This window comes from Micromys minutus, assembly GCF_963924665.1.
Source record: "Micromys minutus genome assembly, chromosome: 1".
In the NCBI taxonomy this organism is placed as follows: Eukaryota; Metazoa; Chordata; class Mammalia; order Rodentia; family Muridae; genus Micromys; species Micromys minutus.
Window position 1 is genome coordinate 230,625,318 of NC_137969.1, and position 66,653 is coordinate 230,691,970.

Genomic DNA, 66,653 nt, shown 5'->3' on the forward strand with positions numbered 1-66,653 from the left:
GCTACAATATCACAAATTATTCTTATCCATAGATGTGACTGTTAGTCAGATTTCTGGCAATATAATGAAATATGTGAGGCAATCAACTTATAAAGAGAACAGGGTTGTTTTGCTCACACTTTGTTAGGTTGTAGGTGTTGGTTGGTTGGCCTGTTGTTTTTGGACCTGTGGCAGTCAGCATGTCATGAAACCTGGTAGAGCAGAATTGCTCAGTTCTTGAATAGAAAACAGGAAGGAGGGCAAAGGTCCCACAGGCCCCCTTAGGGACACACCCCCAGTATCCTAAGGACCTCTCACCAGACCACATCTCTTAAAGGTCCCACCAACTCCTTCTAGCACCTCTCTGAGAACTAAGATAGGAGTCCTTGGAGCCACTCAGGACCCAAACTATAGCACTGTGCAAGTGAATTTTGCTCAGTAGACACCAATGTACCTTTAAAGAAGATAATCCCACTTCAAGTCATAAGATGCTAACCCATTTTATGTTCATGGGCAACTTTCTCGCCCTCTCTCATCCCTATGTCTCTCTCTTATGCATGTTCACGTGGGTACAGGCTCATGGAGAAGCCAGAAAACAACCTCAACTGTCACCCTTAGACATCATCCCTCTTTAGTTTTGATTCAAGGCCTTATGCTGACTCACTGATCCAGTTAGGCTGTCTGGCCGATGAGTCCCAGGGATCTGCCAGTCTCTACCTCCCCAGCTCTAGGGTCATAACTATGCACCTCTGCACTTAACGCTTTTTATGTGGGTGCTGGGGCTTGAGGTCCTCATGCACGGCAGGCAAGCATGTTAATGACTACTCTATCTCCTTTGCACTATATATGTCTCTTTAAATTTGTCACATTTTACACGTGATCTTGGCCAAAAGGCCAAGAAGTGATTATCAGATTTTAATAACTCTCTAGTTAACTCATTAAAAAAATTATTAAAATTTTTAACAGAAACTTATTTTATTCATTCCATAGTCTTACCCCATACTTGTTTTTATTTATTTATTTTTTTGTGCATGAGCAATTTTTCAGCATGAATGTCTAAGCACTATATGTATATTTGGTCCCTGCAGAGGCTAAAAGAGGGCATCAAATCCCCTGGAACAGCTGTGAGCTGCCACGAAGGTGCTGGGACTTGAACCCAGGTCTTCTGGAAGAGCAGCCAAGGCTCCTTACCACTGAACCATCCCCAGTACATTGCCTCCCCTTTCAAGCTTTCTTTTCATAATTTTGTGTGTGTGCATGTGTGTACATACATGTGCGCTCATGAAGTTAGTGGGTAACTCATGGGAGTCATCTCTCTCCTCCTACTATATGGGTCCCAGGAATTGGGGAGATTGGGACTGAATGTTCAGGTCAAACTCAGGTCACCAGGCTTGGCTTCCAGCACCTTTACATGATGAGGAATCTCCACTGCCAAGTTCTGCCTCTTTGAGAATTATATTTTAACATAATAATTCTCAGCATGCAGCCTTGGGCCAGCCAAAGGCTGCCTAGAGCTGACCAGAAATGTAGATTCTCAGAGGTCACCCAGAGCAAAGCCCAACCACCATGCATAAGAAGCCTAGAGATTTTTCTGGAGCGCGCTCAACTTGAAAATGTTGTGACTTTACATACCAAACACTGTCAAGATGTCACTTACTTTAGTCCTGGTGCAAGTGACTAAAACCCTAGATGCTGATGGTTGTATGGTCTTCAACATAGCCTGCCAGTGATGGGCAGGAATAGCCAGCTGTCCTTCCTTCTCATCTCAGTGATCTGGAGTTGACAGGACTGGAGTATCATCTGACTGAAGGAAGTTGGCACCTGCTACCCTGGCCCTGAGAGAGCAAATCACCTCCCCCACCTGTCACGATCAGGATCCCACAGGGGCCATGTTCCCAGAGAGAAGTGATACAGCCTGTCTTGAGGCCCAATCCCACATGCTGTGATCATTCTCTGCATCCTGCAATGATAGACTGTTATTTCACTGTGTGCAGACGCACAAGCATAAGCCCATTGTGTATTGAGCTGGGGCACATATGCCACCCATTTGCCTGCCTGGGCATTCTGCCCTGTCCCCAGGAAGCCCTCCCTGACTGCAGAACAACATGTGAGCTAAATAATTGCTGGGTACTGGAGATGGTCCACTAGAAACTGCCTTTCCCTGCTTGACACAGTGATGGGCTCCCCACCCAAAGTCCTCCACCAACCACCCCGTCCTGCCAAGCCTGTTGGAACCAGCTGCTCCCCATAGGACGCCTCTGCCTTTATCACAGAGAGACCATAAAGTCAGAGGTCAGCACACTGGGTAAGGGCATCCTGGGAAGCTAGCAAAACAATGGTTTTTCTAAAAGTGCTTAGCCAGGCTGTATTTAAATTCTGCTTCACTGCTACATCTGGTCTTGTAATGTTTTGGAACTTTTAAAGACAGTGGACTCTTAAAGTTGGACGATAGTTTGTATTTTGAGATAAACATTGGGGGGGGCAAAGGATGAAAAGTTATAACTTCGAAGTGATGTCTCAGGGTGTCAATTTGACAAGGGGTGGAGTTATGATGGCTTTTATTGTCAGCTTGATACAGTATAGAATCATCTGGAAAGAGAATTTCAATTGTTTAGATCAAGTTGGGTGTGTGTCTTAGTCAGGGTTTCTATTCCTGCACAAAACATCATGGCCAAGAAGCAAGTTGGGGAGGAAAGGGTTTATTCAGCTTACACTTCCACAGTGCTGTTCATCACCAGAGGAAGTCAGGACTGGAACTCAAGCAGGTCAGGAAGCAGGAGCTGATGTAGAGGCCATGGAGGGATGTCACTTACTGGCTTGCTTCCCCTGGCTTGCTCAGCCTGCTTTCTTATAGAACCCAGGTCTACCAGCTCAGGGATGGCACCACCCACAATGGGCTGGGCCCTCCCCCTTGATCACTAGTTGAGAAAATACCTTACAGTGGATCTCATGGAGGCATTTCCTCAACTGAGGCTCCTTTCTCTGTGATAACTCCAGCTCGTGTCAAGTTGACACAAAACCAGCCAACAGAGTGTGTCTGTGGTGGAGTGTCTTAACTATCTTAATTGGGGTAGAATGCCACAGCCACATTCACTGGGCAGAAAGTCATGCCCACTATGGGTAGCATCATTCCCTGGGCAGGAGATACTGAACTATGTAAGTGGAGAAAGTGAACGGAATACTAACATGCATATATGCACTCATTGCTCTCTGTTCTTGATTATAGATATGATGTGACCAGTTCCCTCAAGTTCCTGCCATGTGACTTCCCCACAGTAGGTATACTATAACCTGAGACTGTTGCAAACAAACAAACACAAAAAAGCAAAAAAAAAAAAAAAAAAACCTTTTGGAGTTGAAGAGGTGACTTAGCAGTTAACAGCATTCGCTGCTCTTACATAGGCTCTGGGTTTGGTTCCCAGCACCCACAGGACAGTTCATAACTATTTGTAGCTCTAGTTCTAGGGAATTTGACACCAACTTCTGGCCCACATGCACTAGGCAATCAGTGTGCACATGATGCATACACATGCATGCAGGTAAAACACTCATATATGTAACATTGAAATAAATACTTTAGGACTGAAGAGATGGCTCAGCGGTTAAGAGCACTGACTGTTCTTCCACCAGTCCTGAGTTCAGGTCCCAGCAACCATATGGTGGCTCACAACCATCTGTAATGGGATCTGATGCCCTCTTCCAGTGTGTCTGAAGACAGCTACAGTGTACTCATATACATAAAATAAATAAATCCTTATTAAAAAGAAAGAGAAATACTTTTTAAATAATAAATAAATAGAAACCCTTTCCCCCTACGTTACTTTTGTCCACTATTTTTTTTTTTTAAATCACAGAAACAGAAATGAAACTAAAACAGAACTCTTGTAACTCCTGTGGCTGACTGTGGCTGATACAGGGCACACTGTCCCCTGGACCCGAAAAGGACTTTCTTCCATAGGCACTGATTACCCCCCCCCCCCCCCCCCGTCTCTCACAGCTTGGCCACACCTGAAACAAACCCTCCATTGCTTCTGCCAAACTCTCAAATGTTTTCCTAGAGCCAACCTCTCCACTGCTCAAGAACACCTTAGGGAAAGCAGACTGAGCCAGGAATGCGAGGGGCCCAAAGTTCCAGTATGGGTCCCATCACTAGTGTCTATAGGTTTGGTTATGATATAGGGTTTGGTTCTTTGTTTGTTTGTTTGTTTGGTTGGTTGGTTGGTTGGTTGGTTGGTTGGTTTTACTAAATTTACTTATTCTTTGTGTGGGGGGTACACGCAGAGATCAGAGAGCAACTTGTAAAGTTAATTCTCTCCCTCTGCCGTGTGAGTCCCAGCGAGTGAACTTATGGGAGCCAGGCTTGGCCCGAGGCACCTTGCCTGCAAAGCCATCTTACTGGCCTTTCTTTGTTTCTTGAGACCAGGTCTAATGCCATCCAGGATGAGCTCACTCTGCAGCTGAGAATGACCTTGAACTCCAAATCCCCCTGCCTCCAGTGCTGACACGGTCTCCCTACCTATCTGTCTGTGGAGCCCTGAGCTCACCCTACCACCTGAGCCTCAGCTCCCGACTGTGAAGCTAGAGCTAGACAGGGAGCTTCGTGAGGTACTTCTAACAGTGACTCACTTGGGACTCGAGTGTTCTGTCGCTAGCCATTGCTTTGCTCCCAATGCAGGCCTGTTAAATAAGAGGCAGACAGGACCTGATCCAGCCTGCCCCTTCCCTTCATCTAAGATATACATCTTCTGTCATTGTATGAGGTGGTCCCTCAGAGGACAGCACAGAGGTAGTGTCCATTGGAGTGGAAAACAATGTATCCTGTCTCTCCTGGGCCCCTGGAGACCAGGCTAAGCTGCTCAGGAAGTGAGTTCCTGGGTAGGGTCTCAAATTGCAAAGATACATGATGGCACAGACACACTACAGAATTCTACGAGAATCCAAGCCAAGAATGGATAAAGCATTCACTACGCATTCACCCTAACCACTCCAGGTACGGCAGTGTTCTCAGCTGCTCTCCCAAATCCCTAGGAGGAAGGAATTCACCAGCTTAAATAACTTCACTCTTCTTAATCTCTCACCTCACATATCCCCAAATATCTTTTCCTTCTAAGATCCTCCAACTCTTGCTTAGAACAGGTGACAACTGTCCAGATTGCCTCAGCATTGGGGCTTCGGCTGACACTGACACACACAACAGGGGCTGCACCTCACCTAACCAGAGACTTCTTCCCCAAGAGGACCCAGGGCAGATTGAGGCTGCAATCCTGGCTCACACTCTCAGCTATGGGATGGTGAGGGAGAGGGGGGAAGCCCTGGACAGGGAATCCCAGCTTCTCAAACTTAGACAAGTTAGAATCCTCAGCACGTGCGACTCTGCTTGTCTGGAAGCTGGTGTCAGCTGCTCTTGCCTTGCAAGCCCGCCCTGTGGCTATGGGTGAAGCAAATATGGTGTGCATTGGTATTTTTGTATTGGTAAAGGGTGGTTATTTTTATAGAGGTAGCTCCCACTGAACTCAGTAATGAACAAACCACAAAAGCACTTCGAGAAAAAGTAATTGAAGTAGACCCCAAAGCAAGAAGCTTTCTTGGTACTTTATTATAAAAATAGATTAGACTCCAATTGGATAGAGTAAGGACACATTTGTTCTCTAAACATTCTGCTTTCAACTCAGGCAGATGCCAACTTCACAGAGGATTCTCTTGTGTTCATCTTAAGAACCCCAAGGAGGGGATGGAGAGATACTTCAGTGGGTCAAGAGCACTGGCTTCTCTTTAGGAGGACCCAGGTTTGATTCCCAGGTGGGTACATGGCAGCTCACAACTCAATTCCCATCACCCCCATAGCAGCTCACAATCATCTGTAACTCCAGTTTCAGAAGATCTGATGTCTTCTTCTGGCCTCTGAAGGCAGCAGATATAACACACGGTGCACATACATACATCCAGTAATAATAACTTAAAAATGTAGAGTGCTCAGGAGGGATGCAGGAACATAGCATATGTCAGGCCAGAGTTCATCTGTGCAGTAGCATCATTCTCAAGTGTTCCCAGATTCTGGGTACCAACCCAGTCCCTATCAATTTTTCAGTATCCTGCTTGCTGGAGCCCAGATATCGGTAATTTTGAGAGCTCCCTGGGTGAGTCTAACCTGAGGTCCACTTTGCCAAAGGAGCTCTAAGGTTCCTCCCAGGTGTCCCTGGAGTCTGCGATGGTACTTGATGCTGGAAGTGGAGACTCTGCATAGACTCGGTGCGTATGTGAGTAAAGGTCATGACTCACAGCTTTTGTTGTTTCTGTACTCATCATTAATGAGAGAGAAAGGAGAAGTGCCGGGTGTGACACATGGCTGTAAGCCCAGCACGTTAGATGCAGGGGATGTAGCTAGTGTAACTGGGGCTCCAGCTTTCCCATTTTATTTCGGGTTAAGTTTACACTGTAGTTCCATAGTAGAGAGCATAATATGGAGTGTCGGTCAATTATAAACCCTGTTTATGCCTGTGCACTTCCTGTGCACCTCTCTTTTACTAACAGCACCCCATTACTTTTAGAGCAGCCTTCTGCCCCCAGTATCTATAGACTGTAAAAAGTAATTTTCATTCACCTGATGTAATTGTTGACTCAGAGGCTTACTGCTGAATAAACTCACCCTTACTAGTTCTTTCTGAACTCTGGCTGGCTGGTTCAACTCAGCTGTTCTGGCTCACACTCTTTTCCAAGCTGACTGATCCAAACTGGCTTCTCTCATATTCTCACTGAAGTGCTCTGCTTGGTCCCAAGCTAACTCCGGCAATTTGTTCTAACCTTCTGGCGTCTTTTTATTCTCTGGCTCCAGTTGCCTCTGCTGACCTGCATTGATGTGCGTGAACTCACACACGAACTCAACTCCACTGCACTGCGTTGTATTCACTGCAACCGACTGAACAGAACTGCAGACCAAGTCTCTCTCCCTGCACTGCTTTTAAGTAGCCTCCCTTTCCTGTCTGTTCTCATGAGAATTGAGTGTATCCTATCTCTGACTTATTCTGTCAAGTCTCTTACTCATCACTTTGCTGCTTGGTTAAGACTTTCAAACTTCTGTCTACAAGCTAACCTTACCTACACTGCTTGAGATGAAAGGTGTGTACTAAGAGTGTGTCTGGATTCCAGCCAGAGCAGCCATGTTGCTGGATTAAAACTTTTCTACGATGGTAATAGCTAGACAGCTACTAAAATTGTTCTGCTGTCCTTCAGACAAGAGATGGGCCCAGGACCCAAGCTAAGCCTGTGGCGCGCTCCTCGACCAGCGAGGAAAGACGACCACCATCAGAGGATTCTTCTCAGATCACGCTTTATTGTGGGAGCCTCTTGATTGAAGGGGAGAGCAGGAAGCGAGGGGACCTGAACTACCCTAGCTGTCCGCTTATATAGGGAGAAGTGCATACAGGGCTTGCCATGATTGGTTGTCACCAGTCTGCTGACACCAGAGGCCTCGGGATTGGCCGGAGATAGGTTATGTACTGCGCATGCGCAGGGTGCAGCGCCTTAGCTGACAAGAGCATTACTATATATGGAGTTGTTTACCTCAAACCGTGAGGGAGCCAGCGCCATCTTGTAATGGCGTCCGCATTCAGCTCCCCACATAAGCCAGACTCCTCTCTGGGAGTCTGAATCTAGGTTTATAAAAGATGAGGGCCAGGGTGGCAGTACATGCCTCTAATCACAGCAGAAGCCAGCAGATTTCTGTGAATTGAGACCAACTTAGTCTACATATCAAGTTCCAGGCCAACCAGGGTTACATAGTGGCTATTCCTGGTTGTCAACTTGACTATATCTGGAAAGAACCACAATCCAGAATTGGAAGGCTCACATGTGATCCTGATCTTGAAGCTAGGAGATACAAGTTTCAGACCTGGATCTTGGCATGGAGATCTTGAGGCATAGTGGCTATGAATCCCAGGAGACTAAGGCAAGAAGATCTCTGAGTTCAAGGTAATCTGGGACAAGCAAGTCCCAGATCCAGTCATGGTGGTGTTACACACCTTTAGTCTGGAATACACCTTCTGTTGGAGACCTACCTATGTAAGGACATTGGAAGAAGGAAGGCTCTCCTCTCTCTCTCTCTTTGCCTGCTTGCCTTGTGGGACTGAGCAACTGCTAGATCCTTGGACCTCCATTCACAGCTGCTGATGACCATTGTTGGGGAGTTAGACTACAGACCATAAGTCATCAACAAATTCCCTACTATATAGAGAACCATAAGTTCTGTAACTCTAGAGAACCCTGACTAATACACATAGTGTGACTCTGTCTGAGAGAGAGAAGAGAGAATTAATTAAAATAGACTGATATGAGTACTAGTTCCCTAGGACACTTCATATTTATCTCTAGAGCTGTAGTTTAGAATGTGATAGCAACTGTGATGTATATAATATGAACTTTATCTTCATCATCAAAATCACAGGTACCCACCCAACTCTGATGTGCCAGCTTCTCTGTAGAGACACAATCTGTGCAGCCTGTCTTCATCTGCAGCAAGAGAATCATACCCATCTTACCTTCAGTCAGAGTCTTGTTTTGAGATAGAATCTTATATAACCCAGACTGACCATGAGGATGACCTTGAACTTCTGATCCTCCTGCCTCCACCTCCCCAGAGCTGGTGTGCACAACCAAAGCTGTTTTATGCAGTGCGGGGATTGAAATCAGGCTTTCATGCACACTAGACAAGCACTTTTCAACTAAGCAACACACCCTACTGCTTCTTCCTGAGATTTTGTTTGGCTGGCAAAGGGGATCATGGTCATAAGCACTTGGAGCCAAAAATAAGGAGTGGCCCAAGTGTCTTATAGAGTTGTTCTCAGGATACAAGGTTAAAGGATTCCTGGGAAGGTCTGACAAGAAATCCAGGATTTGGTCCCACTTCCCAAACTGTGTAACAACAGGCAAGACCCTTGTCCTCTCTTGGCCTTCATCTGAGACTGAGTGAGACGTATTCTCCATCTTCTCTATTGCATGGTAATTTCACATATCTCCTCCGACTTCTACACACACGAGCCACCCAGTCCCCAACCTAGACCATGCAGTTTGTCACCTTTTTCTTCTGTCCCCAGCTTCCGCCTCACTGAGAAGCTATCCTAGCTGTGCACGCTCATGGTTGTCTACTCTGGCAGATGACTTCGTGGGAATCATGCACAGCCATCTCCTCCATTAGAAGGCCATAGGTCTATTAGTACTAAGACCACATCTCCCTTGTTCACATCTGTATCCGCAGTGCCAGCTACCTTTGCAGGTACTCCCTAATGCTTATCCTTTGGTGGTCTGAGTGAATATTCTGAGTCTATTTAGTATGCACAATGAAGACCCCACATCTATTTCATTTTAGGAAATCTACAGTGATGATTATGTTTGCTGTTACAAAGTACGGCTCTAACTTATCTGCCTTTTTTAAAAAGGATCACCTAATTGTTTCTATTTTAGTAAAATTCACACAGGGTTCATACGGTTGATTGTCTCTGTTCCAGGCCCGAGACCTTGGGTGTAAGAGCCAGAGGCCAGGGGCTGAAACTTCTGTACGTTCAGTTTATTGCCTGTATTATCTTGGTTGGCTGAGAGTCTACTGGGAGATCTCAGCCAGAACACCCTCATGTGACACCTGTATTACTGTGCTTCCTCGAAACACCGTAGCTGGTGTCCTTTAAGTGAAGAAAGCATCTCATTCTTGTGACATGGCCTTTAAGGGTCTCAGAACATCCCCTCCTCTACCTTCAGTTCATTAGAGGCAAGACCTTAAGCTCAGCACACCTTCAGAAGAAGGGAAACCTCACTCAACTATTCACAAAAGGATGGCAGAGAACTTACAAACACACTTTAAATTCACCACGGGTGTTGGGCAAGCATGAAAGGCAGGTATCATTCGGTGGAAAGGAAGCCTTCTACGTGTATTCTAGTTCTGCCCCTGGTCTCTGTGTGAGCTTGGGGAATTTACACCCTGAGACCAGGCTTCCTTGTTTATACCATGAGAAGCTGGTAGCTGTTGATCTCTGGTGGCGTTTGCATGCCCGGACTCTTCTTACATCAGTGAGTTTAGGATGAGCCAGGCCTAACCAACTTTCTTAGAGCCCTGAAACCCGGCCTTCTAGAAACATCCTAGCATTAGCCATGCCTGGTTCCTGACACTGAAGGTGATAAAAGGCTGTGACTGACACTTAGAAAGAAGACCTGACACCATGAGGAACTTTAAGGAACCAGTGGGGAGGAACTGGGGGCCTGGAGAGTCTCTGGGATCTTTTCTACTCTTGCTGTGGGTATGTGGTTTTAATCCTAGCACTCCAGAGGCAGAGGCAGAAAAATCTCTGAATTTGGGACCAACCTGGTCTACGTGTCAAGTTTCAGACTAACCGGTGCTGTCGTGAGATCTTGTCATAGATGAGTATGACCAAGTAAGCCAGTAAGCAGCATTCCTCTTTGGTTTCTGTCTTGAATTCCTGCCATGACCTCCCTCAGGGATAGAGTGTGACCAAATAAATCCTTTCCATCCCAAGCTGCTTTTGGTCAGTGTCTTATCACAATAACAGATGAATTTAGGGTAGAGGGGATTCTTGTAGCAACCTAAACACACACACACACCATTTGGAGACACATAGGTCTTTGGGACACCTTCAGTATCCAAACTGTGTATCTGTCTGAAACAAAAACTCTTCTCCCAGATAACTGATATTCGTACCCAACTACTGGTAGAGGGAAAGAAAGTCTTAAATTGAAAACTTAGTTGTAGACCCTTGGTAAAGTTCTTTGTTTGGGAGTTACCTGCAGATCTGTGTTACTGGGAAAGGGGAGGGTATGTTGGGTCTCCAGAGTACACACAAAACTCAACTGTACTAATTCTGGGCAGGTCGACACATCCCAAACACTGCCTCCCACCCTTATGTTGCTGTCTTGGTCCCATGATTGGGAAGGCTCACGTCTCCAGCCAGATGTCCGGAGAATGACACATCCAAAGCCAGAAGTAGAGATACTCCCAGTATTCCATTCAAGCAACCAAGTACAACAGAAAGACAGCCAACCTCTACAAATCTTCCCTTAAGGAGCACTGCCAGATGACTGAGTTCATCCAGTGTGATCTCTTGGTTGACAGATGGGGAAACTGAGGCCTGCAAAGTGTAGGGATTTACTAGAAGTCCCAAAGGAAGACAGGCATAATCGCCATCTAGAATTCTGGTATTCCAGGTCAGCATTCTTGCTTCTACAGCTGAGGTGTCCTTTCAGGAAATTCCTAACCAACCACCACAATTTCTTCCGCGCTAGGAATCCCCCAGGAGTTTGCCCTGCGCAGCGAGTTGTAAACTTCCTCCGCAGCTCTGCAGTTCTCAGAGCCCTAAGAGAGAGGTGAGAAGCGGAAAGACAGTCTAGGGCATCCCTGCAATAACTTGTAGCTGGGAGGTCCTGGGTGGCGGCAGCAGGAGGATGACCGGGTGGGAACGCGCTGGCCCTTTAAGGGGGGGACGGAGCGCATGCGCGGCGCGGACCGGAGTCTAGTAGGGTGGGTGGCTGGAGGGCTGGGGACCCGGCCGGCGGCGGCGGCGGCGGCGGCGGCGGCGGCGGCGGCGGCGGCGGCGGCGGCTGTGGCTTCTGCTTCGCAGAGCCGGGACGCAGCGATCGGCCGATGGACTGCACCTTCTCAGGCCGTTGCTCTCCCCCCCCCCGTATCCACGCACCGCCTCCCTCCCGGGCTTTATCAGTCGATTCCAGCCGCCGCCGCGGGCGAAGCCTGAGGACCTGCGCTCGCGCCCCGCACGCCCAGCTTTGATCGGCTTGGCCGCGGGAGCCCTAGCGCAGCATCCTTTGCCGGCCGATGCTGCAGCTAGTGGCCAGTGGCGAAGCTGCAGCTGAACCCTGCCGGTCCGTGACCTCAGCCCGGTCCCCGAGCGTCGCCCGAGCCGCTGTCCACGATGGCTGAGCTGGGGGCTCCGCGCCCCTCTTTGGCTCGGCTGGGACCGGTTCGCGCCAGGTGCTCCCAGTGTCCCCGCTAAGCCGCGCCAGGCCGGGGATCGCAGGGCCTGAGCACCCCTAACCCTTGCCTCCCCGCCGCGCCCTTCCCCTCCCGCCCTCTCCGCTGCTGCTCTCTGGGACTAGGGGCTAGGAGACCCAGACAAAGCCCCACTTTGTGAGGGAGGCAGGCTTGGAATGTGCGCGGCGGCGCGCGCCCCCCTCCCCGCCCCACCAGCTGTGAGTCTTGGCTCCCGGCAGGGTCGCGACAGAGAAGTCGCCCCAGACATCGCCCTCTACCCTTGCATCCCCGGCCCCTGTGGCTCAGACTCGGAGCTCACGCGGGCCCCCTCCGCTCGCGCCAGTGTGAGTGAGCAAGGATTTCGTGGAGGAGTTTGTTCTCTCTAAAACTGGGAGTGGGCACCGGTGCCTTGGCCGGCCTTTTCGGCGTAGCTGCAGGTCTAAGCTGTCTGGCCTCAGTCATCCCAACTTGACCCCCACTTTTCTCCTCCTCTTGGCCATCCTAGATCGCTGTGGGTCATTGTTCTCGCTGCCAAATGGGGGTGGTTTGTACAGGCTGCCAAGTTGGGGTGTGTTCTCTTTATCTTGTTTTCCAAACGAAACAAGGCCTCTAAGGCCGACCCTGGGCAACCCACCTACCTGGCCATCACTCCAGGTTGATGCTCTGATTCTTACCAAATGGTATTTTATTGTACAGGAGCCACGCCCTGGTTTCTTAAAGGCTCCAGGCCATGTGTTATCTTTATAGCGGGTGTGTGGAAGTCCTCCTGTGAGGCGCTTATCCACCCCCCCCTCCACCTCCTGATCATCCTTCCACCCACGTTGAGGACTTAGGGATGCCAGGGGGAAAGAAGGTGGTCCCAAGTGGCAGCAGCGGTGCCTCCCTGAATGCAGCTGCCACCACCGCTGCTGCTGCAGCTGCTGCCCACTCTGGCATTAAACGTTTGGAGACCACCGAAGGGGCCTCCGTACAGAGAGATGAGGAACCCGAAGAGGAAGGGGAAGAGGACCTACGAGATGGAGGTATCCCTTTTTTCATCAACCGAGGTGGACTGCCAGTGGACGAGGCCACCTGGGAAAGGATGTGGAAGCATGTGGCCAAGATCCACCCAGATGGAGAGAAGGTGGCCTTGCGGATCCGAGGGGCCACCGACCTGCCCAAGGTAAGATATGGAGGGGCCAGGCACAATGAAGATGAGATTTCTTGACCTTGGAGCTAAGAAAGTAACCCACGGGTATCTTGTTGCTGATGAATGAAGTCAGGGGACCATTGTTATGGTAAGATATTTTTTTGAAGGATAGGTAGGTGCCACCTGTTCAGAACTTTCTTTCCAGTGCTTTTGGAGTCATCTGATGGGGGAGGCTCAGACCCCTGTCTCCGGGAGGCCCTCCACCACGGCTTTCTGGGCAGAATCACAAAGGAACTAAAGAACTGGTGTGACTTGGCATCTCTTTGGCTCAAGACACTTAGAAGCTAGAAGACTCTGAGGCTAATGATGACTGTCTGGGAAAGCGCAGGCCTTTGTGCGATAAGAAATCATTTTCCTACGTTAGCTAGTGAGTTTGACAAACAGCATTCCACAGAAAGTGCAGTTTGGACTCCCCATTTAAGATGTGAAACCCAAAAGGTTCGTGGGAAATAGAGCTGGGATTTCCACACCATATCCTGGGATCCTATCTGCTCAGCTCTGGTGGCACCAGACTCAGTGGTGTTAGCAGTGGCTCTGTGGGGAAGAGATAAGTTATATATTCTCCTGCATTGACTGGAATTCATCCACCACAACAGTGCCTCTGTAGGGCTGCCGAGCAAGGAGGGCCTCTGTCTCATTCATCTTTGTCTTCTTGAGGTCTCCTGTGTGCCTGGCACAGGGTGGACACTTGGTGTGTTTGCAAAATGAAAGGATGTGCTGTGCTGGGCAGTGCTATACTAAAAATGTGCAGGCACACGTGTGTGCGTGTGTGTGCATATGCATGTGTATGTGTCAGTCCAAGGAAGCACTGCTCCAAGTACAGAGGCCACTGGTCAGAAGTCAGAGCCTAAGGTTTAGTCCTGAAGGAAGAGAGGCAGAATACTCACTGATACACAGAAACCAGCCCTGTTTTTCTCTTGCTAGTTTATTGGTAGAAAAACAATGTTTTGGGAAAGAGATAATCTGAGGTCGAAGGTTGAGCTGCTGCCTGATGTTTCCCAGGGGAATAAGCTAGATTTGAACAGCTACATCATCTTCTCGTTTATTTAGCTAATCTGAAACTGGACATTGTTTCCACCGCCTTATCCTTAAAATGAACACTGTGCAGAACATTCTAAAACACAAATCCGGGGACCCAGCTTTGAATTTTTTAAATATCTGAACAAGAAAGTATGACATCGTGGGTTTGGGGTATTGTTGTAGAGTACCTACTGCCCGTGTGAGCTCAAAGCAATGTCCCGCAAACGGCCCCCACCCCCAGCCTGCTTGAGTCACAACTTTCTTATCTGTAAAATGGGTTGGTAGTGGAGAGGGTGAAACGAGAAACTATGTGTCCATTATCAAACTGCAGACCGGGACTGTTGAGAAGAGATGAGCTGCCATTCAGATCTCACCCATGTTCCACCAGTGTCTGGCCCTCTTGGTTCTCTCTGAAGTGGACGGTGGGAAGGTGGCAGAATGGTCAGTGCTTTGAAGGACTCGGGCCATCAGTGTCTTCCATAGTGATTAGTCACTAATGTCATCTCCAGGCCTCGTGTTCGGAAGGGACATGTTTGAATGAATGAAGCTGTTTGCGAGGGAAGAAAGTATGGAGACAGGAGAATCGGGAGGGTGGGTTATGAGAGGTTTCAGAAATTTTGAAACCTCGTCTTTAAGCCTTTGGGAAAGTATCTGAGACGGAGGAAGTGACGAAGTGTGAAACTCAGCTGTTACTTTGGCTCAGGGAACCCTTAGGGTGCAGGGGATGTGGAGGGTCCTTAGAGGCTATGGAGAGGAGCAGCAGTGTTGGGTGTCATACTGTGAGCTGCAGAAAGGCCTGGCGCTGACCTGTCCCATGTGGCCTGCTGCAGAGGTCACACTGTCCCATGATGAGCCCTGGAAGGGTTTCTTAAGACACACAATGTCTTAACAGACTGCTTGAGCCAACTGTTAACATTAGATTTCTCACCCAGTGATCCATACTCTGGCATCTTTACAGGAAGGGAAGAGAAATGGGACAAGCATCTATGGCAGCTGCCAGGAGGGGCTGGGATGTTCCCCCCGCCCCCATTTTGCTACAGCTTCTCATGACTCCACCCATCTTCCCTGAGTTTTGCAGGCTAAGTCTCTGCAGGAAGCTGGATCCACAGCAGCAGGGCAGTGTAGTAAAAGCCATGCCCTGGAGGGGAAGCCATCACGGTCTCTCACCCTTGCTGTCTCGTAACTACTTATAAGAGGAAGCTGTGTTCCTGTCCCTCAGCATCCCCAGCTGTCAGTGGATCCGTGACAATGCCCATTTCATGGGGATATTGAGATAAAATGATGATAGAAAGCATGTAACGCCTCACTGGCATCTAATAGGTCCTCAGTGGTGCACAGAGTAGGTATGCAGCAGGCCACAGGTACTCCCAGCCTCTGTAAGAGCAATGTCAAATGTAACAGTTTCTACAAGGATCCAGAAGCCAGCAGCAGGCTATGCTCCTACATAAGAATGTCTCCTTGCTGTTTCCCAGCCTTTGTCCCCTTTGAAAGCCCAGCAACCATTTACCCAACCTGGCTGCTCTAAGCCTAGCTGTGGCTTTGGCCACTGAGTGCCTGCAGATGGGAATCCAGGCATCTCTCGACGGCCAGATAGCCCAGGGCGGTGTGTGCTGAACAGTCTTTGACACGTATCTGTAGCCAGGTGCTGGACGGCGTTCTGAAGTGTTGCTCGCAACAGCTCAATGATGCCCGCCAAGGTGGGTTCTGTTACTACCCTTTCATGAGTGAGGTACATTCCCCTGGGAGATATCTGAGGCACCACTGTTCAGGAGCTCCCTGGAAATCATAGAGCTGGGTTCCATAGCATGGCCAGTTCTGTCTGCTCTGTTCATCACTCAGTCTTCCTGGAAGATTGTTCTAGAGCCCTGGACTGTCTGGTTCTTGAACCAGGCTTCGCCCCGGTGAGGTAGTTTCCAAGGCCACACATAGGATCCTAGGTCATTCCTGACTCTTCATCCACAGTGGCCTTCTTGCCAGGCCCTTTGTATGGCCGGTACCCAGGATGCTTTTGTGGATACCCCCCGTTCTTGGTTTGAGTCTGTTCCCAAATCTTTCTGGCTGAAGTTTGACAAGTGGTTCTGCTATGGCTCCTTCCCTGTCCCGAGTGGCTCATGAACGAGTGGGTTGAGTTACACAGCTCCAGTTGCTGGGACCTACTTATCAAGAGGGGGTGACTCTGTTACACTAAGAATGCTCCCCCAGGTCCGATGACTTGAGTGGATTTGCATACCCTTGACCAGGATGACCAGCCAGCCCCTTGAACAGTTCTGGTGTGCATTTGGCACAGAGTTATCAGGCAAGTGAAGGCAGGACCCATCCTGAGCTTGTCTCCTACTGGTGACTGTAAGTGACAAGGCCGGTTTGAAAATGGGAGCAATGTAAAAGGGGAAATAACCTCTCCGGGCTGTGGTCTGCTGCTAGAGACTGCCTAGACAGGAAGCCAAGGGCCCTGGTGAGAGAAGAGATTAGAAAGACATGCTAGACAGCTTCCCCGAGCCAGGACCCTTCCTTCCTGCATCTCCGCCCTGTGGAGTGAGGCAGTATCTACTAGACACCGCCCTGGTCTCCCACCACTCAGAGCACCCAAGAGACAAGTGTGGTGGTAACTGTGTGATACTCCCTTCATGCTCGAGCCCAGCCGCAACTATAGTTGTCATTTTAAAAATTGATTTAAAAATCCTCTGTGGACCCAGCCTACCGAGGATGAATCCTTTCTCCTCCATACAGCCCCACCCTGAGCATATCTAGGACACCTGATACCCCTTCTGTTTATTCCTACCCTTGCATTTGCGGCTAGATGGGCATGGGTAAGCTCAGGGTGGCCTTAGATGGTCCAATGGCAGCCTACTGAGAAAGGGCAGGAACATACTGCTTAGGGATAGAGTAGGTGGGGAAAGGACATTTGAACTAAGACCTGACCCATAATATGTTCCCTTGTCCCACTGCCACACTCCTTGATCATTCAGGTTGGTGCTTTGGAAGTCCTGGCACACCTGTCATGCCAGTGTGGTGGATGACATCCTCGTGCTGAGGTTATGTCCACCTGTCCAGGACAGATCCCCTAGCTTATGATAGCACCTGGTAGAATGGAACACTGAGAAAAACAGTTTTAATCTAATCCTCAAGCCAGAGTGTGTTGGTCTGGTTTTCACTGCTATAACAAAATACCTGAGGCAAGACACTTATGAAGAAATGAGGTTTATTTAGCTTGCAGCCTTGGGGACTGTTGGATCAGACTGGGGTAAGGTCTAATGGCGGTGGATGGGATCGAGACAGGGGCATGGAGAGACAGATCACAGTGGGAGCAATAAGCCAGAAGAAGGGGGAGCTGTGTGTTGCCCCTTCAATGACAACCCTGAGAACTGCCGTCTTCCTCAACAAGGGCACATCTCCAGTAACCTAATACTTTCATCTAGAGCCTGCTCACCATTACCAACCCAAGAGCAAAGTCTCAACACCTTTGCCACGTCCAAGCTATAGAACAGAGTGAACCCCAAACCCAAACAAATTAATCCCAATACAGACATTCTCGTTAAGCATTAACTAATATATACTTTAAATTTAGTCAGTGGATCCTCCTGTGCTTTCTAAAATTATTTTAATAGCATGAAATTCCAAGGTCAACGTAAGCTCACATTAGACGTGCTGTCTGGTGTCAGGGATGGCTTCCCAGGCTCCCCAGGTTGTTGCTGCTGGGGGGCTGGAAGCTCCAGGGTGTGCCTCTCCACGTGACAGGTTTTTCTCCATCTGTCCCTAGATTCCCATACCGAGTGTGCCTACTTTCCAGCCAACGACGCCCATCCCTGAACGCCTGGAAGCCGTGCAGCGCTACATCAGGGAGCTGCAGTATCCTCTTGGGTCCAGAGCTGTGACTACCACTTAGTGACAACCCCAAAGATCAAGTGGGGCCTGGAGAGGGATCAGCAGGGCCACCTCCCTCCCAGCTTCAGAGGTGGTATTTACTGGCATCACTGTTCCCTGGAGTGTGCGTGCCAGTGCAGGAAGAGAAGGGGGCTCCTGAGCACCTGGTTGGGGAAAGGAGGTGTCAGCTGTAACTCATCCTACCCCAACCAAGGGACCAAAGCAGCTCTTAGGGGCCACTGCAGTGCTAGATTTGGGGGTATGGGAGAGCGACAAAGATCTTCTGCACTAAGATATAACATCCACATCTTAAAGTTTTCTCCTAATTCTTGGCATTTTTCTCCCATGGCCAGAAACCTTATGTCTCTGCTCTGGGCCCCTGGAGCTTCTGCCCAAGAGCTATGTCTGTGTCCTGGGTCCTGTGCTCCTTGTAAGCTTGCTCCCTGTGGCTCATACAGTTTGCTTTCTTAGAGCACCCAGGACCACCAGCCCAGGGGTGGTATGACACACAATGGGCCGGGACCCTTCCTGCCTCAATCAGCAATTAAGAAACTTCACCACGAGCCAGTCTGGTGGGAGGGGGCGTTTTCTCAGTTGAGGTTCCCTGTTCCCAAATGACTCTAGCTGGTATCACGTTGACATAAAAGTGTCTGGCACAGGGGAAGTAGTGGTGGCCCCTCCAGCCTTCTGAGTTGTTTGGAAAGCCCAGCACTGCCAGGAACTGTCCCCAGCTAAGGTTGCTTTCTCAGCACTGCTGGGCTGGCTGCCCACTCAGTGTCCTCCCTGAGACAAGAAGCCAAGCGGGAACAAGGGACATTGCCAAAGAGCAGGGGAGACGGCTATGAGAGCCAGGCGAACCCCATGCCTCCCCTCCCCCTCTTCCTGGAGAACAAGTCCTAAGTGTCTTGCTGGGTGCTTTGTGGCAAGTTCTGTGGGGCTTCCTAGTGTAGGGTCTGGGACGGCAAGCCCAGAGAGAACAGTACCTACAGTATTAGGCGAGGAGGACCTTAACCACTGTCCCCAGGTACAATCACACAGGGACACAGTTCTTTGAAATTAAGAAGAGCAGACCTCTGACGGGGTAAGTACGAGGTCACTAAGCTTGCTCCCCTAGGGAACCTCCGTGGTTTCCCTTCTAGTGACAGCTGAAAGGGTTGACAGGGACCTTTCTGAGGAAAGCCAGCCATGGGACTGGGGGAAGGGTGCTACCCTGGGGCCCTAAGGAAGGAAATCCCAATGAGATTGCCACCTAAGGCTGATGAAAGGAAGCGCAGCTGAGCTAGTAGGGTAACTACCCCCACCCCCCACCCCACCCCACTTGCCTGGTTGTGGGTAGACAGGCGCTATGGGGAGGGGGATGGAGTGGGGAAAAACATTTTCCTTTTCTTTCCTTGAAGCCTCCGTTACTCTGCATTATATGGTCCCTACAAGAAAGAAAACAGCTTCTCTCATTCCCTAACCCATCATGACTCAGCAGCACGCAGACTTGAACTGAGTCTCTCGTTCTAGACAGTTTGTTTCTTATTTACTTAATCGTAGGGGAAAGTATCCTGAGTTGCTTATCTGTTTAATTAATTGCCCCCTATTGCAGCCCTTGAGTGGAACCCACAATCTCTAATCCCCGGCTTTGTTGCTGTCCTTCAGTTGCTGCTGTGTGCTGAAGTCCCGGTCCATCCTCTGGGAGGATGGAGGTGACCCAGACAAAGCAGTGGCTAGGCTGAGTCCCTAGACCTGAAGGATTGGCTGTTTTGAAATAGCCTAAATTCCAAGTTCAGGGGTAGCCAGGCGAACCAAGCGACAGCTGCCTGAGATCCTACATCCAGGCTGCAGAGGGGATTTTCCATCCATTAGCAAGTTCTTTGGGCAGCTGTGGCTAGATGAGACGTATCTGCTGTGCTCAGGGAGGGACGCCAGCAATGCCAAGTGTCTCCCCTCCTAAGCTCTACTGCCATTGGAGAAGGCATGAGCTCCTCAGCTCCCGGCTCCCTTCATGCTCCCCTCCCCCAGTCTTTGAGCAGCAGCCGGGCTAGGAAAGAGGAAAGGAAGGGAAAGAGGGACAGACCGTAAGCCTACTTCCTGATTCCCGGTGGGAGAGGGAAGGAAATACCAGGCCTTGGGGGAACGCAGCCTGGAGGCAAGTCCCTACCCCAGTCTTTCTGGCTCCTTACCAAATAGGGCCTGAGAGAGGTGGAGCCAGTCTCCACACAGCTCCGCCTCCCTTTCTCATAGGCTGATGGACCTGGCCAAGGAAATGACCAAAGAGGCTCTGCCAATCAAATGTCTGGAAGCTGTGATCCTGGGAATGTATCCTTCCTGGGGGAAGAGACTGGCTCAGAACGGCTAGCCTTGCCTGCCTGCTATGGAATGGGAGGGTACTAAGGGCTTCCTGTGCTAACATCTACTGACCATTCCCCCAACATAGAGCGCCCTCCCAAGGTGGAGGAGTCTCTGTAAAAGGAGGGATCCTTAGGGAAGTCTTCTTCTCTTGCTATCTTTCCGGGCCTGCTGGTTAGCTTGTTTTGTTTGAGTCCCATGGACAAGGTGACCCTGATTTTGGAACTCCAACCATGTTGTACCCTGGCTGTTGGGCTATTTCTAAGAAACACTCTGGGAGAAGCTGCAGAGAGGCCCAGTGTTGGCACGTCCAGATAGTGCTGATTCAGAGATGACAGATGGGGTTTTGGAAGCAGAACTACCTAAAAAGATGCACAGGGGTTCTCAACCAGCCCCATAAGGGCAAAGGGACACCTAGGAAGACTGACAAGCCCCCAGAAGAAGCGGCCCTTTCAGGACTCCAGTCAGGACTAGGGAGTGGGACAGGTATATATGGCCAGTGTAAGAAAAAGATGACGTCCCGGGTTTCGGCACCAATGTTAGGGGAAGGATGAAGAGAGTGGGGGGCAACGGAGATGCCTCTGTGGGGCCCATGTTGGGAATCCCTTCCCCCTGAGGGACCAGGTACACAATGGTATAGTACAGAATAAAGTTTATTCGGGTCATGGGAGAGTTAAGAGGGTGGTAGAGGCGGGGGGTGGGGTAGAGGCTGGCCATGAGCACGTGGAGGGAGAGAGGGGAAGGGTAGGGAAGAGGAGGGGTAGGGGTGGGAGAGCAAGGCTGCAAGAGAGAAAGGAGGGGTCAAGCAGCTCCTTTTATAGTGTCAGGTCACTGGGGCGGAGCATACCTGGCTACTGCTGGGTAATTGAGGGGTGGGATATACCTGGCTGTTGCTAGGTAACTGAGGGGTGGGGTTTACAGAGTCCCAACAGCCAGTCTTCAGTAAGTGGCCATTTAGGGGCTCTTTGGTGCATATGACCACCCCACCCCAACCCCCCCCCCCGACCTAACCCTTTCCTTAGCACTTTGATTTGCCAGTTACCTCACCAACAGCATGTCCACCCTGGAGCGCTTCCCCATCAGCTTCAAGACCTATTTCTCAGGGAACTACTTCCGCCACATTGTGCTGGGGGTGAACTTTGGGGGCCGCTACGGAGCCCTGGGCATGAGCCGAAGGGAGGACCTGATGTACAAACCCCCGGCCTTCCGGACGCTCAGTGAGCTGGTGCTGGACTATGAGGCAGCCTATGGCCGCTGCTGGCATGTGCTGAAGAAGGTAAAGCTGGGCCAGTGTGTGTCCCATGACCCCCACAGTGTGGAACAGATTGAATGGAAGCATTCAGTGCTGGATGTGGAGCGGCTGGGCCGGGAAGACTTCCGCAAGGAGCTGGAGCGCCATGCCCGAGACATGCGTCTCAAGGTTAGCATCAGCAGCCGTCTATGCGGCCAGAGCCAATCAGCTGCTGCTTCCTCCTGGGATCCCCTCCATCCCTTCACCCGGTTGTCCTGGCCAGTAGGGGTTTCCTGAGGACAAAGTATCTACTTGGAATCAGGATTGGGCACTACTCAAACACGTGTTGCTGAAGGTGGTAGACTGAGAGCTAATGTAGAAGTAGGAAAGCAGTGAGTTGGTTTTGCGGTCATAGGTCTGTGGACATGTGAGGGACAGGGACATTGTACTCCAGGCCTGGGTGCTTGAAGGGAACAAGCAGACGCGTGGCCTGTCTGAGGATGTGGCAGGATGGGGTGGTGAGCATCTCGACCCTTGAGTCCCTAAGCTCCCTCACTGCAGCAAAGGAACGGGAAGAGATGAGCAGAAACAGGACGGTCCCCCTACAGGGAAGACAGTGAGGGTGGTGGGCCCTCCCCCTCTCTCCCACCATTCAGCAGGTCCTGCCGAGTTGGAGAAATCTCATGGACCAAGAACAGTAGACTAAGATCCCAGGGAGTTGGCTTCTAGTAGGCAGAACTGGTGAGGGGCGCTCAGTCTTTCTGGACTGAAAATGCCTTTCCTGGGGCCTGCGGGAGCTCTCCCCAGAGGGGTCAGCCCCCTCTGTATTACTCAGCCCTACTGCACTGTGAGCCGCTCCCCCAGACCGCTAGAGTTCACAGTCTTGCCCAAAAGCTGAAGCTGTCATAGGACTGTATTACAGAGGGGCTTTTCTATGCTTGGGCCACCCCTCCCCCCCCAGCTTGTAAGCCTGCAGTCCACCCACCTACCCCCACTTCCACAGCATGGTGGTGTTCTCCAGGCAACAGCAAGTCATAGATGAGATGGAGCTTCTAGAGTCCTCTCTCGGGGTGCTGTTGATCCCCAGACAGCTGAGCACTGGACTCCTCATGTTGCTTCTTTTTCAGCTTCCCGTACCTCAGGGAGCTGAGGAAACTCAAAGCAGGCTTCATAAAGGATGGTCTGGGTTTGGGTGGGTTTTTTTTGTTTGTTTTGTTTTAATGGTTTTTGGTTGGTTGGTTTGGTTTGGTTTGGTTCCGTTCTTTTCTGAAGAGATCCAGCTCCCCGTCTGTCATCTAATTAGCCTGAGATAGCGGTGTCACCCTCAGGCTGGTGGGACCTGTCTCAGAGCTCAGCATTTGCCTTATCATCATCTGGCACATTTTCCTAGCCTGGGCAAAAGGGTCTTTCTTCAAAGGTGTTTCCCAGTCCTACAACAGCCCAGTGGTGCTTCCTGCACTATGTCTGGGACCCTTGGGGAGTAGACAGCCCTAGGGAGGACCCGCTGCCCCAGTGGCTTCAGGGCCAAGAGGTGACAGAGACAGGGAAAAAGCCACCCGAGGCTTGGAGTACAGGCTACACAGGGATGGTTTCCAGGGACTGTGACTCTTAGCAGGACAGTGAGCCAGGTGGCAGCTCAGAATATCCTTTTCTTTCTTCCTCCCTATTCAGATTGGCAAGGGGACAGGCCCTCCTTCTCCCACCAAGGACCGGAAGAAGGATGTCTCCTCCCCACAGAGGGCTCAGTCCAGCCCCCATCGCAGGAACAGCCGCAGCGAGAGACGGTGAGGAAGGGGCCCAACAAAGTCTTTCCCTTTCCTCTCTTTTTCACTTCTCCTTTCTCCTTCCCATCCTTTGCTCCTGAAGAATACTTGGGACAATGGTCCAGGTGTTTGTGTGTTGGCAGCTTAACGGCGGTTCTGTACTACTTCCATAAAGAAAAGACCCTGCAGCTGTCTCCGGATACCCTGTGCCTGGCCGGAAGGTTTGAGGACAGAAGGTCTGAGGCAGACAGGAGAATACACTGAGGAGGAAGGAAGGACCCAATGGGGTTCCCACAAGGCCATGTGCTCTCCTGAAGTTTGCTGAAAGGGCTCCATATACGACCAAAGGCTATGCAGCCAGGATCTGGGATTTTGTCTGTATCCAAATGGCAAGATTTGCTATTTTAAATATCAGGCCTCTGGCTCTGACTTGCTCCCTCTCCCACACATTATTCTGGCTCTTGCTTTAATTATAATTGTGCCTCTGGAGCCGCCTCTCTGCTGGGAAGCGAGGGGTTGCTGAGCAGACCTCTAGTGCTGAAATACTCATTGCCCTTTCCTTTGATCTGGGAGGCTTTTGTAGGGAGCCAATTCCGGGTTGTACTTGAATCTGTTACCCACAAGCTATGTCAGTCTAGTAACCATCATCAGAAAGCCAGAGGCTGTGTGACCACAAGGGATCGATCAGTTAGGATCTTCAGACTGGCCTGAGTTCTCCAAACACTCCCCACACTCTGCAGCTGTTAGGGCCCCTTAGAGGAGGGAAGCCAGTGGGACCGCTCCTTTTCCCTCCCTTTCTCTGTTTCCCTAGTAACCACTGGCTCCTCTTCTATACCCTCTGCTTTTGTTTTCCTGCAGGCCTTCCGGGGAGAAGAAGCCTGCAGAGCCCAAAGCCATGCCAGACCTCAGTGGGTACCAGATCCGGGTGTGAGGCAGATGCCAGCATCCCCGGGCCTCCTCAGCTTCTGAAGGCCCAGGCCCACCTGCACGAACCTACTTCATCCAGGCAGGGGCTGGTGATACGGTGGGCTTGGGGTAGGAGGCAAGAAGGATGCCTTGCTGTTCAGCCCCAACTGACTTCCCCTCCCATGAAGCCAAGCCCCTAACTTTGGGCCAAGAAGCAGTTAGTATTTTATTTGGAGTTTTAACTCTACAACTGGTTTAAGGTATTTGAAGGGAAAGACAAATGGATGTGTTGGTAGCTGTCAGGGTCTGCTCTTTCTCTCTGAGCACTGTATAGCTTGGGGAGGAGGGAGGATGGCTGCCTGGTTCTGTGGTGCTCCTTCCCTCAACAACGATCAGGGTTTGTGAGCCTCTCCAGCCAGTGAGGTGAGGGTGGGGTGGTGAAGGAGGTATTTTCTCTAGCCGGGCCTGTCCTGGCAGACTCATGACCCAGGAAAGGGAAGCAGGGTAGGAGTGCTCCTGAGAAAGGTCTATTTTTCAAATCAGGAACTTGGCAGAAGCCACATCTGACTAAGGTGGAAGCCTATGACCCAGGAAAGCCCCTTAGACAGCATTGTGGCTTCCAACATCCCCCCACATTTTCACCATGGCCAGTTTGGCTTTAGGAGAACCGGGAGAGGACCGTGGCGGGAAGAGTTCTGGCCCCTAGCACATCGGCTGGTTCTGTCTAGTCTTGACTATTGCTGCAGCCCAGGGGCTCCCTGCAAAAGTACTGATCTTTGTAGAGAGCCCAGACTTGTCCTGGGGACACCATAACCTTAAGAAACTTGGATGGGCATAGGATAGTTGAGGGGAACCCTCTAGTTGTGTGGAAGTGGCCTCTTTTCTCCTCTTCTAATAATCTCAGCACTTGCTGGAGAAACAAGACCAGACCAGGCTGCCTATCCCCCAGGGTGCCTTCCCCACCTTAGCTGCCTGTTTAGGCTTGGAGTAGAGGCCAGTTGTTGCAGCGCCTATGGACACTTGACAGGGAGAAGCCCAGGCAATGAGAGCTATCTATCCTCTGGACTGGGAGAGGAGAGCCAGCCCTTGAGTTGGGAGTGTAAGTGAGAAGGGCTGAGGGAGGAGTTCAGGGTGGGACTGTGTGTGGGGGGACAGGTGGTAAGTTGCTGGAGGCTTCAAGTGACAGAGGGCAACTGCGTGAGGTCTGTTAAGGGGCTTTACTGGGCGGCTGCCAATAAGACTGAAGAAGGCTGAGGGCTGGCTTGGACAAGAGCAAGAGACCTAGGGACTCCAGTGCCTACAGGGTTAACAGGTGACACAGAGGAGAGCTGGGTGGGGACTGTGTCCCACCAAAGAGAGCATATCCCATAAAAGTGGGATGCTGCCATTGTACTATTCCACGGTGCAGGCCCTAAGGGGTGTTGGCCTTTTTAAAATTTTTTTCCTCTTTCTTGTTTTGTTAGGCCAGGGCTCTGAATTAATACATGAATTATAACTTTTGAAAGTTATCAGTTCAAGAAATGATCGCCATAGCTGAGAGTACCAGTCCAAAATGTCTGGGGTAGAGAGCGTGGCCTGGTTGTGGGGAAGACTCCTGCTACACTGCGGGTGGAAAATGTGAGTTTAAAGTTTCCCAAAGGCAGCAAGGACCACTTCCTGTGTGTCCCTGGTGGCCCCGTCCTGCAGGCAGAGGCCATGTTTGTGCTTGTTGCGTCACTGGAGCGGGTAGAGTTGGGTAGAGTGGTGAAACTCTTGCTTGCCCAGAAATGGATGCTGGCTGGACTGAGGAGGAGGAGAAGGGAGGCCCTTGCTGGTGACACATGTGGCTGCTCATCACACCCACAGCTCCTGGGCCCAGAACCAGGCCCACGGGGGCCCACACAGGCACCATGGGAGGCTGGCTGTTTAGTCCCTTGTCTTGCCTGGTTCCTCCTGGGATCAGTGGGCCCTTGAAAAGTGTGTATAGCCTTCTCCTGGGCTACACTCCTAGCCAGACCCATGAAAAGGACATGACACTATTTGACCCATCTCAGAGTTCAGGGAGTAGGGATGGTGGTCCCAGTAGCTCCCATGCCTACCATGAGAGGTGCAAGACTGGACAAGATCTTTTCTGGATCTGGTTGCGGCTGCTTATCCTTGGGACAGGATGCTTATCTATGTGTCTCTGGGAACTTCATGATATGACAGAATATGGGAGAAAGAGGTGTGAAGAGAGCCGGTGTCCCAGAGCTCTGAACTCCTGTTCCTCTGAGGCCCAGGAAAGAAGGAAGCAGGTGGAGCCCTGACTTGTTCGGGTACACACACCCCTGCTGTTCACCTCTCCCAAGCTAAGGGCCTCCAGCCTGTGGAGACTGTCATAGGCTGTCATAGGCCACAGTGGTGCTTTTTTTTTCTTAATGTTTTTACTCTTTCTCATATATAGCAAGCCACCCTTCCCTCTGCAGCCATTTATGCAGGCTGTGCTCTCTGGGGCTGGCCTGGCTATCTGGTTCCCGGGGAGGCAGAGGCAAGAACTTTGAGGCCTTAGTCACCATCCATGACATCACCTCATCTCACTTCCTGGAAGAGACAGGGATCTGGCAGATGTCTCCAGACCTCCCGACTCAGGCCTGCCTTTCAGCTTTTCTCCTCCACTCTTGGGGGCTGCTGGCTGAAGAGGATCAAGGTGAGGTCGGAGGAGGCTGGTTGGTGGAGACGGCATTGGCGGAGGTTCCTTGTGCTTGGTGTTGGGTTCAAACGCTGGGAAGCTGGCTTCAGAGAACCTTCCTCTCCATCCAGCTACCTGCCAGTCCTTTCCCCTCCATGCTCCCGCGATCCCTCATGCTAGCCACGCATCCTTAGTGGGCATGGCCAAGTGGGCAGAACAGCAGCCTGCTGGTCTCAGACTTGATGATGAAGCCTAGACACTGGGTACTGAGGAGCAGACTCAGGAAATTGACCGTGGCTGATGTCTAGTCCAGTCATGTCATGCTCTGATCCCTTTCTACCTGGGAAGATATCCTGGCTCAGGGGAGTAGGTCTAATGATAGCTGTTCAGGCTTTGTGTCCTGGGGTCTGTGGGTGTGGACCCCAACTTTCCTGCCTGGAATGAGTTGGGGATTAACACATCACCTCCCCACCCTGACAGGGATGCACAGGTGTGGACCAACAAGCTAGAGGAGTAAAGGTCAAGGATATTCTCTGAAGGAGTGTAGGTGGGAGCTAAGGAATTCACCCTACTGGGTACCACAGCCTCCCGCCAGCATCTTCAGCTGGGAGAGGCCGCTACTGTACTAGCCCTGTGCCAGGACCCTCTCACCCCAGTTTGGTGTTTTGGGGTCCCAAGCTCCCATATTAATTTAAATCTGAAAAGAAATCTGGGTACACTTGACCCCTGGGCCAGTGATAATGGACCGCCCGTCCCCTGTGCTTTGTTGGGCCCTTGTGTTGTCCCCGATGCCATTATTCTGTCCTCGGATCAGTATTACCCCGCCTTTCAGTGTACACTTTGTCTCTTTCCTTTCTCACCTTCCCCTGAAATGAATAAAAGTCTCCCAGCTCCCGTTGGATGGGCTGGCAGAAATCATGTGAGACCTTGTCTGCTTTCCTTTGGGAGCTGCAGCCCAGGCCTATCTATCCTCACCCTCATCAACCACTGCAGGAAGAAGCCAAGATCCCAAACAGATGGGAGGGGAACTATGAGGAACAGGAAGCCTCCTGGCCCTGGATTCTGACTCCCGAAGCCTGCCAAGGCTGTTCAGCTCCTTCTGCCTCTAATCTGGGGTCAGGTTTCCCATCCAGCTGTGAGGTGCCTCTTCCTCATCCAGCTCCCAGGATATAGCCAGGCCTAGCTCTCCATAGTCAATCAGGATAAAAGAGAAACACAGATCTGAAGTTCTCTCATCAGTTGCCGGTCCACAGCTCTGAGAAAACCTCTGACCCCACCACTTACTTCATCCTTTGGCTCTCAACCTCTTAGCCACCCACACTAAGGCAAGTGCCATACTGAAAACCAAATCAACACACACAAGAATTATCTCTTAGAGCCCACAGAATTTGTCAGCCAAAATCACTCTTCACATGTCTCTTCTTGGGCTTAAGAGTAAAACTCAGTCTTGTAAGAGAAGGGGCCATGTCCCAAACCAGCCAAGCCCCGCCCTGTCCTAGCTAGGGCAGTGTGGCACAGAAAGCCTCTGTCATTTGCAGTTGGTTGGGGTCAGCATGGCAGCTGAAAAGGAGAGGGATTGGTTAGTATCTGGGAGTAGCTTGAACTATACACTTAAGAGACAGATTTGTTGCCAGCTAAACTATACCCCAGATTTAAAAAACAAGACCAACCACATCATTTACACAAACATAACTGTTGGGATTCTGTAAACCCCACCCCTCAATTACCTGGCAGTAGCCAGGTATGCTCCACCCCAGTGGCCTGACACTATAAAAGGGGCTGCTTGCCCCCTCCTCTCTCTCTCTTGGCCTCTCTTGCCTCCTGGCTCTCTTGCTCTCCCACCCCTATCCCTCCTCTTCCCCTTCCCTTCCCCCCCTCCCTCCACATGCTCATGGCCAGCCTCTACTCCTCCCTCCCTCCCTCTCCCTCTCCCTCTCCCTCTCTCTCTCTCTCTCTCTGCCTCTACTACCCTCTTAACTCTCCCATGACCTGAATAAACTCTATTCTGTACTATACCATTGTGTGGCTGGTCCCTCAGGGAAGGGATTCCCAACATGGGCCTCTCAGAGGCATTCCCCTTGCCCCCAGGCCTTGCCACACCTCCATGGGCCATATGCCCCCCACTCTCTTCATCCTTCCCCTAACATTGGTGCTGAAACCTGGGACATCATCTTTCACAACACTGGTGCCCGGTGACTTTTCCTTTCAGTGACTTTTTCTTTCATTGGTGCCCCGTCATCTTTTCCTTACAATAACCAGGATGTGTGGATGTGGCGAGTGCAGGGTATTCCATGGAGATGTGCTGTTTAAACATGCAATTCCAGTTACAATGAAACATAGTAGAGAACATGGTAGGAAGCCCCAGTGGTACAGGCCCACACTGGGCCAACTGCTCTTGAACTGATGGATAGGGATGGCCTGGGGTAAGCCTAGGCCATCGTGGTCATGTTAAGCCTTTTCCATAGTGTGGGTACGTTGCTGTTCACCTCTGGGCTGCCCAGACCCCCGTGGAGGAAAGCAGTTATTTTGCTCTCTTCTGTCCTGGCTCTTTCTCATTTACATATGACTAGATTGACATTTCCCAAAAGCCCTGAAGAGAATGATGGCCTGACTCCTCCTCCCCATCTGCCAGGACCTAGCTTTTTGACTGCTGCTGTGGAGGGCAGTGGCAATGGGAGGCAATTGTCATACCAAGGACTAAGATTGACCCAGATGCAGGTCGCCTGGCAACTCTTAGTGTTTGACAAGGTGGAGAACCAGCTGTCAAGGGCTGGGCAGGTAGAGAAGACAGGTCAACTCTTTGAGTCAACCCAGGAGACAACTCTTTCCAATCCCTAAGCTGTGAGAATTTGCTAATGGGAAACAAAATTTTCAAGAATTTAGGTGTATGTAAGAAGTCATTTTCTTCTGGACTAACATCCTTCTCAGTAGGTAGGGACTGGGGACAGTCCAGGAAGTCCAACCTCTCCGCAAGACACATGGAATTCACATTCTTCTGCCCTAGGATGAGCTGATATGCACCACCACCAGGCTTTCTAAAGGGCCCTTGTCTTCAACAATTGAAGGACAGACAAGGGTGCACCAGGCTGTTTAAGTGGGGTAGGAGAGAAGGGAGCTGGGTCCCAGACAGCTCCTTCCTGGCAGAAGCCAGAGATGGGCCTTCATACCCTGGGAAAAGAGGAACTGCATCGTGCATTACTTAACACACCAAAATCCTATTCTGCTGGTATGAGTCACTACATACCAGCATAGGGACTAGAAAGAAAAAGCAAACAAAGCCCATTCTGGTCTCCAGCTGAAAGCTGTTTCCGAGTTTACCCCTGCCCCATGATGGGCAACCTGCAACAAAGCCCGGCTGGCTAGGTCTAAGGAGCATAGGCCAGCAAAAGACTAGGTGATGATTCAAGATTCTGGGTCTCTGCTTCCCCTGCTGTAAGAAGCTATGGAGACCACACCCCCTACCGTCTCCTGGCTGTGCTGTTATCTTTTCCCTGAAGTGGAATCAGAGAAATAGCTCAGTAAAGTGTTTGCTATACAAACATGAGGACCTGCACTGGCTCCTGAGAACCAACGTAAGACTGAACATGGTAGCTCCTACTTGTGACCCAGCACTGGGGAGGCAGAAAGGCGGCTCCCTGCAGCCCACTGGTCAGCCAGTCTGGATTGCTTTATGAGTTCTAAGCTGATGAACTTAGAAAACTCAAAAAACAAGCTGGATGGATCCTGAGGAATGACAACCACAGCTGGTCACGTGCACACGCACGCACACACACAAAATGAAGCTCAGTGCAAACTATTAACCAAAATTCTGAGTGTATGTTTAGTGACTGAGGTAAGGCACTGGGGGATCCTCCATGCAAGGAAAGTGCACTAGAACTCAAAGCTTGGAGCTTTCAGATGTCTCCCAGCCCACAGGGCCAGTCATCCCACCCTTCTGGGGACAGTCATTGGATTCAATCTCCTACGGAATATTTTGGTGTTCAGCATCCTTTCCTTGCCATGGTACAAGTAATACAGACCTAAAAGCCCTCACAAGCACTCATTCAACTTCCTTTCACCAAGGGATATAAACTCAAAGGCTGGCCAAGGTAAGTCTCCCAAATCCTACTCCCTGGCTAAATGTGCTTTCTCCTCAATCAGTGGGTTCTGACCCAGAGTTCACCAGCAGCTCCAGGTAGCTTTAAATAACACCAGGTCTCTGGAGAGACAGTGACTACAGACTGAGTATGGGGCTGTCAATTTGTTGAGATAAGGCAGAAAACCACGCCTTCGTCTCGATTGGCTTTGGCTTGGCATACTGCATAGGGAGACCAGAGGACATAAGAAATAGCAGTTAGGCCCAGCAAGGAAGAGAAGTGTTCCAACGACAGATGGCCCACAGCTCAGCCCTGGCTCCATCACAAGAGATGATCAGAAATAGATACCCGGCAAGAAGCATCTGCCACACACGTCACACCTCGTGGAGCTGCCACTGCTTTGACTGGGAACATCCCACTTTCCACACCAACCCGTCTGCAAAAAGTCTACAGAGACACAAGGCAGCAGATAGAATAAGAGCAAAAAGCAGCTAAATTAGAGTCCTTCCTTTCTCACATTGGGGACAGAGAGGCAGCTGCACTCTGCGAAGGGCAAGGCAGGAGACTTCACTCAAACTGTTCCTCCTAAGCTTCGGTGCACAGGGAAAACAGACAGATGGCAAAAACTTCTGTTCCCCATTTAGATCCCGAGACCCCACCCTCAGAACCAAAGCTCAGACCCTTTCTCTGCCCACCACGTTCTCCAGCTCCCTCTCAAACCCCATGCTTTTCAGAGTCCTAATAATGAGACCAACAATGTAGGGGGCATGATAAGCCTTTATTTGGGAAAAAAAAAAAAAGCTGCCTGGTTCTGCCGGCTCCAGGGTGTAGTTTAAATGCCATTTTAAACCCCCACACTTCATTTCTAAAACAGAAACCAAGGAGAAACAAGGAGAAGATAAACCATCAAGCTCTGCCCTCCACCTTCTTTAGCAGTTGAACCTGCATTTCCCAGGCAGAGGGAACAGCTGGCCCTTGTTCTGAGAACCAGCAGGCACGGATGTGGAACCATCTCAGGAGGTACCCAGAGAATGACAGTGAAAAGTGGGTGTGGACAGATGGGCCTGGGGCTCAGACAGGCAGATGTCCAGTACCCAGAAAACAAAACTTAAAAACACACACAGGAAAAGAAGTGCCCCAGACCTGAGCATGGCAAGCTGAAGGTCAGCAATGTGGCATCAGCATTCCAGCCAGGTCTCTGGCTTTCCAATCAAGGGAAGAATGTAACTTCTGGTCCACCAGGCCTAGCCACAGCCTCAGTCAACTCCCTCCGGTCTCTGGGCCAGCTGATATTCTGAGTTAAAGCTATGTGGAGGATCTGGCCCAAGGACATCTTAGGCTGTACCTCAGCAGGGAATAAGGCTTGCAGGTGACATGGTTTGGGCTACTGGGATTTTCGGTAGATTAGGGGAGCTCATTTGGGAGGAGGAAAGGCAGAGCGAATGAGCAAGCACTGCCGCCCTGAGTTCTTAGACCTAGTTTGCCCAAAGCCAGGCTTCTGTTGAGATGTTTTAGCCTAAGCTAAACAGCAGGCTTCTCCAGAGAGAAAATGAGAGGGAACAAGAAAGGAATGGGGGTGGGAGGATAAGAAGAAGAAAAGAAACTTTCTTAGGTGTGCAGAGGTCGGAGACCAAGCCCTCTGAGGCTCCAGTGCTGGCTAAGGCTGCTGTAGAGCCTCCTGCTCTTTCTACTGGGACTCCAGCTCTTGCCCAGTTCTTGAGAACCTGGTGAGATAACAGTTCCCTGAAGGTTCAGTCTCCACATCCTTAAAAAGCCTTAAAACTTCCCAGCACTGTGCCAGCCCAGTGAACCCCAGCACAAGGCATCAACCCGCCTTCCTCAAGGAAGTCAGTGAGAAGATCTGGGTGTGGGGTATCCCTGAGCTGCTGCTCCAGGCTGGGGCCAATTTATCTCCAGAAATAGCAACTGTGCCCAGGATGCCTAGCAGGCTGACTGGGAGAAAGGGGCCCCCATTTGCTGCCTCCTGGCAGCACACAGCTACTATGCCATGCTCTCAACCTGTCCCTAGCCCAGCACCTCATAGCATCACAGGGACCAGGCAGAGGCAGGCTTGGCTGTGCTGGGCAGTCCCACCCCAAGAGAACTCATGTTTTACACACACCTTGCCTGTGCATGCCAGAGCCCAGAGGTCATGAAAGGAAGGGGGAGGTTGGGTCAGAGGGTACCACCAAGAAATGGCCTGAAAGCGAATAACCAATGAGATCAATAACTCCCGCAACCCTGGTCATTAAAAATCAATGGGGGGAGGGGCGCTGGGTACATGGAAGAAAGGGAAATGCTCTCCACCTCTCCCGGGGCCACCTAGCATGTGGCACAGGATTAGGAAGAAGTTGGGGCAGGGCAGGGACCTCAGGCCGAGAACATGGACAGGCCTGGAGAAAGTCTAACCACGGGCAGGAGGGAACAAGGGAAGGGACGTAAGTTTCCACAGCACGGGGCATTTGCAGTCGTCGATCCAGTGAGCTCTTTCCCTGGGGGCCCTCATGGGGCAGTGACTTCCATGCCGAAGCTGGCAAGCAGGCAAAGATGGTCTGAAGAGTAGAAGGGGTTGGGTAAGCCATTGGCAGCCCAGAGAATCTCTTCAGAGAGGAGGGAGAGGCGTCCCAGGAGCTTGAGGGTTCTATCTCGATCCAACCTGTGATCTGGGGCACAAAGCAGAAGCCAGTAGGTACAGCAGCCACCAGACTGCTGCATGTTGAGCTTTCACTTTAAATTAAATGGTACACACACATACACCACTACCACTACACACAACACACACACACCACAACATACACACACATACACACACACCACCACAACACAACACACACACACCACAACATACACACACACAATATATACACATACACACACACACATGCACACACACACACCACCACAACACACACACACCATAACATACACACACACAATATATACACATACACACACACATGCACACACACACACCACCACAACACACACACACCACAATATACACACACACAAACACACACACACCACAATATACACACACATACACACACACACAAACACACACACACACACACACACACACACACACACACACGACACCTGGTATTCTGACTAGAAGGTTTCCCTGTGATAACATCAGTGGATGAAGACAGGTACAGGGACACAGGAACAAATGGGATACAGATAGGTTATACACCTAACATTACAAGGTTTTTGATTTTTCAAGAGGTACAAAAATATAGGTTCCTTAATATAAAATTGTTCTAAATATAGGCAATTAAGTCAAACATTCTAAAACTAATGAGCAAAGTAGGCATGGGGCTAGTGAACTGCTCATCATGACTACTGAGAGAAAAACCAGGTCTGACCTTACCAAGTCCCTCCCCGACTTCTGCCCTTAGATAAGTCTAGGTACGTCTAGTGCTATACTTTTATCTCCATGATGGAAATAGAGAGGACTTTCCTGCCCCAACCCCGACACTGTAAGAAAAGAGCAGCAAGGTGGGCAACCTGAGTAGAGAACAAGCACGAAGCTGGCACGGTGTCTGCTTCTTTGATCCTCAGGCCCCTGGAGCCCAAGCCACCAAAACCCAGCCTAAACCAGCCACTGCCAGGTACCCTGGAGTGGCTTCTAGAAACCCTTGAATCAATGGGCTTACCAGTTCTGTTCTCATTCTCACAGGATTCAGCTGAGAAAAAAATGTAATCCACTGTCATCCCAAGACCTAAGGGCATCGTCGTGACCTCTGGGCGGCCATGCTGGGGCAGGAAATGGGTATATACTGAGGTCAGGTGGAGACAGTGCTGGATGGTGCCTATAGTCCTACAGGGACAGAAGGTAAGAAGTCAGCTAACAAAACACATTACATTTTCCACGGGCCAGTTTCTTTGTGGGTTTTATACAGGCTTTTAAAGGATAGTCTCCAATGAGGGTTTCAGATGCCACTGACACCCAGCAACGTACAGCAGTGTTATAGTCCTCGTAAGGAACTTCTGTGAGGCTGTGTAAGGTTGCAAAGATAAAGTCTGAGTTTCCATGGAGACCCCAGGTGTGGTACTTGGAATGAGAATAGCCCCAAAAAGCTCATCATGTTTATATACTTGGTTCCCAGTTAGTGGAACTGTTTGAGAAGAATTAGGAGTAGCAGGCTTCTTGGAGGTGGTGTGTCACTGGGGTTGGGTGTTGAACACTCTCTCTCTCTCTCACCCACCCCTCTGCCTGCTCCTGTGGATCAAAATGTAAGCTCTCAGCTACTGCTCCATCACAATGCGTGTCTGCCGCCATGTTCCCTGTCATGATGGCCATGAACTCACCCTCTGAAAGTGTCAGCCACCCCCAATTAAATGCTTTATTTTAAAATCTGCTTTGGTCGTGGTGCTTCATCACAGTAACAGAACAGTAACTAAGATACCAAGATATTAGAGATGCCATGACTGTGGTATGTCTACCAAGGAAAGTCAGATGTACGGAGCAGAGCTGGCCCAAGAGAAAAAAATGTGCGCTGCAGGCAGCAGAGCTGGAGAGGTGGAGCTACCCAAGTCTTTTGGAATCCAGATGATGCTATCATGAGCCCCAGATGCCAACATGGAGCTGCAGTTAGGGGTTTCCCTGATGGATCCTGGAGTGGACTGAGACAGGAAGACCAAGTGAACAGCGCCCTTTCACAGGCAGAGGTCTTGGATTTAACAAAAGGAGAAAGGAAGCAAAGCCTTGACATTCACTATGACTTTGCCATCTGGATAATAAACCCTTTGTCCCTTATGTGCTTTTATCAGAGTGTTTTATCACAGCAACACGAAATCAATACATTATTCAGTTGCAGCAAATCCCTTCCCATACTAAAAGGCTGGTGATCTCAGCTGAACTCGACAGACAGATGAATGAATGCTGAGACCCTGATACTCCTCATCCCTCCTCTCCATTCTCCTAATGAAGAACACCAGTATCTCATATGTGGGCCAGCAAGTCTGCTGGGAGGCTTTCTCCCTCAAGAAAAGGCTACCAGGACTTTCATGGGCAAGTATATCACCTTGGCTCTTGCATATATGCATGCCCTCTATAGCTTATTATGGAAGACAGAGAGCTTAGCAAAAAGTATTCCCAGTCAGTCTCAGTAGAACCAGTGCTCTCTCATGCTCAGACTAAAAACTACAAACAAGTTTACCTGGGGAAGACAGGCTCAAGTTCGGATATCTCTTCCTCAAAGATACACTCAGCCCAACCAGCAGGTCGATCTGTAGGAAGCCAGAGAAATAAAGGTTTTGTTTTCCATAGAGAGTACAGCAGAGTCAGAACCTTTCACTTTCAGACACCTCTCAGACCCTGGCTGCACTGCTCCAGAAGGTTGGGAGGAGGAAAGGAAAGAGAAATAGTCATGAGAGGTGGGAAATGAACCAAGGCTAGAAACCCGAGGTTCCTAACACTCTGCACTCTTTACATAGCTCATACAGTTACATGGTTCAAAAATCAAAATAAAAAAATCAGTCAAGAGTCCCTCCCACTCACCCCTGGCCTTTCATTTTTCTTGTATAGGGACAGCCAGTACTATCAAATTCCTCCTATTTTCTCTAGAAATTTTCCATCACACACCATCTATTGTGTAGTACATATTATATATGTACTACATGTGTAGACAGATGTGTTCATATAGACATAGCTATGTTGTATATACATTCATAAAGAAAATACAAATGTCAACATCAGAAAAAACAAGAGATATTACTACAAATATCACTATCCTAGTCCAGTTTCTGTTGCTGTGACACACACCAGGATGGACAGCAAGCTTGGGAAGGAAAGGGGTTGTGGCTTACACACCCCATCACTGAGGAAAGTCAGGGCAGGTACTCAAGACAGGAGCCTCCAAAGCAGCAGAGGCCATGGAGGGGTGCTGCTTACTGGTTTGCTCAGCCTGCTTTCTTATACAATCCAGGACCACCTGCCCAGGGGTAGCATAACCCACAATAGGCTGGGCCTACCCACACCAATCATTAATCAAAATATATGCCCCACCCCAAGGCTTCCTACAAGAATGGGGACTTTTTCCACCTCTGAGGTCCCCATATCCTAGATGACCCTAGCTTTTGTTCAGGTAACAACTAGCCAGCATATTTGCTGATATTCGTAACATAACAAGGGTTGACACTGACAAATTCTTAGCAATCAAATCTCTAAACTCAGGAATAGAAGAGGGCCTCAGCTGGGCCTCTATGTAAAGCAAAGCCCAGAAAAAGGGGGTGGGGGCAGGAAGTTTATTCATCATTTATAACCTACAGAGGAAAATCTGTAAGCTAACACTATAAACTATACAAATAAATTACAGGGAGATGGCTCAGTGGGTAATGGCACTTACTACCAAACCTGACAGCCAGAGATCAATCCCAGGAATCGAGGGAGTAGAGAGAACCAACTCCCACAAATTGTCTCTAACCTCATATGCTTTATGACAGTGAAACTATCATAAACCTATGTAGATAGCCTGGTCTACATAGCTAGCACCAAGCCAGATGCAGCTATAATATAGTAAAACTCTGCCTCAAAAGGTAAACAAAAGGCCCATGACTTTAATTCCAAGACCCAGAAGGCAGAGGGAGATAGATCTCAAAGTTCAAGGCCAGCATGGTCTACAGTGAGTTCCTATCCAGGGCTACACAGAGAAACCCTATCTCGAAAAAACAAAACAAAACAAACAAAAATAAAGGAAAAGATTAAAATATGTAATTTACATAAAGTGAAAACACTAATATAAATGTAAGAAACAGCACATGTGATTAGGCCTTTAACAAATACAGAGACTGAATCAGCAACGAAAGTCATACTTTTGATGATTTTGCTGGGGAACTCTACCAGACATTTCTCTAAGAGTTCATATAAATCCTGTTTTTGGTTGTAGTGGCTGGTTTTGTGTGTCAACTTGACACAAGCTGAAGTTATCACAGAGAAAGGAGCCTCCCTTGAGGAAATGCCTCCATGAGATCCAGCTGTAAGGCATTTGCTCAACTAGTGATCAAGGGGGGAGGGCCCATTGTGGGTGATGCCATTCCTAAGCTTGTTGTCTTGGGTTCTTTCTATAAGCAAGCAAGCTGAGCAAGCCAGGGGAAGCAAGCCAGTAAGTGACATCCCTTAATGGCCTCTGCATCAGCTCCTGCTTCCTGACCTGCTTGAGTTCCAGTCCTGACTTCCTCTGGTGATGAACAGCAATGTGGAAGTGTAAGATGAATAAATCCGAACTTGCTTCTTGGTCATGATGTTTGTGCAGGAATAGAAACACTAAGACATTGGTTTTGGTTTGTTTTTGTTTTTGAGACAGGGTTTCTCAGTGTAGTTCTGGCTGTCCTAGAACTCGATCTATAGACAGACTGACCTCAAGCTCAGACATAGGCCTGCATCTGCCTCCTGAGTGCTGGGATTAAAGGCATGTGACACTACTGTCTAGCAGAGTTCATATAAATTTTTGGCATTCAATTTTGGAGGTGATATTTTCCAATTCTTTCTATGAAGTCATTAATAGTGCTATTACTCTCATACCAAGCTATATAAGTATATCACAAAGAAAAGACTAACATCCCTTATGAATACAAGAAAATGCAGAAAATTCAGTAAAACCAGCCAAGTATAAATATGATTGTATACTGTGATCACATGACATATCCAACAGCTTAAGCTAACAGACCAGATTAGACAACAGGCTACATCTTTTTGCTGCATCCAAGAAACCTACCTTACCACTAAGGACAGACATCTTTCATCTCAGAGTAAAAGGGTGGAAAAAAGTATTCCAAGCAAATGATCCAAAAAGTAAATAAGTATATCAAATTTAATATCAGACAAAATAAGAGTTCACACCAAAACTAATCAGAAGAGGTAGGGAAAGACAAAACATACTCATTAAAGGAAAAATCTACCAAGTCTATATGCAATTCTAGGCATTTATGCACCAAACACAAAGACACCCAAGTTCACAAAAGAAACATTAATACAGCTAAAGTCACAGACTGAACCTAATACCATGATAGTGGTCAACACCAGTAACCCACGCTCAACAATAGACAAGCTATCCAAACAAAAATAAAACAGAAAAATGCTAGAGTTAAATAATACCATAAATCAAACGGACTAGCAGACATCTATAGACAAACACTAAAGAATATACTTTCTCCGTAGCCCATGGAGCTTTCTCCAAAATGGACCACATGCTAAGACACAAAGCAAGTCTCACCAGACATTTAGAAAATAACACTGTGTCCTAGCTCACCACTATGGACTAAGCTGGATGTCAACAACAAAAAGACAGCAGATAGCATACAAACTTGTACTGAAGGAAAACTGGGTCAAAACAGAAATCACGAAGAAAATTTTAAATGTTTTACAATTGAATGAAAATGAAAAGGCAACATAACCAAACCTGTGGGGCACAACAACGGTGCATCTAAGAGGCAAGATCCAGCTACATTAAATAACCTGGAAAATCTCATATCAATAACTTAATGACACACTTGATAGCTAAAAAAAAAAGGAGATTCAAGAAAGAGTAGATGGGAAGAAATAATAAAACTCACAACTGAAATCAATGAAATACAAACAAAGAATCAATGAAACGAAGAGTTGGGTTTTGAGAAAAGTCAACAGGACTGGCAAACCTGTAGCTAAATTAACTAAAAGACACAGATGGGATCCAAATTAATGCCGGGTGTGGTGATGCAAACCTTTAGTTTCAGGATTTGGGAGGCAGAGGCAAGGAGGATCTCTGAGTTCAAGGCCAACCTGATCTAAAGAGCAGGTTCCAGGACAACCAGGGCTACACAGAGACTCTGTCTCAAAATACACGTGCTCCCCCCTCCCTCCCTCCCTCCCTCCCTCTCTCTCTCTCTCTCTCTCTCTCTCTCTCTCTCTCTCTGTGTCTCCCCCCAGATTAGTAAGAAATGGAAAGGAAGACATGCATGACAGCCAGCACTGAGGCATTCAGAGAATCATGAGAGCATACTTTTAAAAAATCCATATTCCAAACGAGAAAAACCTAAAATCACTTACAGAAATAGTTTTGAGACAGGGTTTCACTATGTAGCCCTGACTAATCTGGAACTCACAGAGCTCCGCCCAGCTCTGCTGGGATTAAAGGTATATACCATCATACCCAGCAAATGTTTTGATATTTATGACCTACCAAAGTAGGCCACAAGTAAATGAAATAAACAATTTAAACAGACACTGGTGAAATAGAAGCAGTAATTAGAAGTTTCTGAACCCAAATAAGCCCAGGGCCAGAAGAATTAGCACAAAATTCTACCAAACCTTCAAAGAACACTAATGATTCCTCAATTATTCTACAAAACAGAAACTGAAGGAACATTGCCTGATTCTTTTTATGAAGCCACTATTGCCTTGATACCAGAACCACAAATGACAACAACAAAAAGAAAATTACAGACATCTCTATGAAATACATGCAAAAATTCTCCATAAAATACTTGCAAGTTGAATTCAAAGACAATCAAAATTATTATCTACCATGATTAAGTTGGCTTCATCCTAAAGATGAAGGGACAGTTCAACATATGTAAATCAATAAATGTAATATACCCCATAAACAAACTTAAAGGCAAAAATCACATGTAGGTGCAGAAGTCATCCGACAAAATCCAACGCTCCTTTATGATAAAGTTCAGGAGAGACAAGGGATACGACGGATGCACCTCACCATAATAAAGGCAACAGAGAGCAAGCTCCCAGCCAGCATCATCCTAAATGGGAAGAAACCCAAACTTCTTAACTAAAGCCAGGGTCCCACAGTCTAACTACACCACTCACGAGCATCCACCAAGGGAGTCTGTCTTACTACAGAGACACTTGTTCATCCATGCTCACTGCTGCTCTATTTATAAAGCCAGACTACAAACAGCCTAGGTGTCCATCACTCATGAATATATAATGAACATGTCTACATTCACACAATGGAATGTTATTACTGTGAAGATGTATTCAGAACAGCTTGTTTTTAAAAAGTAAAATCTTTAAGTAGATGGGTGGCTCTGGAAACATGATCCTGAGTGAGATAAGAGGACCATAGACCCACATAGAGAAGCTTCCTCTTGCAGTAGACAGGGATTAACACAGATCGGAGACAGTGTGTGGAGAGCGAGAGACTTTGGAGCACTCAGTCCTAAACGGATGTCTTCACCCATCCCTCCCCTCAAGGCTCCAGGATCCATGAAGAAGAGACAAAGATTCCAAGAGCCAGAAGAGGTGAGTGACTCCAAGGCAGCACTGTCCCCCAGACTCAGCAGATTCGATGTTCATGTGAACTCACAGAAGCTGTGACTACATACACAAGACCTACACAGGTCCTAACCAGGGAAAACCCCAGCTCTGAGGAGGGGATGGAGACAAAGCCCCACCCCTAACCAAGAAGCTATTTGCAACTGAAACCTGGTGAGAAGGGAAAGTCAGTTTTCCCCAGTGGAGTGGCAGTGGGTATACCAGCCACACTCCAGGGCAGGCCCCGGGCCCAGGTGTAGCCACACAACACAGAAGGGTCTCTATGTATTTTTGTGAGTTTTTCCTTTCATTTTGAACTTATAGGGTTTTTTTTTTCCTTCTTCTTTTCTTTCTTTCTTTCTTTACTTTTCTTTTTTTTTTTCTTTTTTTTTTTTTTGAGAAAGAGAGGGAACATGAAGTTGCTGGTAGGAAGGTGAGGAAGATCTAGGAGGAGCTGGGGGAGGAGAAAATAAAATTATACTATATGGCCCTTCAGTTTTTGACAAGGGGAAGATGAACAGAAACTGACTACCAATGTGTGTGAGGTTTCTCTGGGTGATGATGTAAATGTTCTACAATTAACACTCAGAATTTTTAGCTCCGGGACAGAGTGCTTGCTTGGTGAACACAAGGCAATTCCTGGGCTTGGTCCCCAGTAAAAAGTGTGTCAGGGACTAAAACAAACTGTCCTAAAATTACAGTGATGATGGCTACACCAACTCTGAAATACACTACAAGCCAGTGAGCTTTAGACAAGAATATTTTATAACATATGAATTTCACCTAAATAGTTTTTTTTAAAGATTCTATTTTATGTATGTAAATACATTGTCATTTTCTTCAGACACACCAGAAGAGGGCACCAGATCCCATTACAGATGATTGTGAGCCACCATGTGCTTGCTGGGAATTGAACTCAGGACCTCTGGAAGAGCAGTCAGTGCTCTTAACTGCTGAGCCATCTCTCCAGCCCCTACATAAGTATTTTTAATTAAAAGGATAAAGGACTACTATGAACAACTTTGAGGATTCAGATAAAAGAAAATCTCACTTTGTTTTTTCCTCCTATCATTTATTTTGCTGTTCAGATGGGGTCTTGTTTTTATCAGACCTTTTTACAAAGCAAGGACATTTATACGTGACTATTACTGATCACCACATATTAATTTTATAGCTATCTACTTTCCAGGATTATCTTAATTTTAATGCTGTTGGTCTTAGTTGATTCTCTTGACCAGTTACATAGAGATATCATTACCAGAACCAGTCTAAACCTGTTTTCTTATGCTTTTATTTTGCACTTCTCTTTTTGTGGGTTGTTGTATTCCAACACAAATAACAGCAGATGTTCCCGTCTGGTTCCTCACTCTAACAGGCATGCCTCTGAAGCTTCTTTCTTTAAGCAAAATGATGTTTGGGGAGTTACAGTGGCTTTGGTTTGAGTGTTTGTTCTTCATAGTGTTGGATGTTGAATACTTTGTGTTTTAAACAAAGTACCTTGTGTTGCACACTATGAACTCTGCCTCACGCCTTTTCTTCTGACATCTTAGTGAGGCTGCTGTGGTCCAGAACCTCTCTGAGCTTCTCCATGCCACCCAAAGACAGCAAGAAGAAAGATGCTGGAAAGTTGGCCAAAAAAGACAAAGACCCAGTAAATAAATCTGGTGGTGGCAGGGCCAAAAAGAAGAAGTGGTCCAAAGGCAAAGTTCGGGACAAGCTGAAGAATCTCGTTCTGTTTGACAAAGCTACATACGACAAACTTTGTAAGGAAGTTCCCAACTATAATCTTATTACTCCAGCCGTGGTCTCCAGGAGACTGAAAATTCGAGGTTCCTTGGCAAGGGCAGTCCTTCAGGAGCTATTTAGTAAAGGACTTATCAAGTTGGTCCAAACACAGAGCCCAAGTCATTTACACCAGAAACACAAAGGGTGAAGATGCCCCAGCTGCTATGCTAGTGAAGATGCATGAACAGGTGCAATCAGCTGTACATTTGGGAAAATAAGACTTTATTGAATAAAAACAAAACAAAACAAAAAAAGAAACCTCTGCCTCATGAGTCACACTGTGGTTTCTAACGTGATATCACTTGGAATGCCAACATTCTAACACTAAATTTTCACCTTGAGTTGTACCCTTACTCACTACAATATACAAGGCAAATACAGTAGCCAGCAGGCTGTTTATGTATTTGGTTTTTTTTTTTTTTTTTTTTTTTTTTTTGTCTTGGTGGTGCTGGAGATTGGACCCAGAGCCTTGAACATGCTAGACAAGCTCTCTGCTACTGAGCTAGAACCTTCTTCCTTTCTTTGTCTCAGCAATTTTGGGGCTGGGGGGCCAGGGGGTGGGGTGGTTGGTATTTTGTTTTGTTTTGTTTTGTTTTGGCTTAGTTTTTTTGTTTGTTTTGTTTTTTGAAGCAAGGTCTGTCTATATTAGCCCTGGCTGTCCTGGAACTTGTGTAGACCAGGCTGTCCTCAAACTCATAAAGATCCTCCTGCCTCTGACTCCCCAAGGGCTAGGACGTGTACCATCACGCATGGCTTCTCAGAAAAACTGTAAAGAATGTTTCGCACAATACTTTGATCTTCCCATGCATGCAGTACTGTGTACAAATAGCACTGTTCTGGTAGTTAAACAGGACTCACACCTCACATGTGGTTCTACAAAGCTGCAACATCTTCCTCACTGGAAGCAACCAAACAAGGACCAGGAAGGAACATCCCTGGTTAGCGTATATACAACATCAGAGAGCCTCGGCATTCATTTGTCTGTTTCTAGATTAACTTTAGCTGAGACTGCTAGCCTCTTATTAATATGGGAAGGAATTTTCTGCAACTGAGTAATGTATTGATTTTCCTGTTGCAGTGATAAAAGAGCCTGAAGAGTTTTTAATAGATGGCTGGAAAGATGGCTCAGAAGTTTAGAGCACTTGTAAAGAACGTTGGTTTGATTCTCAGCATCCACATGGTTATCACACAACCTTCTGTAATTCCAGTTCCAAGGGACCCAACACCACCTCTGACTTCTGTGAGCACCATACCAGAGTACTCTGTGAGGCACACCAGGCATGCTGATGGTACACATACAAACATGCAAGCAAAATATTCATACACATGAAATAAAATCTAAAAAAAATAAATAAATCTGAATTGCTCAGGAGCTGAGTCAGAGAGTAAGAATCACTACAACACAGCATGGGTGTAAAGGAACAGGCTGGGGCAGTCATAGCCACCAGGACAGAAGCAACAGGGCTGGCTGAGTGAGCCACCTGGAGAGGGCAGATTGCAGACAGAGTGACAGAGTCCATGCAGTGGCTCCAAACTAGAGCGGCGCCCGTGGAGTGAGACAGCAGGGTCCGATAAAGAGATAAGCCTCTAATTAAATATTTACAGCAACAAAATCACCCCAAAGAACTACTTTTAAACAGGTCCACAACCCCCATTTTCTATTAGCCTTTCTTTTCCCTTACCTCTGGTGGGTGGTGGGCTAACGGGAGGTTGAAGCATGAAAGAACCATAATTAAATAAAGTAGGTTTTTGAAAAATCTACTATGCAGGGACTCTGCTTTAGTATCTACTGCTGTATTTGTGAATATTTGTGAACCCCTACTGACTCATAAGTTGAAATCTGGATTCCCCAGAGAACAATGGTATGAAGAACAGCAGCTATATCTGGGGGTGGGGTGGGTGGAAATCACTACACTGGGAAACATAAGCAGGCGAGGGCTTTAATTTAAATACCCTACTTAAGAATCATTATAGAAGTTGGAGAGATGGCTCAGCAGTCAAGAGCACTTGGTTACTCTTGAAAAGGACCCAGGCTCGGTTCCCTGCACCCACACTGCAGCTAGCAACCATCTCTAACTCCAGTTCCAGAGGATCTGACACCTTCTTCTGGCCTCTAAAGGACCTGCATATACAGACATAACAGAAAAGCAAAACACTCGTACACATAAAAAAAAATCAATCTTAAATGAAAAAAAAATTATTCTGTCACAAAGGAAGCTGGGAAGAACAAGAATGTCTGTTTTATGTCACACAGTAGGTGATTAGAAAGTGCCAGTGACGTGCTGTGTCAGTTCTGAGAATAGGACCTCACTGCCTAGCACTACATCTCCCTTTGCATTAAGGGGTGACCATTAAAGTCAGTGTCACAAACAAGTTGGCATGACTGATCGGTAAGACTGGATAATTCTGTTATTAAACTGGACGTTGTATCTGTCGAACATATTTAAACATTCTTCGGAAAACCACTTGCACTTAGTAAGTCTTTTCATTCCTGGTCTAAAGTGATACAAGTTTTTCAGGTTTTGAGTCTCTAATGGGATTCAACAGCAGCCTGTTCAGCCCTGAGTGGAAGGTACTGAGCCAGGGAGTGGGCGACAGAGTGTGACACACATGTGCTTATGTAGGTTCAATCTCGAGTGTGAAAACATTACCATTATTTTGTTCTGTTAGTGAATCATTCCCATTATCAACCTTTTTCTGACCGAAGACCTTGTTTTGTAGCTTAGGCTGAACTGTCTTGATCTCTTCTTCCCCCTCAGCCTCCTCAGCACTACCATGAGCAGTAGAACAATTCTACTTGGTTGTCAGTGTGTAGGTTAAAGGCCTTGATCTAATTTTGTTTGCAATTAAATTCAGTCAGCATTGTTTTGTGCATTCAAGCACAGCACTCTTGCTTTAAGATAATCTATTCTTAATATAGTACCCACACGGGGCTGCTATTGCTTCACTTTGGGATTTTGTAATCTTAAAGTTCTGAGCTGAGCTTCTGGCCCTACTGAGCATCCTCATCATCTCCTCCACAGCTATATGCCAAGGAAATGCTGTACAACGGAGCACGCCTCAGCTTTCCACTTCTTTTCTGAGCTCCAGAGTCTAGTTTTCACCTTCTGATGTCTGACTTTTTGCAGTATTTTATAATCACTTCTGTTTGAGAACTTCATATGTGCATACGTGTGTGCTGATCAAGCCACCTAGCTGCCCCTCTATTCCAATGCCACATGCATCCCTGTCACTAATCTCCCCCAGTTTTGTGGGTTCTTTTTTAAAACCCACTGGGTCCACTTAGTGCTGCCACTATGTGCCTGATTCTAACGCCATCTACTGGATCCTGGACAGTATCACAGGGGCCACATCTGTAAAGAAAACAGACTTTCCTCTCCCTGTATTTGCTATCAACTGCTAACAGCTCCCCAGCTAGGGGACCATTTCATCTCTCTATTCATGGAGAAATAATCATAATTTCCATATGCTCCAATGCTTAGCTTTGAAGCTCTCTTATTTGTCTTTCTTTTCTAAAGCACTGTTACCTGCCTTTTGGTTTTCCATTATTTCTTTCTTTGTATATTTTAGTATAGATTCCATAGTATTACTTTGAGCGAGGTCAGCTTTAACTTGGCTACATTATTCTATGCCAGTTATTTATCTGAAGTTTATGTAAAGGAAACAGCATGTGTTCTAAACAATAAGAATTTTGCTTTTAACATAGGGCTGTATATGGAACATTTCAGTTTTCACTTCTCTAGAGCCGGTGAGCTCAGAAGCTCGGAAAGAATCGCCTCTGTCCCTCAGACACGTGACCAGACTGTGTACTCAAAACATGGCCTGATTCCCTGCGTATGTCTCCACACCCTGCCTTTTAGGAGCAAAACTGTCTAAAGGTTTTTCAATCACAATGTATACATTCTACCCTTGGTGAAAAACAAAAACAAAACAAAAAAAAAAACAAAAACAAAAAAAAAACAAGACATCTGGGGTCCCTCAAAAGGTGTGCCTCATCTTGGGGAAATGCAGTTTTGTTCTGTCTGAGATCTATACAGCCCCATAGGTAAGACTCCCCATATTTCCTCAGGTACTGCTAGTCCATCTCCCCCTGTATCTGTTACAAATTCACTGTGGTTCACAGCTTCAGATCTAGTTTTGTAAAAAATAGTGTTTGCCTCTGGCCTGTTTTCCTCGTCTCCCTTACAACTTCAAAGTGGCTTCAGAGACAAGAAGGTGAAGTCAGCAAAGATACGCTGTCATGACCAACTACAAGTTCTCCACAGTTTCCTTGTGATCAGGCCCCTTTCACCTCACAAATCTCAAAGCCCTATAATATGTGCACCTTCTCCCTTCTCTCCTGCAAGCACTAAACACATGCTATGAACCAGCAGCTAAGCCTAAAAAGATCAACTGCTACTCCAACTCCCAGGGCTCTTGGTTTATGGCCCAGTGCTCTCTACCCAGTGTTTGGATACAAAATATATATCCAAACATGAACTCTGCTCACCTTCCTTCCTCTAACCTCATTATCAGAAGCTGGTCAAGAATTATATTTTGAAGAGACTAGGAATAAGATGGAGAAACAGCTCAGCAGTTAAAAGCATTTGCTGCTCTTGGAGAGGACACAGATTCCATTCCCAGCACCCACACTCGGCAGATCACAACCACCTATAACTCCAGCTCCAAAGGATCTGCCGCCCTCTTCTGTCCTCTGCATGCACGTGGTACTCACTCATACACAGAAATAGGCAACACTTTTGAGAGAGAGAGAAAGACGCTTAGAAAACAACTTATATAAACGTCAGGGGTTAGGAAAGATAAGGACCATGAAAACAGGCTTCCTGTTACCTGGCTTAGTGTCTGTCACTCCTTCCATGAGAACCAGTCCTACTGGTCGCTGACAAGCGAGGTCGCAGAAGCGGAATCGTAGTAGGAAGTCTCGGCCATATTTTAGTCTCTCTATAAACCAGGAAATGCCATATGGTAAAAGAAAGGCACAGAAGTCCCATGCTGAGACCTTAAATATCAAGAACATTCTAGCATAACTATACAGAGGAAATCTGATCTGAGGACAGGGCCATGTTTCCAACAGTTACAACTGAAATTTGTCCACTTCACTTGGTGGCACAATGAGGAAGACAGGGGAGCATGCTCAGGAAATCAAGATTACACTCTCTCATTATTAAGAGCAAGCTTTCGCTCCACATGAGCATAAAGACACAGAAAATCCACAATGCAACATATGAGCCAAGCAGGATGGTGCTTTTAATCCCAGCACTGGGGAGGCAGAGGCAAGTTCTCTGAGATCGAAGCCAGCCTGGTCTACATAGTGGGTTCCAGGACAGCCAGGGCTGTGTCGAGAGACCCTGTCTCAAAAGACAACAAGAAAACATGGAAGGACAGTTTGGCCAGAAAAGCCCCAGCTCCTCTTGCAGAGTGGCAGTCTGGTTCCCAGCACCCATGTGACAGCCCACAGTCATCCACAAAGAAGAAAAACTGCTTACCTGATCTCTTGGGATGACAGGAGGAGACATATTGACAGCAATCAGTGATGCCCAGGGAGTTGGGCCACAGTGGGGCCTGCAGCTTCCTCTGGTAAAGCTGATGAGAGAAGTCTTCCTGTCCAGAAACCTGTATTTAAAAAAACAATCAGGTGGGCATGAGGGAGTCTCGATAGAAAAAGGAAATGACTCATGATTTGGGACATTTGAACAAATACAAACGCACACAATCAGACAACGGTGTACACATGAAATGAGCGAGCCACGAACATCTCCAGGGAAGGCAACAATAAGGAGCTAATTGTAACTTTACTTTCTCACTGAAAGCATAAACATCCATGTGATAGAAAGGCGTGGACAGAGAGTGAGGACCAAGTCAAGGAAAACAGAACTGTCTGTATAGCATGTGGCCCTGAGGTTCACCTCAGAAAAATGTACTCAGTGCTACACGAGGGAGACCAACTCTTGGCAGATCCTAATTTGTAATGTACACAGGCTGGTCCCGTCATCCTCCACTTGGCATCTTCTAGATCAAAGCCAATTCCTTGAGTCTGGTATCGGGAAAACACGGGGTGAAACCAAATGGGAGACGCAGCAAGCACTTTACCGTGTCTGTGTCACCGTCCTCTGCCACAGTCATGAGCAGCCTGGGAACGGACAGAGCGTGCAGGGGAAACATCCAGCAAGTCAGTCAATATCCACACATCTCCATGTGGGCAGAAAACTCCCCTTCCTTCATTTAACAACAAACATATGAATGCCAACTCTGTGCATGGATGGCACTGGGATAGTCCAGTGATGGACACCACTCCCCTGCTCTCAGAAGGCATTCAGTGTGCAATCCAAAGCAAGAGACTTAGAATGCACTTACCCAGCACCACCACCCCACCCCCTCACATACACAGCACATGTGCAGCTTGGTCTTCATTCGGAGTGGGGACAACTGGAGAGGGGACTGTCCCTGAATCTGTTGCCTGCCTGTGGATTCTGTTGCCCTAACTGGGCCACTTTGGCTTGGGTGGGAGAGAAGGCACCTGGTTCTGCAGTAACTTGATGTGCTGGGGAGTGGGGGAGGCTCTCCCTTCTCAGAGGAGAAGAGGAGGGGGAAGTAGGGGGGAGATCTGTGTACAGGGGAGGGGAACTGGGAAGAGAGGTGGGGCTGATATTGAAATGTAATGTGAATACATATTTTAAAAAGGAATTAATGGCCACTTAACTTTAGGCTATGACTTTGGGCAAATCACACACTGTTCTTTAATTTAATGCTGTTTACTAAGAACACTAATACACCATATACAATTAAAAATATTACACTAATAATAACCACTAGCAATTACTGACTGCTCAAAATGAGGCACTAGAAAACCTTACATGCATGAATTCATATGCTCCTAAGGTATCTACCTTTGTCCCACTATACCCTCAGCATACAGATGAAGCAGAGGGGGTCTGAGAAAGTTCCATAACTTGCCCAAGATGACAGATTTGAATTCAAGGCTATCTGGTTTCAAAACAAGTGTTCTCACAGCCCATCCCCCAACAGCGCCTGCCTATCATTTGGTAGGCACTCAACAAATTCCCCTGCCTCTGAGCTCCTTGAAGACAGCTCCTTTAGAGCAGGCTAATAACCTGCTCTAGGCAACCAGGACATCACCAGCATTTACGTAACCTCATTGAAATAAAAGCCTAAGTACTCAATAATGGTTCAGTCATTTTATGGGCCTGCTCCATTGTGTTTTGCCAAAAAAAAATTAAACAATAATGTGGACCAGAAGAGACAAAACAGGAACAAAAAGATTAAGTAAGGTAAGATAGAGCCAACACAAGCCAATAAAATCAGGAGCTATCTATGCTACCAACATTTGGCAGCTGCAAGAAACTAAACTCAAATATAAATTATTGACTGAAAGAAAAAAACAACACAAAACAAAAACTGTACTGTGCTGTGTTTATAAGACACATATGGTAGATTTATGTATCTCCTGTTGTGGTGATCACAGCATGGTATCAGAGGCCAGCCTGCCTGGCTACAATTCTTGGGCCCCCCTAACTGTTGACCTAAATAAACAAAATTATTTAGCATCTTTCTGCTTTAGTCTCTGTACTTATTAAAATAGAAGCAATGATAAAACAGTAAAAAATTAATAGTTGATATATGTAAACTGATCAAAACAGTACTTGACATACAGGAGCTTAATGATGTAAACTGGGATAGTATTTGTCAGCACAGACACCACTTGTAATTCACAGAGATGGCTTGAGAAAAGGGCTGTGACAAGAGAGTTATTGCTGTGTGGGACGATAGCAGATTTGGGCAACAAAAAGGGTATTTTCTCTTATTTTGTCTTAATTTTTAATAAAGCTCATAGGAGTCACTTGCGAAATAAAACATGATTTAAAATGGGAAGATGTTCAATGTGCCAGAGGTACTCCAGGAGCAGACACAGCTACTCAGCATCAGCAGCAACAGGAAGGCCAAGCAATCCCTTGCCATAGAAGCAGCAGTTAATGCCAACACCCAGCTCTCTCCCTAGCCCACGTTTCCACCCCACCATGGCTGTCCCATTTCACCTTCCAGGCTGGCATCCCATTGTACTGGAGCTCTCCGTCCCTGATGAAGTTGTAGAGAGGTGAATCAGGGACAGAATTCAGGTCCCCACACAAGATGATAGGGCAGTGGCTGCCATCTGACAACCTGGCCACCTTGTCCACCTCGGCCAGAAGAATGGCCATCTGGGCCAGCTTGACATCACCCCGACGTGGGTTGTACAGGACATGGGTATTTGCCACACACAGGGGAGCCACTGAGACTTGCCCCAGACCTTCTGGCACTAGCGGCTGCAGCAGCAACACTAAGCCCACATTGTCCCGATTGAGGAGCTCCAACCCAGGCCGGAAGTACTCCACAGGGCTGGCACAGAGCAGACGGAACCTGGTGGGCTTGTAGCACACAGCGCAGCCATCCGTTTTACACCCAGTCCTCCTCTTGTAAAAACAGGTGAAGCCTGTAGGGAAGCCACCATGGAGATGGGTCAGAGTCAGGGAAGCCTGAATCCCATCCAACCACTGCAGCAGCACAAGGGCCTGAGCCTAAAGCACCAATCCTGGGAACTCACAAGAGAGCCCTTGCTGCCTCGAAGGTTCTGCAGAGATTCCCTTACAACTATAGCCAGAGCCTGAGGGACAAGAAGGGGAAGGAGATGGGGAAAGGTATAAGCAACAAACATGAAGGGGCAGAGGCCTGTCACCAGAGGCAAAGCTGGCTCCAAATGGGGGTCCTGTAACCCAGTGAGTTACCTAGTGGGTTACCTAGTGGCTTCCCCAGTCCCTAGTCCCTTGGATCTAGAGTCATTTTAGTAGGAGTCCTGCTCCACAACCTACTAGCTTTGTAGTTTGGGGGTTTTGAGCAAGTCACAGCAACTCTGTTTGGAACCTGTTTCTCATCTGTAAAATGGGATCGATGACACCAGTCTCACAGAGTTCATGGTGTTGGTCACTTCAAAGGCTTAAAAACCTCCTACTCTGCCTCCTCTCACACACACACAGCCCACAGGCAGTGCTGGTGGTTTACTAGGACACAAAGGAAAGGTGGAGTCTTCGAGCGACTCTTCAGGGCTGGAAGAGGGGCTGGCAAACATGCTGTGGAGGCCTCAGTACCCATCATCCGCAGAGAGGGCTCCAGCTGCTCCCAGTAATGGTCTTCCTGGACTTCCTGAAGACACAGGATCTGAGGAATTGACAAGGGGATCAATCACTCCAGAGGTCTAGGAACAATGTGACTCCTACTCCCTAGAAGCAGGCCCCAGACCAGATTGAGGGTCATAGTGAGCCTTCCCACAGAGCTGACTTCCCAGACAGACAGCCACCAGCAGCAGCAAGCACAGGCCCAAACTGAAGCTGAGGACACCAGATATGCATGTTAGATTTCCCCACCCTGTGAATCCCAGCACAAGGACGCTGGAAAGTGTACATTCTAGAGAGTTGTCTTGGCGTCTGCCCAAAATGCTTGACTCCAGAGCAAGCAAGCTCAAACCTGTCACCTACAGAGCCAAAGCTAATCTTAGCTCATCTGGCACAACTGGCATCATCTGGATAGCTGTGGAATAGGAACTCATTCTCTCCAAATGCCAAAGAGCAGCCTAGGTCTGCACCCATGCAAGATGGCGCATCTCCCTCTTCACTCACATCTGGGTCCCAGTGCTGGAATTCCTGCATGAGGTTGGCAAAGCGGTAATTCCAGTTGAGGATGTCTGGATGGCAATGCAGATAGAGCTCTGAGCTCTGTTGCATCAGGTCCTGGGCCAGGATATTATAGGACATCAGAGTGAACTGGAACTGAGGGCCATCTCCTGCCTCCAGACCCTGAGCATCTGGCTGCGTGGAGAAGTCCTCCCATTCTCGCCACAGGATTTCTGCAAAGGGGTCACGAGAAGAGTTCCAGAACACATGAAGGTTACCCAGTGTCCAAGCCACTACCCAGTGTCACCACGTCATGCCTGAGGCTCCTTTCTCCATTGCCTCTGCTACCCATCTAACTAAGGACATTTTTCAGAGCTGACGGTAAGCTCCTCAGGGCCAGAGACAATCTTGGCCTATCCATCACTGTATCCCCTGGTTACCTACTCCCTAGCATATGCTCTAACAAGCTCCTGCATATGATATAACCACGAGTCTCTGGGGAATCACGTAAATGTGCATCATTAATAGTATCCTGGCGTTAAAGACACATCTAGAGTAATTTCAGCCCTGGGAGCTTTCTGTATCTGTACCTGGCTTCTGGTCATACTGGGAGGTACCTGAGTAGGTTTCAAACCTACTTAAGCCATAGACCTTTCTTCATATCTTCATAGACTCCCAATATATGTAATGGAAATGAAACCAGAGTTATCCCCCCCTGAGGCAGAATGGAGGCCCTGAGACCTCTGTACCCCTGCCCCCAAAAGCCCTGTGTCACACCTGCAGAACAATGCAGAGTGGATATCAGAACTAAGGTTGGGCCTTACTTCTCTCATTGCCTAACTGCAAGACATCAGACATGTCCCATGCCTCTCTGCACTATGACTTTTTCATCTGGAGACCTGTGAAGACAGACATGGCCATTTAAGACACTGCCAATATCTGAGCCTGCAATGGTCTCAGAAAAACTAAATGTAACAACAGAACTCCCCACTACAAGCTCTTTTCTGGACGGCCTGCAACTCGGGCTCACTATGCTGATTGTCCGACTCACCATGATAAGGTATTTCCATTGGGGGAGGCTGCAGCTGCTCCAGGCCTTCAAACGGCCACATGGAAGTTTCTTCCTGAGGCATAGGCTCCGGCGCTATGCTCCAGGCCACCATGGCAGGGTCCTCTTCCCACTGTTCTGCAGCCATTGCACCCATTGGGAGAACAGCACAGTCTGCATACTGGGGCCCTGTCTGTACCGGAACAGCTGCCCACAAAGGGCCCTCAACCTCTGCCAGGGGCTCCTCCCCTAGCACCTCAGGGAAAGGCTGGTCCAGGTTCTCTGCTGCCCGAAGGTCACTCAGCTGCCTGCTGGACCACTTGTCCTCTGAGGCAGCATCCTGTTCTCCAGAATTATCCATCAGGAGCGCCAAACTGCTCTCGGCTAGTCCCTTATCTGCAAGAGGACCCTCACTTGCAGTTGAGAGTGTCTGGTTCCACCCTTCTTCTCTCCACTGCTGCAGCAGACCCTCACACTCCTCTTGGTCAGGCCCCCGAGGGGCCATGGCAAAGTTACCCTCTACCTGGGGGGATGAGCTCTTCGCCAGAAGGGCATTTTTTCGACATGTAAAGAAAGCATCTAGAAAGGAAGCAAAAGCATCAGGTTATAAGAAGATGGCAAAGCTCACTCCCTGGTACTCTCCGGCTGTAACAGAAGCCTTGTGGGAACCACACTTCCACCTTGCTCATCACTGAGCTGCCACTGCCTTCCCAACTGAACGCCTGGGACCTCATCTTAGCAGTGCCTGTGATGTGCTAAACACTGCTGTAATTGCTTTACAAGTATTAACCAATTTGCAAGATGGGGACCTGATCAATTTCAGTGCAAGAATGAAAGAACACTAATCCCAGAGATAATATAGAACGCAGATCAGGACACATACCCTCATCTCTTTTCCTGGATGTAAACATTCCTTTTTAATGTTTAATTTACTTTATGTGTATGGGTGTTCTGTCTGCATGTATGCTTGTGTGTGTGTCCTGTGTGTGCCTGGTACCTACAGGGGTCAGAGAAGAATGACCTGGGCCTGGAGTTACAGAGAATGGTATGCTACCCATGTGGGAGTTGGGAATCAATCACCCCTGGATTCCCTAGAAAAACAGCCAGAGCCTGTAACTACTGAGCTATTTCTCCAGCCCTGAAAACTCAACTTTTAACATCAACTCTCAAGTCCTGAAAATCATATAACATTAGAACTAACACTTAATTGTGAAATATTTTGGAGAATTATACTCTTATAACAAAAGTAATAAAACTGACTCTAAGCGATGTTCCTTCAGACCTCCTTACTCTAGACTTGAGGATAAGAACCAGACAAGTTGAAACTAGATAACCCGAGAGTTTTATACATCTATAAGCTCTGTGAAAGCGTTCCAATACTACTACTACTATTACTACTACTACTACTACTACTAATAATAATAATAATAATAATAATAATAATAATAATAATAATAATAATCAAATGGGTGGCCTCAAAACCAACTTACTTTTTAACGAAGCCCCTAGGCTTCTTTCCAGAGATTTTCATCCCACACATAATATTTTCACAAACCTCATGCTTCCTCGCTCCATAACATACCAGAGGCTACAAATTAAATGGTACCAGCCGCCGACAGTTATAAGACAGCTGTCATTTCTCTCCTAACATCCACAGACGACAGCCAATGGGCAATAAAGCAGACAGAAAGCTCTAAAATTAGAGCTTCAAAGTCCTGTTTGGATGACAGCAAGTCCCCTTGCCCCACACACATGCACCCAGAGGGCACTTATTCACATCCCAGGACAGATGGCATGAACACAGTGACATCCCACAACCACCACACACTCATTTTATTGGCAATTTGTGAAGGATATTACTTTATGTCTCTCTAAATCAGTGGTAAGTCTGGGCCATCAACATGGCTCAGCGAGGAAAGGTACTTGCCACAAAGGATGAAGGAACCAAATCCACAAAGGTGACCTCTGACTTCCATGCCATGGCTTGTCCACCACCACATACACACATTTTTGTGCACACAGAGAACAATAAATAAATCTTTAAAGAAAAAAAAAGTCAGTATTTTTTCAACTAGGTGAGCAAGGCAGACCTTTGCCCTGAGGAACAGCAATCTCCAGAGCTGATGAGGAACTATGACTATTGGGGTGTCCCTAAGCATTCTACAGTGCACACAACAGACTCACAATAAATGGTCAGCTCTAAAATGTCAAGAATGCTCCCAACCCACATGCTGGGTTGCTGGGACTTAGTCAAGAACTTACTAATTATCTGACCCTTGAAACATAGAGCACACCAGAGGAGCTTCAGGAAAAGCATGAAACCCCTCACTTTCAGACTTAGCAGAGAACATTGGTGGAGATGCTTTACTAAACAAACCTTTAACAAAATGCCAAATACACAAAACCAATACCACTGTCACTTCATAACATGTGGATTTGAGGGCTCCTCTAAAATCTCTAAATTTTATTAATTGGGAAACCTGTGAGCTAACAGTAAGACTGCTACTGAGGCCACTAGAAAGCCACGTAATTAAAGGAATATGTTCGGTACAATGAACACAGTGATTTCTATAGGACTTCCCATTCCTGAGGAATATGGACACCCAAGGCCTTCCTAAACCCTCTGGGGACCATGACTGCCAGCAAGTCCTGTGTAAACATACGATACCGCAAACAAATCAAATGGGCAAGGCCCTGCTCTGTTGAAGCTGGCAGTTTAGCGGCAACCTTGTTTAAAAAAAAAAAAAATCTAATGTTTGATATAAAAATACAGTACCGGTCTCCAGGATAGGGCAGTTCCAGAAAGAAAAAGCACAGGATACAGCTGGGAGTCCTATTTCTAAGAAACCCTACTTGGTGCTAAGTTACAGAGGAATTCTTTGGGACTTCAAAGAAAAACTGGGCTTGTGTGAAAGCAGAGCGAAGGCAAGATTGTGCAGAGGTAACAACCACCCCCTCACTAAAGCATCAGCCTATCACAGCTCTCTCTAAACACTTGTTCCAAAACTGAGATTTTAAATGCTTTTAGCTTCTGAGCGTTGTCTGTTTTTCAGCTAGAGTCGGCTCAAAGAGGACAGCAGATGACTGGCCGCAGTAAAAAACCTGTGAGAAGTGAGTCCACCCGCCTAAAGGCACATCCCTCCCTAACTCTACCCGTCGAGAAGTCCGGTCCTCGCCTGTCCTGGGTTGCCACCGCTCCCGACCCCCGGGAGTTTCTCAGCCTGCCCCCAGGACCACGGCCACAGCCAAGGAGGGCGTCCCCTTCCCCAGCCCTGGGTCCACGTTAACCGTGGCCCGACGTCACCAGACCACAGCGTGAGGAGGAGCTGCCCACGAGAGTCGCCAGCCAGCCCGGGTCTCGTGGGACCAGGACAGCCCGCGGACCACCTCACACTTTGTCACCTGCCGAGGACTGCGGTCCTGAGGCCTGATGCTCCGCCCCAGGGCCCGTGGAGCCCAATAGGGGCAGCCCGGGCTCCCGCCCATCAGGACTCAAGGCCCGTACCTGAGAGGAAGCGGAAGAGGCGCGCGGCCGGCAGCAGCAGGTAATACAGGCACGACGCGATCATGGCCCGCCGCCTGCCCGTGCCGCTGCCCCTCCACTCGGCTGCACACCGGTCTCCTCTGTTTGGCCCCGCCCCGCGCCACCGAGGCCCCGCCCCACGCGGACAAGGCTCCGCCCTCACGCTATCAGGACTGCCTCGAGCTGCCTAGGCTCCGCCTCCTCACCACTAGGGCCCCGCCCCAGGCCGGCGCTTCAACAACAACTTTATTGGGAACAAGGGGAAAGGAGGGTTGCAAGGGGAGGGGCTGAGTTAGAAGGTACCGCCTTCCATGACGACAGAACAACCTAACGTGAAACCCATTACTCTCTATGCTAACTTTAAAAGTTCATTTAAATAAATATATAAACAATAAAAATGTTAAGGGGCTTGTAGAAGTCTCTAAAGTATCATTAAGAGCCCACTGTTTTATTCTCAATTTTGCCACTAACCTAGTGGTCTACCTCAGGAACATTATATGTCTTTTTTTTTTTATCCCTTCTTCATCTCGAATGCAAAGGACTGGACTTTTTGCAAAGACTTCTGCTGACCATAACTTCTGTAATTAGCCCTCCTGAGCCAAGAATACAGAAACATGCTCTTTCTCATCCCCACACCTCTTCTGGCCTTTCCTTCTCCCCGGCTCAGATTCTAGGTCACAAATGGAGTCTTCCCTTGCTTCAAGCACATATGATTTTTACTTCCTCCACCTGTTCCAAATGGGCTATGGGAAAGAATGTATTCCATTGGAAGGGAGGGAGAGAGGACTGCACAGGGATTAAGACTGAATGGTGGATGGTTTGTCCTTAGGTAAAAATGCTGTGGCCCACTGGAAGGAAAGGAAGGACTCCTCAATACCCAGAACCAAATCTGCTTGGTGGTGTGGTTGGTGGTGTGTTTGGCCTGTGTCTCTGTTGTATCTAATACTAGATCAGTGTGGGAGTTTGAATAAAATGGTCCCTATCTGCCTCCAGCACTTTAATATTGGTCTCCAGTTGGTGGCCCTTTGGGGAGGATTGAGCTGTGTGGCCTTGCTGGAGAAGTGTCACTGGGCTGGCTTTGAGATTTTGGAAGACTCGCTATTTTCACTTAGTTCTCTCTGCTGCTTGCAGCTTGAGATGTGAGCCTTCAGCTCTCAGCTTCTGTTCATCCACATGCCTGCTGCCTGCATCTACTCTGCCATCACGGATGCGTCTCTCTGGAGCTGTAAGCTTCAAATAAACCCTTCCTTGTATGAATGGCATTGGTCATGGTGTTTTATCATAGCAATACAAAACTAAAGCTGGACATGGTAGACTACACCTTTAATCCTAGCACTCTGGAGACTGAGTGGATCTCTGTGGATTTATGGTGAGCCAGGGCTACAAAGTAAGACCTTGTGGATAGATAGATACACAGACACACACATACATACATACATACATACATACATACATAGTATACATAGGTTCATGCATGGATGGTTGAATGGATGGATGTATGGATACTTGGATACATACATACATATATACATAGTTTACATAGATGCATGGATGAATGGATGGATGGATGGATGGATGGATGGATGGATGGATGGATAGATACTTGGATACATATATACATACATACATACATACATATATACATACATACATACATACATATATACATAGTCACATAGAAGGAACTAATGATTGAATAAAGTATGTGTTGCTTAAATGAAGGCCAGTTCCTGCATCAAGTCTGTGCTAATGAAAGACCTCTTTGAATTTCTCTTCCCCTGTCTAGTACCCTCAGTCCTCTGCCCTAGCCATGATCTAAAGGAAGGAAGGACTACACAGTGCGCCCAGTTCCAGTACCCAGTGCCTGAGCTGTGCCGTTTCCAATTTGTGGCTGGAGCCTTGGCTGTTCAGGGAAGCCCTCTGGGGAGTCACCGGATCCTGGACCAGCTGGATACATCATAACACGGACGGGCTAAGAGGAGGAAGAAGGAGAGAATCAGTGATTGGCTTCCCTATGACCCCCCCCCATTATTGGCTTGCAGCTGCATTCATCCCTTTACCTGAGATCAACTCCAGCAATCTAAAGGTTGGGGAGCTGTTTAGAAGTCAGCATACAACTGTTAATGCTACCAAGGACCCCCAAATCAAGTTCACTCCTTCAACATGGCTTAAGTAAACTCTCCACTTTCTTCCAAGATCTATCTGAAAATCCAAGTTCCACATCAGATCTTAAATCAAAGACTGTGCACATTATTTTGCAAAGCAAAATGGTCCTTCCATTTACTTGGACATACCTTTGAGGTACAGACATCTAGGCCCTCCTCCCAGTGTACTTCACAGGTCTGAGGCTCTTAAACATTCATCAAATTGGGGGCAGGGAGTTGGTGTTGGTGTATGTGCATGTGTGTGTATGTGTGTCCCTCTATGTAGTCCTGACTGTCCTGGAACTCATTCTATAGATGAAGCTAGCCTCAAACTCAGATGGATCCCATCTACCTCCGCCTCCCAAGTGCTGGGATTAAAGGTGTGCACCACCACACCCAGTTGTCACATTATTTTGAAATAGGAAACTTCTGCAGAAGGAGCTAGCCTCACCTGGGCTGCTCAGGACACAATTGTGGACACGGTTTGACAAGCTTGCTAATGGCCACATTCTTCCACAGATTTCCCTGGAGCCATGAAGCCTGGCTCTCCTCTTTGTTTCCTAAGTTATAATTAGCTGCTTTATTGAGAAAGTGGAGGGTGATCAAAGAATCACACAAGCTTTGGAGTTTGACCACCTTAGTTCAGAAACTAGCCGTTTTCTCCCCATGAAGCCTCATAGATTATCTCTCCTAGCCTTAGTTTCCACACTCATACTGAGCCAAAGTTGGCTCGTGTATCTCAGAATGACCTCAAACTCACTCCAAGAATATATCCAAGGATGACTTTGAACTTCGGACCTGCCTGTCTCCACCTCCCAAGTACTGGGAGTATAGATTTGCAACACCACTCCTAGCATGCATTGGTGGAGATCAAACCTGGAATTTTGGGAATGATGAGCATCTATTTATGGTTTTTAAACTTGGACAAAAGCCATCTATAGTTACCAGTGTTGGGTCTTCTTCCATAACCCTTGGCTAACACACTGCTCTCTCCACTGCAATGCTGAATTGCCAAGAGAGCCAATTATGCACACACACACACACACACACACACACATGCACACACACATGTACATGCACACACACATGTACATGCACATGCACACGTACATGCACACATGTATATATAACATGTTATACACAAATTTAATATATAATATATATTATATATAAGCACTCAGGAGGCAGAGCAGATGAATCCTTTAAAAACCTTGCTTCTCTGCGCCTAATGTTTCCTCCAGCACTAATGGTCCAAGTTAGCATCTTAGTTAGGCTTCATTGCTGTGAGCAGGCACCATGACCACAGCAACCCTTATAAAGGACACATTTAATTGGGGCTAGCTTACATGTTCAGAGGTTCAGCTACTATCATTATAGCAGAAAGCATGGCAGAGTCCAGACAGACATGGCACTGGAAGAGCTGAGAGTTCTACCGCTTGTTACGAAGGCAGCTAGGAGAAGACTGTCCCCCACAAGACTAGAAGGAGGATCGCAAAGCCCACCCCATGATGACACACTTCTCCAACAAGGCCACACCTACTCCAACAAGGCCACACCGCCTTATAATGCCACCACCAGTTAGTCAGCGCATTCATTCACTCTCGGTCACTGAATCGTGACATTTGTCATGTTCATTGTTCTTTGGCTTCTCGTGTCTGTCCTCTAGCTTTCTACCCTGTCCCTTTCCTGGATCACGGGACACCAGCTCCGAATCAGCTTTAGAAAAATGGAAGAACCACCAAGAATAAACCCTCTGCTCCACACTATAACAACAGTGTATGAAATAAGATCGCAAACCACCTTTCTGCCCTTACCTCCCAGTGCAGCTGCCAGCCCTCCTACCCACCTCAGGATCCTCCATTCTTCCCCACTCCTTCCTGTCCCACCTGCTTCTCTCAGCAATCCTTAGGACATTCATTCCTACACTATGCCACTTCCGTGTCCCTCTGGCTAGCCCTCGGCCTCTTCACCTCTCCTCCAGAGCCAGTTGTCTTGAAAGAGAGTTGTCTACCCTGCTGTCTGTACTTCAGTGCCTCACTCATTCACGTACATTTCTCAGAAACATGGCTTTGTCACTCTGTCGAGCCTTCATCACCAATGTTCCCTCTGCCTTCCTTGGGAGGACACTGGAGAGCCTCAGAAAAGATGAATCCCAGGCCTTATTGGTTCCTGGCTATTCTGTAATTTTGCCTGCTTTGCCATCTTGGGTTCTGTGACATGTTTGTTTTCCTTCTATCTCTGTGGCCATTCTGTCCCCCTGCCTCCCTTTGTGCTCCCGAGCACCCTCCTTTTACTGTTTCCAGGACTTCACTTCCATCCTGTCTCCTACAGTCTCTCCGAAAGAGAAAGTTTTACCACTTCAACAGCTGCAAATAGATACTTGATAGCTTCTTTCAGATATGACTGGGAATTCATAGATGTCAACTCTCACACTTGAGGGTTTTTGTGGGGCAAAGGTATTAAGTTATTTTTTTTTCCCAATACGTCTTATGTCTCTACAGCTGGCCTTGAACTCACCATGTAGCCTAAGATGACCTTGAGCTTCTGCCTCCTGAGTACTGAGATTACTGGCTTCCTCACCCAGCTTTATGCCTTGCTGCGGATCAAACCAGACACTCATACAGACCAGACAAGCACGCCACCAACTGAGCTACATCCACGGCCCTCATGTCTATTGTTTTGTTTACCCAAGTTCTTTTCCTGAGCCAATAGACAAATCCTGACTGCAGCCCTCCCCAATGGGGCATCTCACAGACTGAACACACCCTAAGTGCCTCCTATCTGTCATCCCATCCTACAAACCCACTGCTCCAGTTACTTTGCCTTTTTTCTGAACACCACAACCATTTCCTGAGTCATCTCATTCTCCTCCATTATCTCCTCTCGCTGTAGGCATCTTTACATCTCATCAACCCACTTCATCCTTTAACTGCCCCTAACTGGTGCTGATACCCCCTCCTAGCCTTAATCCACATTCCATAGTGCCCCCAGAGCATGCTTCCCAATGTGCAAGATCCACTAGGTCATTCTGCTACTTAAAGCCTTCCTTGCCCAGCTGCAGGGATGTCGTGATGCAGGTCTGACCGCACGGCATGGCAGGCCTCCTCACCTTCCCAGCTCCTTCCGAAGCACTTCCTCCTCTAGTGTGAGTTATGAACCAGCCTTACCATGCTACGATGACTTAGTATCTATTTTTTTTTTGTCATTCATCAGCCTTAAATACTCCTCCCCACCCTTATTCACTTACCCCAGCTATACTGTCTAGTGGATCTTTGATTCTCAGCCTAGACATCTTTTCCTCAAGTTTCTCAAATCTTTACCACTCATGTAGACATAATACTGCTCCTAGTATAGACTTGAGTTCCTCTGGTTTTCCCCTGTAGCACACACTCATTCCCCCTCGACTCAATACAGTCACTGGTTGTGCATTTCTCTGTGCCCTCCGGGAAATTGTATACTCCATGATGGTCGCCCTAACCCCATCATCCTACCCAGTGCCCAGGCTCTCCATAACTGAATGTTTCTTTTATGTCCCTTTGTTTAAACTTTGTTCCCAGCTGGCCTTGCCAGTCTAGAAGGTTGTAGTGCTCCTAGGAGATGGACCCTAACTGCAGGAAGTAGGTCAGTGTAGGCTGATCTTAAGGTTTTCTAGGCAATTCCCATTTCCTGTCTACTCTCTGCTTCCTGGCTCCAGGCACAAGATAACCAGCCTCCTCACACTCTTGCCGAATGCCCTCCCTGCTGCAGCGGACTGTGACTCTTAAACTGTAAGCCAAAAAAAAAAAAAAAAAAAATCCCTTCTGTCCTTAAGTCATTCTTCCCAGGGATTTTGTCACAGCGATAAGACAAGTAATTAGACCAAACCTTACATTTAAAATCTTATCACTTGAAACTGTCATTTAAAAATCCTAGCACTAGGAGGATGGCTTAGTGGGCAGGCACGATGGCTTGAATTTGAATCCCCAGCATCCACATAAACGGCAATGCACCCCTGTAATCCGAACGCTGGGGAAGAAAGGGGGATCCTGGATTCACTCACTAGTCAGCCAGTCTAGCCAATCAGTGAGTTCCAAGTTCAAAAACAAAAACAAACAAACAAATAACTAAAGAGAATGGGGCTGGAGAGATGGTTCAATGGTTAAAAACATGCACTGCCCTTACAAAAATCCCAAGCTTGGTGGCCAGCACGTGCATCAGGAGGCTCTGAGCTGCCTGTGATTCCAGCTCCAGAAGATCTGATACCCTCTTTTGTCCTTCAAGGGCACTCACATGCCCACTCCCACACCCCCTCTACACACACACACACACACACACACACACACACGTACATATGCATGACCACAAACATACACACAACATCAGTAATGAATCCCAAGCCTGATGCAATTGCACACATTTGTAAAGTCAGCACTTAGGAGCCTGAGGCAAGATAAACACCATAAACTCAAGGCCAACCTATGTTACATAGCAAGATCTTGTACCAAAAAAAAAAGAAAAAAAAAATCTTCTAAATAAAACCAGGCATCATTAAAACTAACCCAACCACCTCTGTTCCTTTCTTAAGTTGTTTCCTTCTATTGTGTTTTCTGCTAACTTCCTCCTTTAATCCTTTTGTCTCCATTCTCTTCCCTCTAAGACATCAGACTTTTCTCCATCACCTTATCCAATTGCCATCAAATACTAAACACATTGTGCTTTATTATAGAGTTCTGAAAGCAGTCAGAGGCTATGCCTAAGTGGACTGAAATAATTGTATGTCAATAAAACTTTATAAAAACAAAATCATGGCCTAGATTTGACCAGTGAACTACATAGTTCAACCTATCCTGAAATCAAGTGCTTGGGCACAATGTTGCCCCAGAGACGAAGCAACCTCTTCTGCAAAACAGGAATAATGGGGTTGCTGAGCAGCTGGAATGCACTGGAACATACCAAATCCGTGGAGCAGTCTAACAGTCTGACACTGGTCAGGCTATAAAAATGTTAGCATAAGGACACAAAGGACTTCCTCTGCTTTTAACCTCATTGGTGAGCAGAAGTAACGGTCATGAAGAAACAGGGGTCAGAGGGATGTCTCCGTGAGATAAGAGGATCGTGTTGGCTGTTCTTGGTTGCCAAATTGACTACATCTGGAATTAACGGCAAATCGCTCACGTTATACCCAGTAACTTGTGGTTTCACTCCCCGTGTTAACTATTTCAGATGTAGTCAAGTTGATGACCAAGAACAGCCATCACAAGTACTTGGTGTAAAAGCGAGAGGACCTGAAATCAAATTCCTAACACCTACATGAAAACTAGGCATAGTCATGGTAACTCCAGTGTTGGGAGGCTGATCCTGTGAGCGTACTGGCCAGCCAGTCTAACCCCAAAGAAAACAAACAAGCCATCTGATTCAGGGAAAGACCTTGTGTCAATAATAATAATAATAATAATAATAATAATAATGGCTGGAAAGATTCCTCAGAAGTTAAGAGCAATGGCTGTTCTTTCAGAGGGTCCAGGTCCCATTCCCAGCCCCATAAGGCAACTATCTGTAATTCTAGTACCAGGAGATCCAATGCCCTCTTCTGGCCTCTTCATGCCTGCATAGCCAGGCATGTGTATGGTGCATAGACATACATGCAGGCAAAACACATAAAATTGAAGACTTCTGAAATCCCCCACTATGTCCTCTGCATGTATATGTAAGGACTCACACACAAGCACACACACACACACCACAAAGAAAGAGAGAAAAAAGAAACATCCCCTTTTCTTCTTTTTTTTTCAAAGATATAGTTCTTTTATACAAATGAGTGTATGTCTGTGACCCGTGTGTGCCTGATACCTGCAGGAGTTGGACAATCCTGGGGCTGTCAGATCCCTATGAGCAACCTTGTGGGTGCTAGGAATAAAACCTGGGTCCTCTAGAAGAACAGTCAGTGTTCTTGACTGCTAAGCCATCTCTCCAACCCACTCTTTTCTTATTTTTGAAGCCAATGCTATTTTGGGGGACACGGATAGTTCCAGAGAGGGCATGTGGGAATCAAAGGACAGCTTATAGGATTCTATTCTCTCCTTTCAACATGTGGGTCCCAAGGACCCAACTTAGGTCCATCAGGTTTGGTGGCGAGAGCCTTTAACCACTGAGTCACCTTGATGGTCCAATTGTCATTCTTTTAGTATTTGACATCCAAATGGATTTACTCCAAACCAAAATCATAGCACCCTGCTCTTTGAATTACATGCAAAACCAATTCATCTCCCAAGTGCCCTGTCCCCTCTCCCCCCGCTCAGCATTGCAGGGGACTATCTCAAAGCACAGTGGTCTAATTAGATGGTGCAACACTGCATTCTGATAGTGAGGTTTGGTGTTGTTTGAAATGCTCTAGTTCAAGCTGGCCTTGAACTTGTGATCCTCCTATCTCTGCCCTCTAGGTGTTAGGATTACAGGCAAGTACCACCAGGCCTGGCTAGTTATGACATAAGACAAAAAGAACACAATCTCAACAATAGATGGAAGACTTCAGTGGAGAGACAGGGCCCTCTCAGTGACTATGCTGAAACAGTGACCATGCACATGCACAAATGATTCTCCACTTCATGCCCAAAGATGAACTCACAAGCCGGATGACCTGAGCTCAATCCCCAAAAGCTATGTAAAAATGCATGTGTGGTGGTGTGCATCTGTAGCCCTAGCTTTCCTACAGTACATTGAGAAGTGGAGACATGAAAATTGGCCCATCTGGGGGGCTGGAGAGTTGGCTCAGCGGTTAAGAGCACTGACAGTCCTTCCAAAAGTCCTGAGTTCAATTCCCAGCAACCACATGGTGGCTCACAACCATCTGTAATGAGATCTGATGCCCTCTTCTGGTGTGTCTGAAGACAGCTACAGTGTATTCACATTAAATGAATAAATCATTTTTTTAAGAAAAAATTGGCCTATTTCATGAACCAGCCATCCCGGAGTACATTGTAATATTCAACACAGAAACACAAGATGTTGCCTCGCACACAAGATGAAAGAAGAGAAAGGGCCCCTGAGAGGTGTCCCCTTGCTTACACATACACACATATAACTATATTTTCCAAAGCCAAATTTCTAGGATTTCATCTTGCAAATGACCAAAAGAGAGACTTTCCCTCACCCTCCCTCAAGTCTTCCAGCCACTGACCTGACTGTTGATCCCTTGAAGCCTTAATCAAGGAGCAATGGACAAGCCCTTGGGTCCTCTTGACACCGCACCTTGAGTGAACTTCAGC

At 47.7% G+C, this 66,653-nt stretch overlaps 2 protein-coding genes and 1 pseudogene across 4 annotated transcripts; 2 read left to right on the top strand and 1 right to left on the bottom strand.

The window, feature by feature from the left end:
- Window positions 1-11,865: 11,865 nt before the first annotated feature.
- VASH1 (vasohibin 1) lies at window positions 11,866-25,341 on the top strand. 2 transcript variants are annotated; one of them, XM_080924980.1, is made up of 7 exons: window positions 11,866-13,127; window positions 17,932-18,020; window positions 19,060-19,116; window positions 20,265-20,339; window positions 21,408-21,789; window positions 23,272-23,384; window positions 24,222-25,341. In XM_080924980.1, exons 1-7 carry the CDS (start codon window positions 12,801-12,803, stop codon window positions 24,292-24,294), a joined length of 1,116 nt encoding a protein of 371 aa, XP_080781106.1. In that variant the 5' UTR covers window positions 11,866-12,800; the 3' UTR covers window positions 24,295-25,341. The 2 variants fall into 2 exon arrangements, with proteins under 2 accessions (XP_080781106.1, XP_080781107.1); XM_080924981.1 differs by lacking the exons at window positions 19,060-19,116; window positions 20,265-20,339.
- A 6,410-nt stretch (window positions 25,342-31,751) lies between these two features.
- On the bottom strand, window positions 31,752-57,369 carry ANGEL1 (angel homolog 1). Its single transcript, XM_080924449.1, has 10 exons — window positions 57,248-57,369; window positions 53,746-54,321; window positions 52,701-52,927; window positions 52,173-52,242; window positions 51,087-51,520; window positions 48,519-48,645; window positions 47,863-47,973; window positions 36,158-36,227; window positions 34,652-34,815; window positions 31,752-33,655 (listed from the first exon to the last, which is right to left on the bottom strand). Exons 1-10 carry the CDS (start codon window positions 57,309-57,311, stop codon window positions 33,495-33,497), a joined length of 2,004 nt encoding a protein of 667 aa, XP_080780575.1. The 5' UTR covers window positions 57,312-57,369; the 3' UTR covers window positions 31,752-33,494.
- LOC308437142 (small ribosomal subunit protein eS25-like) lies at window positions 42,836-43,261 on the top strand (annotated as a pseudogene). The gene has a single exon. The product of its transcript is annotated as a small ribosomal subunit protein eS25-like (transcript).
- Window positions 57,370-66,653: the final 9,284 nt, after the last annotated feature.

Excerpts from the sequence above, each read along its gene's own strand:
- VASH1 (XM_080924980.1), top strand. The coding sequence starts at position 12,801 with ATGCCAGGGGGAAAGAAGGTGGTCCCAAGTGGCAGCAGCGGTGCCTCC. Across the intron at positions 13,128-17,931 it reads GGGCCACCGACCTGCCCAAG|ATTCCCATACCGAGTGTGCC; the intron begins GTAAGATATGGA and ends ATCTGTCCCTAG. Across the intron at positions 18,021-19,059 it reads CGCTACATCAGGGAGCTGCA|GTACAATCACACAGGGACAC; the intron begins GTATCCTCTTGG and ends CACTGTCCCCAG.
- ANGEL1 (XM_080924449.1), bottom strand. The coding sequence starts at position 57,311 with ATGATCGCGTCGTGCCTGTATTACCTGCTGCTGCCGGCCGCGCGCCTC. Across the intron at positions 52,243-52,700 it reads TCCAGCACTGGGACCCAGAT|ATCCTGTGTCTTCAGGAAGT; the intron begins GTGAGTGAAGAG and ends TCAATTCCTCAG. Across the intron at positions 47,974-48,518 it reads CTGTCATCCCAAGAGATCAG|AGAGACTAAAATATGGCCGA; the intron begins GTAAGCAGTTTT and ends CCTGGTTTATAG.